This window comes from the organism of the source record quoted next, unplaced genomic scaffold, assembly GCF_019419815.1.
Source record: "Pyrus x bretschneideri cultivar Hongxiangsu unplaced genomic scaffold, Pyrus_bretschneideri_v1 Contig29, whole genome shotgun sequence".
NCBI classification, from domain to species: Eukaryota; Viridiplantae; Streptophyta; class Magnoliopsida; order Rosales; family Rosaceae; genus Pyrus; species Pyrus x bretschneideri.
The window spans coordinates 3076486-3148056 of record NW_025999601.1 but is presented as its reverse complement, the minus strand read 5'-3'; the positions used below and the strand labels follow the sequence as shown (position 1 = coordinate 3148056).

Genomic DNA, 71571 nt, shown 5'->3' with positions numbered 1-71571 from the left:
CCTTTAGCCCCGTTTCAACCCTTATGCTTCTATCTTGATCGTTATGTGTTCAATATGTGGAGTTTGGAATTGATATGAGCTTATGGAATCACTGGTTCTCATTCTAAGTAGTAGCATTCCATTCATGAGATCATATTCATGTCATTATCGTAAATCCAGAAAATGCTTTCTTTGTTATAACATATGTGAGATACTAGTCTTTCATGTTTACATCAATCTCTCACATATAACTAGTGTAGGGTGTGTAGTCAGAAAATCTATGTGAAAATAGAGTGCATTCTAGTAAGGAATTGAGGAAATTCTCTAAGGCATGTTACTACATTCGAAATGGTTTTAAATGCTTAAATGTGAACTAGTATGTGGTGACTATGATTAAGAATGTACTTAAGTGTAAAGATGGCTAAAATTTGTGGGAATAATGATTTTTAACTTGTCATGAGCATTGGAAATCCGTGAGACGATTGTTGGAAGGTGTAGGTTGTGTTTTGTTCGTTTTGTCTAGTTTCGTGTTCTTTTGTTGTTTTGTTTTGCTCGAGGACTAGCAAAAGATAAGTGTGGGGGTATTTGATAGGAGCATATTCATGCGACTTAAATGGCTTGTTCTCGTGCATTTACGTTGTGTTTCTTTAGTTATTTTAGTCCTTTAAGCTATTTTCGTGTGTTTGTAGGTCCAAAGGGCTAAAGGAGCAAAAAGATGCATTTTGGAGACTTTTGGAGCACTTTTGGGCTAAGGATGGATAGCTTATGCTTGGCGCCAAAGTGTTGGACGAAATTGAAGACCTAATTGAAGACCAAAGTGTTGGAACCTTGTTCCCTTTAGTTTTAGGACATTTAAACCTTTCCTTTATCCTTAGCCGTGCATAACATTCCAACATTCCACTCATTCATTTCAGCCACACTCCCACTTATCATCACCACATATCACTTATCACTTATCATTCACCACTTATCATATCATACACTCAATCACTTATCACACACCACATATCACTTATCACATATCATTCACCACTTATCATTCAACCAACTTTGCACATGCATTCATCAACATATCTAGCTGTCATTCACATGCATTTCATTCATCATTTCCACCCCCACATGTCCCTTTAATCATTCAAACATGCACCATTCAAACATACACCCAAACACCACCAGAAATCATCATTGCCGTGGGTACCTATCCCATTTCAGATTGCCATTCCACTTCATTGCACATGCATCTTCATAATTCAACACATGCATTCATTATTTATTTACTTTGCATCCTTTAATTTAATCACATGCACATTCAAACAAACACAATCATTTCAGCCAACACATGCACTTTAATCATCCACCACATATTCCCTTACACACTCCACCTAGCCGTGCACATTCATACACTTCCATTTTCCATATTTTCCCCCATCTTGGCAGATTTCACATGCACACACATGCAATCCCAACTTTCACATACATCTTGGCAGATTTCACATGCACACACTTGCATTTTCAGCACCAACAACACTCATTGCCATGCACATTCACTCACCATACCATTCCAGCATTAGCACATGCAACCTAGCTGTCATGTTCCCCCCATTTCACCTATAAATACTCATTCATTCACACTCATTCATACACAATTCATTTCACAACAGAAATTGGTCCCTTGGGGCCGTGCCCTTCACAAAGTCCATCCATTCCATTCAAACACTCATCCATTGCAGAAATGTAGACATCAAACCACCTTTATGCCGTGCCTTCCCCTACAAATCCAAACACCATCCTTCCATTTCCACCACTCCCCAAACCACTCACACCATCAAACTATCCCTAGACCTTGTGCTACAACGAAGAGGAAGAGAAGAGTGCCTAAACGTTCATACAATTCAAGTTTGAGTTGTTGGAATGTTTAGGTGTTTCTTTGATTTCAACGTTTAATTTCAATACTCTTTGTTTTGTACGAATGAGGAATGGAAGATAAGAGGGCCTAAACGTTCATACAATTCAAGTTTGAGTTGTTGGAATGTTTAGGTGTTTCTTTGATTCTCTTTGTTTTGTACCATGAGGAACTAAACCCCCCTTGGTTAGGGGGTGATTCGAATATATGTTTATGCTTGCATTTTGATTTGAATACTTCTAATTGCGTTTCATAAGTTGTGGATTCAATTCGTTTAACTGTTTGATTGATAACTTATTTATGTATGTTCATTGAGAGTGCACACTTAATTTTCATGCATGAATATGACGCTAGAATATAAGTGAGTTTCACCTAATCGTTATGAACTTATATTCACAAGTAGTGGAGGTTGCTTATAAACAATCGCGTTAAATGAATTCTTGGCATAAGTTTCATGCAATCCATAGTAACGAATGCCTCGTCAACACTTATAATTTTCCTAGAGCGTAATGATTCTTGCTTGTATCTCTTCTATGCATTCATGTTGAGGACTTGTGGGGAATTTTTTGAATTGTTGTATGCGCTAACCCATCCAATTCAATAACGTTAGGAAGATTTGAAGGTTAATTAGTGCATCACGGTTAACCCGGGGTGTTGAGTTTCATGGTTTATTGAAATGCAATTGGAAATCATTTTATTATGCAAGTATAACATGTATGGAGATGAACCCCTTAGCCATTCTATCATCCATTCATTCCATTCCATCAAATTCGTTTTACAATCTATTTCGTTTATTAACTTGTTTTGTTATTTCAATTTTCGTATAAATCTAAATCCCCCTTTACTTTAATGTCCAATTTAGTTAGAAATCAATTTAGTTTGTGCTTTTAAGTGTTTTGATTCATTTTATTTCCCAATTTCGTCCAAATTCACCAAAGTGCTCAAAACTGCCCAGAAAGTGATTTTAAGGCAGTTTTGAGTGTTTTGGGTGATGTTTGAGTCTTTTGGTTTGTTTTAATGTTTTAAGTGTTTAGTTTTACATTCTTTAAGTTAGTTTAGTGTTTTATATTGTGTTTTTACATTCTTGAGTCAAGTTATTACTTAATTTCGTCCAAATTTGTGTTTGTGCTCAAATCTGCCCAGAAAGTGGTTTTTAGGCAGATTTGAGTGTGTTTGTGTTGTTTTGAGTCTTTTGGTTTGTCTTAGTGTTTTAAAGTTTAGTTTTGCATTCTTTGAGTCTAGTATAGTGTTTCATATTGTTATTTTACGTTTTTGAGTCAAATCCAAGTGGTTAACAATCCCTCCTAATCCCCGGTCCAGAACGATCCCTACTTACATGTATACTACAATTTGATAAAAAGAGGGTTTAATTTGGGTGCGTATAAATCTCGCATCAGTGACCACTCTTATTTTTTTTAGATTTACTTGCAGAATAGACTCTGAGATTTATAATGACAACTTGTAGCCTGTTCTTGAAGGAAAAAAATTTGTTCTAGCTAAGAACATGTGAGAACATTTGAATACATAAGCAAACTATTAACACTTTAAAGTAGGCATACATTCAAAACAATTCTAAAACCCATGACTTTCAAAGCCTAGTGAATGGTGAACCAAAAGACTCTTTGACAAAATAAAGGGAAGAGAGAGTTTGAGTTTCATTACCCTTGAAGCTCATCCTTGTTTACACAAGGGATTCACCCAAGCGAAGGGCCTTCAAGTCACCTCCTTTACTCCTTGGATGGTTGCTTCTTTGTTTCTCCTTTTCTCCTTGAGGATTTGAGGAGAGGAACTCCAAGAACACCAAAAGTTTGGTGTCTCTAAGTCTCCACACAAAGGATGAGGTGTGAAGATGAAATGGATGACTTAGAGGAATGAAGATTGCTAGCTATTTTTCTCTAAGTGTGGCCGGCCTCTTTGGGAGACAAAGAGAGAAAGAGTTTTGCTCTTTTGCCTCAAAGAAAACCCTTAATGTGGTAAAGCTATAAAGTTCCTTTTATAGCACTTCACATTTGAGTGGCAAACTTGTAATTATGCCAAATTCACTACCACTCACCCTATGGCCGGCCATCCTTTAGTTATTGGGCTATTTGCCCATTTTGTTTTACTTGTCATACAACTTAAACATAATGGGCCTTGTATACCAAAACCCTTTTGGGCCCCGAGACCCGAAACTAACTTGAAAGGCCAATACGAACATTTCGTATAATTAATTAACTAATTAATTAATATTGAGCGTTCTCAATTAAACCATTTAATTGCTTATCCATCTCATTTATATTTCTTCACTTTCATCCTTACTCGATGTACGATCCATTAGGTTCCAAGTAATGAGGCAGTGGACGATTGTTATTCTTAATGATCGATTGTGAATTGAAACTACATTTCAATTCTCCCCTTGATGAAGATTATTGTTTGCTAATCTTCAGGGCTTCCACAAACCATTAGTGACACCTTGTCATGGCTACCCAAGCTAAGTAGAAGTGGTTGGAGAACCTATCCAGTTACAATTACAATGCAATATAGTCCTTCTCTAATATATTACTCTTAATCACATTGTTTGAGTGATAGTTTGTTTCATGTATATTATCCAATGTGATACTTCTATATATGATTTGGAACAAACTTCCTAAGTCAGATTCGTTCTTTGGCCAAAGACTCCTGAATCATATCTCAGAGTATTCTCCTTCCACCATGGAAGGTTAGAGATCCCTTATTGTGCATTCATATGCCTACATGACTAGATAGCTTGACCCCAACAATGTTGTGGACACTCTTGATGGAATGCGTTTGACATGATCAAAGATCAAGGACCTAACCATTAGACATCTATGATGCCTCAGGTCAAATGACTACTTTGCATATTGCAACTTATGAGTTCTTACATGACACGTATGTTCGAACTCTCTTTTGATCGTAGTTCAGTGTACTTGATTACCATTTTGAGCACCTATGTGTTTGTCTCAGTGTCCAACACTAAATGACTTGAGACTAGTCATACTCACGCTTGAGTTAACATAACAGATACTAACCTTAACGGATTGTCAATGCCCAATTGACAATCCTATGGCTAGGAATGTTTTAGGAATGAATATAAGAGAAAGGTCTCGTTAATCTAACTTACTTAGATCACTTCTCTCTTAGATTAAATACATTCCTAGGATTCCCTTATTACTTAAACACATAATATAATAAATAGTGATTAACAATAAGTTTTGCCCTTCATTAAACATATAATAATTTAACACTAAGTATTCCAAAAGTTATTGCATCAAATGAGTGGCTTTGTGGGCATACTTCCAACATCTTTTAATTGCAATATATATATATAGATCTTCTATTGTAACATCTGGTCCTACTTGTGTGACAGTTTACTCATCATTGATGGTTGCTTAAGAAGCTATGCATGCCGCTGGATGCCCTAGATTCTTGCTGACCTGTAATCCTTGTTATATTATGGTTGTCATGTCAAAATACCTGGGCAAATCGTGGAGGTGTTACAATGCTTCCATATCTGGGCAATAAGCTTTGCATAGTTGCAGACTTGCAGTAGATGGTCACCATGATGGATGTGGATGCAATGTCAATTTGGGCAATCATACTTCGCTCATTATAATATTAGTATGCCAGTCATTTAAAGCATGTTTGGGATTGCTTTCAGAAGGGCTCACGAATGAGCGTAGGGGATCCAACGATCACGAGTGACCCTTGTCCTCCACCTTTGACATGTTCACCACCCAACGTACCAATCCATTTGGGGTTCAACGTGACGCATAAACCCTTAAGGTCGGTTTTAGTGTTTAAAATCGAATTAGTATCTGTTTCTTTTTTACACTTGCAGCGAATCTAAATAATTGTTCATTCAGGTTTAATTAGACACCAGACAAACCCTAAGCATTCAACAAAATCCGCATGCATAAATTTTTCTTACACATCACCTAATCAGATTAATAACATACTTGAAGTATTCCTGTATTATTAATTGCTTCTTGACTTGGAGAGAGCTTCCTTGCGTCAGTCAATGTGTCATTTGGTAGAGAATTACATGAAGGCATGGCACATGACGCACGACATCAACTTATTAAACAAACTTTTGATATATATACGCATCACCACTTATTTATTTGTATTTTTTTACACTAAGGGAGAGGAATTTTGGACTAAGTTACATTATAAGCTTGCTATAATAATTTGGTATTAAATTCGTTATTCACGAAATTTGAACATAATCTGATCTTATAAGTGAAAAAGAATACTACTAGACCATAACATTAAGTAGCCATTTATTTCAAATTTCTTACTTGACGTTGTATAACTTGTTTGACACTTATTACCTTAACATCACCAATTCGTGTGATTCCTTCACTAGCATCTCAGTAGTGGTTTTCTCATTTTCTGCAATGTTTTCTCAAATTCGTATTAGTTGCTTTACATAATATATCTTTCATTGTTTCATGAAATTTTCTTTTGACGTAAAAGTAAGGGATTTTCTTCTCAATAGTGTATCTTAATGAATCATCACATGAAAGTAAGGGTGCAACTTACGTTGGATCAACTCGAATTCGTCCATGTCTAATTTGACTTCAAATCCAACTTGAAGGGTTAGAATGAAGTAAACACCTGCCCAACCTCAATCCGACTGAAACCTGATCATTTACTGGGTTGGATTGGGTTGATACTTTGCCCATCCATGTCAACTTAAATCCAACCCGATTTCTAGCCCAATTTCGCTCATGCATATGTGACCCATCCCACTTCATATTATATAAGCTAGGTACAAGTTTGGGAGGGTTATACTTGAAGTTTGTTGTTTAGTTTTCATTTCAACAACGAATAATAGTGTTGCTTTTACATTCTTTTGGTTGAAACCGTAGTATTGTCTTGTAATTTTATTTCAACTTCACATGGTTCAAACATTAAAATGTGTCTCCATGCTATTTGGTTTAACTTGTGTATGGATGATGGTGTGTAAAACTGAATTAAAGTACTTTTGAAGTTGTTTGGTTTAAAATTTAAAAAATCTTGTTAAATAATACCAAATCACATATTTAAGGGTTTTTTTTTTGCAAAGAATTTTACTTGCCTCTTAAAAGAACTGTATTTCAAGGCTCTCCTTGCAACTCGTCAGTGGAAGGGCTTTACCATCAACATGTGCCTTTGGAGGTTGAGGTTCCTACTAAGCATTTGAATCTCACGTCGGGGATTTCAAGCCTTATCTATGTATTTGAACCCAAAAATCTACGTGCTCCACCTCATCAATATGTGTTGTTGATAAGAGCATATTTATGCGACTTAGTTAGCTTGTTTTCTTGCATTTACATAGTTAGTTTCTATTTATTATAGTGATTTAAGCTATTTTCATGTGTTTGTAAGTTTAAATGGCAAAAGAGGCAAGAAAGTGTATTTTGAAGCAATTTAGAGCAGTTTTGGGCTTGGAATGGATTGCACATGCATGGAGTAAAGTGGATGGACGAATTTGAGGATCAAGAGAGGCTGGGAATGTGCTTAATATCTGGAGGAACAAATTTGGAAGCATTGAAGATAAGGAATTAGCTACAAAGAAGGAACATTATCCAAACAACCTTATCTTATCCAAACCTTATCCAATATTATCTTATCATATCCTATCCTAATCTTTTGCTACCTTAATTCCTGCTACAAGGGGGACATCCAAATGACATTAGAACGCCTAAATATCAGGTTTCTAGAAGCCTTATCCTTCTCCTACATTGGTGCCGCACCTAGCTCTTTCTAGAGGCCTAAATCTGTGCTGCATGGTTCCTTTAGTTTTTCTTCTAGAAGCCGTGTATCCCCTATCCCTATTCTTTTTGGTTTCTGATTCCTAGATGGCTTTTTCCTTGTGGATTTGGAGTGTTTAATTCTTCTCCAAAACAATGACTATATGTCGTGTGTTTAGCCTATAAATACTACATTTTGTCGCATAAATTAACTGCCACCCTTATCCATCCGTTCACTCATTCAAGCATTCATTCATTCAGCCATCTCACACGACAATTCACACCACATACACCTAATTCTTTCTAGTGCCGCAGCAAGGAAGGAATGAGGGAAGGACTTGTCCCGTGCAATCTACCATCCAAATGGAGTCGTGCTTGCCATTGGAGTGTGGAGCGTTTCTGGGTTATTTCTATCCTTATTTTTAGTTTGATGTTTATTTTAATTTGGTTTTGCAATTATGATGAACATGAGGAACTAATTTCTTTATAGTTAGACGTGAATTCGAAGCCATGATTATATGTTTGATATGAATTGATTACATCCAGTTATTGTTTATTGAGTATTGAATGTGATTTGCTTATCTGAGTTATCAAAACTTGTTTATGTATGTTGATTGAGGGTCGACACTTAATTTGCATGCATTAATTCGATGCTAGAGTATAAGGGAGTTTCACCTAGTGAATCCCCGGTCTAGAACAATCCCTACTTACATATATACTACAATTGTCAACATTAGGGTTTAATTTGTGTGTCAAGTTAATTTTCACATCAGTTGTTTATGTATTAAGCTTAAATGACTCTGCACATGACATAACATGTTGAGAATGAAAACTAAAAAGTGAAAACTTAAAACGAAATGTTTATAAAAAGGCCCATGAGTTTTCAAAATTTAGCTTTCATTTTCAGTTTTCAAAGTAGTTATGAAATGAGTTTTTAATTTTAAAAAAGCATAAAAATAAATGTAAAAATGAAAATCTAAACTAAAAATAAAATGGTTATCAAAAGGCACTTAAAAACTAAAAATTAAAAACTAAAAGTGAAATGGTTATTCAACGGAGAAGATTTCCGATTTTTCATTTTATTCGCTCTCTTCGATTTTGAAGAAGATTTGGTTCGAGTCTATGCTGCTTTTAAGCTCTCCTTACTTTCACAGCAAGAAGCCCATAGCAAGGAGGCATAGCTTTTGAAAAATAATGAATACGAAGAACTTGCCTCTAATTAAAAATGACTTTCACACTTCTTCATTTGTATACGAAGATGATTAGATTTCCAACTTTAATGTTACTAAAATATGTTTTTTAATTATATATGTATTGTTATATATTACTATGTATTTTTAATTTCCATATAAATTCATGGCGTATTATAACATTAAAAAATATATCCCTCCCCCCACTTAGATCGTGAACTTTAAACTCCTGTAAAATCTTTCACACAAAATTTCATTTGAATACACCGCCTTAATCTTTCCATTTAGTTTGAATCTAGCTAGATTTGACAACTCTGAATAGCCTTACCTATTATCTATGCTAGCTTAATGATCTATACAAACTATAAAGGCATTGCTTACATCAAGTTAATTGAGAAACCAATCAAACTTGGTAGCCAAAGTGAGAAGGAGCATAATTGTGACAGGCTTATCAATTGGACTAAAGTCTCAATATAGTCCAGACCTTGATGTTGATGAAAGCCTTTGGCAACAAGCCTAGCTTTGTACCTATCAATGGTACCATTAGGCTTTCGTTTGATTCTAAACACCTATTTTACACCAACTAGGTTTTGAGAATAATTGGTATGAACCAGAGACCAAGTTCTAGTTTGAATAAGAGCATTGAATTCTTCATGCATTGCTTGCCTCCAATGAGGGTATTTGGATGCTTGAAGGTAAGTGGATGGTGTATAATTTGGGGTTAAATCAGAAGAGAAAGGATGTTTGGTTGCTAGAAGAGTTTTTGGTTTTAAAATACCAAATTTTGATCTGGTTTGCATGGCATGAATGTTGAGAGGTACATTCTGCCAGTGTGAAGATCAAGATACTTATACCCTTTGTGATTCAAACTGTAACCCAAGAAAACACATTCCTTGCTTTTGGGATAAAGTTTTGAAGTTGTGTAAGGCTTCTACCAAGGGAAACATCTGCAGCCAAATATTTTCAGAGATGTACAGTCTGGAGATCTGTGAAATAGTAATTCCCAATGAGATGATTTTGTAATTTTGTAGCTGTTGGCATTCTATTAATTAGATAGATTATTGTGGCAAATGCTTCAACCCAATAGCATTTAGGAACCTTGGAGGCTGCTAGAAGAGTTCTAGCAGTTTTAACTAGATGTCTGTGCTTGTGCTCAACACAACCATTCTGCTCTGGTGTGTGAGGGCAACTTAACTAATGTGGAATACCATGCATTTGAAGAAAATTGATGAACTTGAGACTAAGGAATTCCCCACTAGAGTCAGATCACAGAGTGACAATTTTAGAACTGAGCAAATTTTCCACCAAAGCTTTAAAGTGCACAAATGTATCAAAGGCATCAAACTTGGATTTAAGAGGAAAGAACCAAGTATATTTTATGTAGTCATCAACAAAGATGATGTAATATCGATATATCCATTAACAGAAATGAGTGGTGCAGGACCCCATACATCAGTGTGCAGAAGCTCAAGAGGCTTCCTTGATGTACAAGAAATAGGAACAAAGACAACTTTGAACATTTTCCTAGAGCATAGCTAGAACACATAAATGCTAGATTATTTAGTATTTTGAATACAGGGTGGCCTAATCTAGAACACACAGATGCTAGAGCACAACTTTGAAACTGAAATACAGGACTTAGATGCTAGCTTATTTAGCTGCTAGCATCTGAGTGTTGCATGACTTAGATGCTAGCTTATTTAGTATTTTGAATGCAGGGTGGCCCAATCTTTGATGCTAAGTATTCTGTGAAGCTTTAGCATATGCTGCAAATGCATGTTGATTGCCAGTAACAAAAGATGCATGAAAAGGGTAGAATGCAGCTCTCACAGGACCTTTAAAGAGCGTTTTCTCCAAAGAAAGATCCTTCATAATGAAGTGAAAAGGATACAAATAAATAGAACACCAATTATCAAGTATGAATTGATTGGTAGAAATCAAATCTTGTTTAAGATGAGGAACATGCAAGACATTTTTTAGATCAAATCAATGAGAAATAGTACTATGTGTAGATGAACCAGAATTTAGTATAGGCAAACCTTTGCCATCATCGATATACACTTGCTCAGGTCTAGCGTATGCCTTAGGATTTTGCAAATTGGTGTAGGAGTTGGTCATATGAGAGCTAGCATCGGAATCAAGGAGCCAAGTAGGAGTAGTGGATACATTGTATGCAGTTTGAAGATTCTTGGTGCCAAAGTTGGGATTCATGCGCTGAGGACACTCAGGAGCTTCATGATCTATTTGACGGCCGATTTGGCAAGAGATCTTTCTAGTAGAGTTGTTAATTTGAGAACGGGAACCACGATTGTAGCAATGATTACCCTGATTGCCTCGATTAAACCTCTGATTACCCTAAAAACCTTGATAATTCCTCGAATTTCCACGATTGTTATAATTCATAAGATTAGAGAAATTACCATGATGCTGAGAACCATAGGAATTCGAGTTGGAGCCACTCTGAGTAAAGAATGCCTGAGAACCAAAATCACCAGTCGATGTTGGAAGAAGACCAGCAGAAGAATTGAAGGCTTGAATAGGTGATGACGATAAGGTTTTCTTGCGACCAGTCAACTGAAGCTCCTTGCTCAAAAGAAGTCTATGAAGTTCATCAATGGTGGTAGAACCAAGGCAAAATTGGATTGCATCAATGAAAGATTCATACTCAGAAGGCAAACCATGTAGAGTCATAGAAATTAACTTAGAATCTTCGATCAGAGCTCTGACATTTGCAAGAGCATCCACGATTTCTTCAATTTGTTAAAGATAGATCGCAGTCGTAGAATCACCCTTTGTGATGTTACGAAGACAAAAACGAAGCTTGTGAATGTGCGATTGCGATGCAACCACGAGTCGTGATTCCAATTTGGACCATAGCTCACGAGCCAAATTGACTCCAACAGTATATGGAATAAGAGCATTTGATGATGTATATTCTGATCATTCTCAAACCAAATAACATATTGAGGATTCAGAGTAAAGGTGCGATTACTAGACAAGTCAAGAAGAAACTTCAGCGGAGCAGTCACCGTGCCGTCAATGATTCCGATGAAATTGTACCGGCGAAGCATGAGAGCTAACAAAGCACTCCAGGTGAGATAGTTCGTTGTTGTGAGCTTAATAGGAACCATAGGTCCAATATTCTGGATTAAAATCGACTAGATTGCCTAGGATGCTAAAGAAATCAAACAATAATTCATCAGAGCGAAATGAATTGGGGAAGTAGATTCAGAGGAATAAGAACCATAATTCACCATGGTTGGATTTCTAGGTTTGAAGGTTCAAAGGAAAGAGGAGCGGGAAGGGAGAAGAGAGGATCGAAGGTCGTTGGACTTAGGTTAATGATACCATAATGAGAAAATTATTCTTTCACTTCATCATTAATAAGATTACACATGTGTTGTATATACATATTAGTGACTCAACTCACTTAAGCTAATAGCTAATTACATCTTTATCCAACTAATCATTAACTAATTACAAACTGTTATAACAACCTTATAACAAACTCAACTGTTTACACTTTTACCCTTATTAATGCAATGGTAAGAATCTTACCGTAAGATCGATTAGTCTTTCGATCCAATCTTAGTTAGGTAGAGAAGTCTCAACAAACATCGGTAAAACTTAATTAAAAGGAACGTGCAATTTTATTTATTCAGTAGGTATATACAATTAACCCTGCAAGCTAGCTAGGTTACTTATATATAGTGCGCTGTAATATCAAACACAAAATTAGAAATCACGACTGAAAACAACACAACAACATATTACGTATGTGTGCATGCTGCATGATAATGAAAATGTGAAACTTGAATGTAATTCACCAAACAATGTCATGATATGCATCATTAATCAACTAGTGGTTTGGTAATGGAATTGACGTCAAAGTAACTTACTCCAGTGTAAATTCCATCATAAAAGTCTTTGGAAACTTTGTCGTCGTTGACTTAAGTGTCGATCTGAGAGTACGAGAAAGGAACGCTGCAACTACCCTGCCTGGCTAGCAGGCTTACTTCCACCTTTTGGTTTGCCGGCACTTCAACCTGGACCTAATAGTTCACCATATCTTTTGTCATCATTGATTTTCCCCATTTGTAGGTGTCGTTAAACTCAGCCGAAACAGTGACCTCACCTTTTACTATGCCAGGAATCCCGATTTTCAACGTGGTCTGGACACCAACCGTCACCGAGATGTTATTCTCCCATGTGTTTGTCATGGTGAATGTGTGAGAAGCTGATGGTTATGGTGACCGAATGATCGGTTTCGTTCGTCGTTGTTTGGCTGACCGTGGTGAGTGGTTTCAGGCCATAGATCCTAGCATCGTTAAAGTGAAAATTGACAGAGATGAGCCTCTTCAGAACAGGTTCTTCAACCACCAAGTATGTTTCTTTGGTCAAGCTAGGGGTGCTGGCAGAGAAACAGTTGGTATACTCCACTCCAATGAAAGTCCTTTTGTGGGTGTGTAACTTACAAAATTTGTTATTGAACAAGGAGCAGAGAGAGGGTCTTGTTATCCATCTTAACTGGCGAAAACCTATAAAATTGGGGAATGTTGTCATAGTAAGGCTCAAAGAAAACAATTTTGAAGTCGAAGCCTGGAAGTGTAACGGGGAAAAATCATATCCGGAGGAAAAGTCCGCTGGATCTGTTCTGTATGCGAACTACGGTGCCATCAGCATTTTCTGGAATGACTTCCAGTGCCACCGTTTGATCTCCGATGTCGTTGCATGTGAACTGTGCTACTTCAACCGCTTTAGGATCTGGATAGAGGTATTTGCCAGTGCTTTGGCTTTTGAAGGCCACAAATCTGGGCAATATCGTCAAGGACTCCCATTTGGTGACTATGAAGACGTCCGCAGAGTTAGGGTCTTATTGCGTTGCACTTTTTGCCTTCATGCAGGTATCGTAGTCAGGTTCCTCGCTGAATAGCATTGCATAGGCTCCAAGTTGGACGTGGAGTAATGGGTGTTGGAAGATTCACACACTTAACCGATAACACTAGTCACATAAGAGAGAAAAGATCAACGCATGTTTACTTGAGGAAGACATCATTATTGGTTGCTTCAGAAAACTCTTCTACTCATTGAAAGCCTTTATGTTCTTATGGTGATAGAACCCTAATCTCAGAACGTAGACTGAGCAGGGAATTTCTGCGTTTATAGAGGCAAGGTAGCCAACTTCCATCTATCGTGGAAGTGTGGTTATTAACCCGTTGCCCCAAATCTCAATAGACATGGAGTGATGGAATATCAGTTGAACAAAGAAGTTATTTCCCCATATTTAGAATGTGTTTCCACAATAATAGGACATTAACTTTTCCACGTATTAAAACTCTTAAGAATTATATCATCAACACATAACCTCTCCTTTATCACAACTTGTTAAGTCCACGTAGGATTCTTACATTCTCCCACATGGACGCTAACTAGTTGTGGTTTTAAGGTTCTATGTCTAATATAAACTCAACCTTATGTGATCACGTTGAGTTTTGCGCAATTAATGTCGTATTCACATTTACCAGCAATCATTTGGGGATTGACTCTGAGATCATAGTCCTTAAACTCATGACGTATAATGCAAGTGTGTTAATCCATTTATACACATTTCTAATGACAATAAATAATTGGCATTTCTTCAGAACCACTGTCTTCAATCACTAGACTTTTCCAATTCAAGTTTCCTGCATGATAAACACTCGAATAACACATTCTTTGGAATGATGATTATGCATTTATCTGATGTTAATCATTCTTCAAAATGAAAACACATTATCAACCGTAAACTTGAAATGAACAAATGAAAAATAACTTGTATATGAAAGCCTTAATTACTCCTACACTTCTACAAATTCAAAGTTTTCGTGCAGCTCCATGTTTGCAACATGATCTTTAAACACCCCCACATCTAGTGGCTTTGTTAATGGGTCGGCTATCATCAACTTTGTGTCTACGTGCTCAACACAAATCTCTCCTTTCTTCACGTGGTCTTTCATTGATAGATACTTGACGTTCATTAAACGAATTGCTTCTAATTTCTTGTTGTTCTTCGAAAAGAACATAGCTGCTTTGTTGTCATAAAATATGTTTAATGGCCTCGAAATGGTGTCAACCAATGTCATGAATGTGATGAGATTTTTCAGCCACATCCCTTTCTTTGTGGCTTCAAACAAGGCTATGAATTCAGCCTCCATTGTCGAGGTTGCAAGTGCCTTTTGCTTAACACTTTTCCACGACATTGCAGCTCATGCAAGAAGAAATACATATCCATTCGTCGATTTTCTATCGTCAATGCAACCAGCAAAGTCAAAATCTGCATATCCCACAAGCTCTAAGTTTTGCACCCTTTTGTAAACCAGCATATACGATTTAGTCCTTTTGCAAATACCTTAATGCCTTTTTAGCAGCTACCCAATGTTGTTCTCCCGGATTCGATTGATATCTGCCTAAAACACTTATGGCATAAGGAAGATCAGGTCTTGTGCAAACTTGAGCATACATCAAGCTCCCAACTAAAGATGCATAGGCTTGGTCGTTATGCTTTGTTTTTCCAGTTCGTTTCTTGGACTTTGTGACTTGTTGAGCCTATCTCTTTTGCCCATTGGAACCTCACCACCTGAACAACTTTACATATTGAAACGTTGGAGCACCTTCTTAATATATGCCTTTTGTAAGAGTCCAAGCAACCATTTTGCCCTATCCCTGATTATTTCAATTCCCAAAACAATAGAGGCATTTCCCATGTCCTTCATTTCAAAATTCTTGGATAGTAGAGCCTTAGTTTCAACTAGCAAATTCAAATAGTTGCTAGCTAGTAGGATGTCATCCACATATAGAATCAAAAATAAGAATTTCAAGCCACATACCTTCAAGTATATACAGTCATCGATTTTGTTCTCGTTGAATCCGAGAGCTGTCACTTTTTCATCAAACTTTAAGAACCATTGCCTTGATGCCTGTTTAAGCCTATAGATTGATTTGTTCAATCTACAAACCATTCTTTCTTCTCCTTCTTTTATGAAACCAAGTGGTTGTTCCATGAAGAAAAGCCGTCTTTACATCCATTTGGTGAAGTTCGAGATTGTAGTGTGCAACCAATGCCAACATGATTCGAAGACCGTCTTTAGTTGACACTAGGGAAAAGGTTTCAGAGTAGTCAACCCCTTCCATTTGAGTGTAGCCCTTAGCCATAAGCTTGGCCTTGTACCTCTCGATTTTACTAGTTGAGTCTTTCTTGGTTTTAAAAATCCATTTGCACCCAATTGGTTTAACATTTTCCGGTGCTTGAACAACACTTCATACCTTATTTGCTTCCATGGACTTTATTTCATCTACCATTGCATCTTTCCACAATATTGCTTGCTCAGAGTTCATAGCTTGCTGAAAAATCATTGGTTCCTCTATTACTTCCTCAGCAACATCAAACTCTTGGAGATACACTAAATAATCATTAGGAATTGTAGATTTTTTGGTTCTTGGTGGCTGCAGTCTCCTCACTATAGTGGTGATTGGGTCAATTTGTTGGGTTGTATTCATTGATGATGAACCCACCACCATGCATGGCAGCCATAAAACCTTATTTAATGCCCTACCATTCATCGAGTTACGAGCCCACAATTTTGATCATGATCCTGAAATGATTGAGCCAAATGCAGATTTGCCTTCATTGTCAAGCAATCTATCATTTTCTTTCTTTGGCTGCACAATACCAGTTTCTTCAAACCATGATCCCTCGTTTTGATCAACAAGGTCTACTGCTTCTTCTCCATCTTCAATGAACTTGGCGCGTCCTACTTCAAAAATTCTATTCAATAGGTTTGGCGAATAGAATCTATACTGTTTGGATTTGTCAAGAAAACCCACAAAGTTACACGAGACTAATCTAGGATCCAACTTCTTCTCACTTGGATTGAACATCCTAGCCTTTACAGGACATCCTCATACATATAGATAATTAAGACTTGGCTCACGTCCCGTCCAAAGCTCATATGGAGTTTTAGTTACTGCCTTCGATGAAACTCTATTCAAAACATGGTTTGCCATTTTTAAAGCTTCACCCCATAGGAATTGTGGAAGGTTTGAGTGACTCATCATGCTCCTAACCATTTCCATAAGAATCTTATTTCTTCTTTCCGCCACACCATTTTGTTGTGGTGTACCAGGATTCATGTATTCCATTTTGTTCCAAAAATAACGCCAAGGGTCCCTTAGCCTGACCTGTTTCAGTATACCTACCATAATATTCTCCTCCTCTATCGGACCTTAACACTTTAATGGAGAAATCCAATTGATTCTCAACTTCAGTTTTAAAGATTTTAAAACAATTTAGAACAGAAGATTTTTCGGAGATTAAATAAAGATAAGTATACAGTGAAAAATCATCAATAAAGGTTACAAAATAAACATTACCACAAAGAGTCCTTATGGAAAAAGGTCCACAAGCATCCGAATGGATGATTTCCAAAGGTTTCAAACTCCTTGTCGAATTCTTCTTCCTTGTATTGGTTAATTTTCCCTTAAAACAATTGACACAATTGACTAGGTCATTGAAATCCAAGTTTGGTAAAATCCATTCTTTTATTAACCGTTCCATTCTTGCCCTAGAAATGTGACCTAGCTACAGTGCCAAAGCATGGAAGAATTCTCATTCAAAATCAATCTTTTAGTTGGCAATGTTGAAATCACATTTAGGCAATCCTTATCATTTGAAACTGAGCAAAACAAACAACATAAGTCATGCATTAAGAAACAAATTCCAAGTATTTCACTTGGATTATTTTTCATAAAAATCCTTATACTTTCAATGTCGCCACTATAAGCAAATCTGGATTTTACAAGTTGAGAAGCAGAAATTAAATTCCTTCTTAAAGAAGGTACATAGAGAACATCACTTAATTCTAAAATAAAACCACTTGAAAGCTTTAGCTTGAGGTTGCCTATTGCTTCCACTGCTACTTTATTTCCATTGCCAACATAAACTTGAAAATCTTCACTTCTTTTTGTTGTAGATCCTCTTGTGAACCCTTGCAATGAATTGGTGATATGAATCGAACAACTAGTGTCAAACCACCAAGAATTTGGAGGGACTTCAACAAGATTAGTTTCAAAACAAACAAAAATTTCAACAAAATTTGTACCTTTCTTATTTTTCCAAATCTTCCGTTTTTCACAATCCTTTTTCTTGTGCCCATACTTTTTGCAAAAATAGCACTTAACATTGTCAATGTAATCCATGTGTGTCATGGGGCCCCTAGAGGAGGATGCAATGGCAGAATTGAAACTAAGGTCTGGGTTAGGAACCTTACCATGATTATAAGCCATTCTCTTACCCTTGTCAACATGCACCATATTAACAGTGTGAAAGACTTCATCCCTTTTGATTCTTGCTTCTTCTTGTGCACAGATCGAGATCAAGTCATCTAATGCCCATGTCTCTTTTTGAGTATTATAGGAGATCTTCAGTTGGTTAAACTTTGGAGGCAACGAATTCAAGGCCATGTGGACTATGAATGCATCGTCAATGGGAACATCCAATTCTCTGAGTTTGGCAATAGTCTCAATAAGTTTAAAAATGTACTCTCACACTCTCATTCTCATCAAGTTTTAGGGTTGTCAGGGTTGTCATCATATCTCCCATCTCCGCCTTCTCTGACTCTTTGAACTTTGTTCCCACATCTTCCAAGAAATCTTTTGCTTTGTCACATGCTGCGAAGCTACCCTTCACTGTAACACTCATAGTCAACTTCATCACCATCAAAGCCATTTTATTAGCCTTCTCTCATTTATCAAATTTCATCCTCTAATCAGGAGTTGAATCATCAGTTAATGGTGCTAGTTCATCTTCTCTCAAGGCCAAATCAAGGTCCATTAGCCCTAGCACGATCTCAACATCTTCTCTCCACTTTTTGTAATTTCCTCCACTCAAGGGTTCAATGGAAGATAGGTTCAAAGCTGAGGAAGACATCAAAAGAAACAAATAAAATTATTCAAATGCATATTTATATCACGCCTTTAGGCTAGAGATATGAACTGCCATTATTTCCTTATTGTACAACCACCATTCACATGATCATTTATGCAATTTTTAATCGAGTCTTTGGACTAACACATAGATAGATCAATATGGCCCAGCACACTGATTAAAACTCTCGACAATTCATACATACTTCTCTTTAGAAAAGAATGTTGACACTTTATGAGTTTTGAATCACCATTCATTAATTCCAAATAAAAATGAAAAAATACGAAACTATGAACTAGGACCAGTTAAGCTTGCTCTGATACCAAATGTTGGAAGATTCACACACTTAACCGATAACACTAGTCACATAAGAGAGAAAAGATCAACTCATGTTCACCTAAGGAAGACATCATTAATGGTTGCTTCAGAAAACTCTTCTATTCACTGAAAGCCTTTATGTTCTTATGGTGATAGAACCCTAATCTCATAACGTGTCTTTGTGAGCAAGGAATTTTTGCGTTTATAGAGGCAAGGCAGCCAACTTCCATCTATCGTGGAAGTGTGGTTATTAACCCGTTGCCCCAAATCCCGGTAGACGTGGAGTGATAGAACATCAGTTGAATAAAGAAGTTATTTCCTAGTATTTAGAATGTGTTTCCACAATAATAGGACATTAACTTTTCCACATATTAAAACTCTTAAGAATTATATTATCAACACATAATCTCTTCTTTATCACGAATTGTTAAGTCCACATAGGATTCTTACAATGGGACGGCTACATTGTCATCATCAACATGTTTTACCTGTCAAGAAACCGTAAGTTAAGACAATATATATGACATACAATATTTGATTCCTTTTTTTTGTCACCAACTCACAACAACTCTTTCAAAAAGAACAAATTGTCACAAAAACAAAAGTTTAGAGCAAATTGTATCATGCTAGACCATGCCAATATATATATACACATAGATTTAAGCTTGCCGACACGAGAATAAAATATGAACTTAATTTAAAGACGAAAAAGAATACCAGGAGAGGCTTGAATAGTTTACACGAAGTTTCTTGTTTGTTTTCATTTTGTTTGTACCACATTTGACCAATCCCAAAACTACCAAGCACCGGTCAACATCATACATTCAAAGACCTACCAAGGGGACCATTCCCCTACAATTAATCTCTAATGTCATTATTGTACCTAAACTAGTCATTAGAACCCACTAATGATAATTATGCTTAAACTTATGTATTTATGTAAACCCTTCACTATTAATAATAACTCTTTTACTTCGTGGACATAGCCAGACTTAGGGTGAACTACGTACATCTTGTGTTTGCTTCCTATCACTATCTATTTACATATTATCCATACCAGGTAACCAGAGCAACTGAGTGAAGGTCACAAACTTGACATTTTACGTTGTTCCAAAGTCTCACTGATTTTATGTATCAACATTTGGCACCATATGTGGGAAACGACACTTATTCTTACTCTATCCAGCTTTGTCAATCTAGTTTCCATCATTAGTCCACTTTCTTTTGATCGGGCATCCCTCTCCAACATGGGGAGCGAATGAAGTCATATCACATAGAATGACACTCCCATTGTGCCTAGTGTAAGGCAGCGAAGGAAGGAACGAAAGAAGTTTGCTCTTCAAGCTAAAGTCGAAGAGCTGGAGGCTTAGAACAACAAGATAACAATAAAGAATGAGATCCTCCTCCAGGAACAGTATGAGAGCTCTTCGAAATGCTCCATGAGGCTAACAAAGCTTCAACACATAGGAGGCAACTACAAATGTAAAAAGCTTCACACACTCTTAATCAAGATAGTGTGAAGCAAAATCAATTTATGGTGCCCAACAAAGGCTTTAACACATAAGATGCAACTACAAAATGTAAAAGCTTCACACACTCTTGATCAAGATAGTGTGAATTAGAATCAATTTATGGTGCCCAACGATTAGCTTCAATCTAAAAGCTTCACCTACAAAGCTTCAACCAAAAAGCTTCACCTACAAAGCTTCAACCTAAAAGCTTCACATACAAAGCTTCAACCTTAAAGCTTCACTACAAAGCTTCAACCAAAAAGCTTCACCTACAAAGCTTCAACCAAAAAACTTCACCTACCAAAAAACTTCACCTACAAAGCTTCAACCAAAAAGCTTCACCTACAAAGCTTCAACCAAAAAACTTCACCTACAACACCTACAAAGCTTCAACTTAAAGGCTTAACCCACAAAGCTTCACCTATAAAGTTTTAACAAAAAAAGCTTCAACACTAAAACATGCAAAAGCTTCACACACTCTTGATCAAGATAGTGTGAAGCAAAGTCAATTTATAGTGTCCTAAGAATAGCTTCAACCATCCAAGCTATGCGTCCAAACAAAAACCTACAATCAATAAATCAACACCCATTAAACCACAACCAAAAACCTTTACTTATTAAATTATTTTTCAAACATAGACCCTTGCTAAAAATATTAAAATAAAATAAAATAAACTAAAAAAAAAAATCACAAAAACCAAGATTTTTCGTTTTTCAATATGTGCAACAGCAAACATAAACATTTTTCTCCATTCACAAGGTCCCTATTATATATCATATACAATTTCAAGTATATGTCAAACAAAAGCCTATTTAGCCAATTAAATTCCACATAATTTAATGGTTGAAGTACCAGAAACATCCACAACAATGGTGAAAATCGCGCAACTTGTCCTCCTTCCTGATGAAACCCCAAAAAAATCCAAACCACTATAGCCAGAAAATCTCTCCATTAAAATCCCAAATCCAAGAACTGAAACGATATTCGAAGAAATTCTTGAACCTACTGCAAATCACAGCAAGCTTTGAACTTGCTACAACCTTCAACCTTCAACCCCAGCTTCCCCACTTTTTTTACAGAAATCTTACCCACCCCTCTCCTTCGAATCTCAACAACCGTGACCTTCCACACCCCTCTCCTTCGTAGAACGACCCACTACGATAAGGCTAGAGGGCTTGGGCTGCAGTCAATGCCCATGAGCTGCGCGATTTGGAAGTCACGACTGCACGTTGTAGCCTGGGTTTGAGTAGCTGCAGGTTGTTCTGCAGGTCTAAAGTTGTTGCATGTGAAGGTGGATTAAGTTTTTAAAGCTTTAAAATTTAGGGGTGGATTTGCTGAAACCTTTCATGAGTTTAGAAGGGAAAATCGCGTTTAAGGGTAAGCTGCACAAAGCTGTGAGCAGAAATGGGAAGAAGATAATGGGGGATGGACGACAGGGAAGAAAGATAAGGCTTAGGTTTCGAATAGGATGTTAACTTACTGGGGATAAGGGCACATCAAAGCCTAAGTCTAAACCTTAGGGTTCGAATTTCAAACCAAGAAAAAAATAATAATAAAAATCAAAAGTGGGGCTAGCTAGGGCACAGTAAAATCTAGTTTTGGACTAGTCTTGGGCTCCACGAAAGGGGCGGGCCTCAAAATCTGGGAGAAATTTTGAGCTGGTCTTACACTGGGCCTCGGGCCGATTTCAACAAAGGATGGGCCTATTTTTCCTTAAGACTAGGTACTAATTAGAAACAGAGATAATAAAGAAAAAAGGCACTAGGCCTCCCCCTTTCTTGGGCTTGCAAAACAAATGAGCAGTTTTGGGCTGCACAAAAATTTTGGGCCTTTGTGAAGCTCAAACTAGTTTGAAGTATTTTTAAGATAAGGCATACATAAAGGTGTGTGATATAAAAACAAGGTGTCACTATTTTGATGAATTGGCAACAAGTAAGGCACCTCATTCGGTAATTCTCTTCGACCGGAGACTTGGGGGACTCTCACTACATACTACTACACTTCGGTACTCAGAAGTTTCATGATTGCTCAGTGATTTCAATTTTTCAAGTCCCCAACCGAGAAGCTTTCCTCACTCAGGAACTTAGGGGAGCACTGTTTGTACCATACTTGACCAATCTCGAAACTATCAAGCATTGGTCAACTTCATACCTTCAAGGACCCACTGAGGGGTTCATGTTGAGGCACTCCTACCAAAGCACAAAAGTTTCCCTCAAACCAGGAGGCCAATCACAGCACGACACATGTCAACATCAAAATAAAGTTCATAGAGTCCCACATTCTCCTACAATTAATCTCTAATGTCATTATTGTACTTAAACTAGTCATTAGAACTCATTAATGATAATTATGCTTAAACTTATGTATATGTGTAAACCCTTCACTATTAATGAGAACTCCTTTACTCCGTGAACGTAGCCAAACTTAGGGTGAACCACGTACATCTTGTGTTTGCTTCCCTATCTTTATCTATTTACATATTATCCACAGCAGGTGACCGGAGCAATCGAGTGAAGGTCACAAACTTGACATTTTACGTTGTTCCAAAGTCTCACTGATTTTGTGCATCAACAGAATTTTTACCACCTGCAAAAGTTGGGATAAAAACACTTGTAAGAGTACAAGGTAGTTGTAGTAATAATGCTCATGCAAGGTCGTTCTTCACATGAATTATTTAAAATAATTCATGTAAAAATCAAATCTTAATTAATTATTTAAAATAAAATTTAGAAAAAGTTGATTTTGTGATTTAAAATAACAAAAATGAATTTAATAAAAAATAATGTAAAATCCTCAACAATAGGAAAGTAATTTAAAACAAAACAGTTTTGAAAATCTATCTAAATGACACTAAGGTTCCGCCATCACCTTAACAATTTTACGTAGTTTTACCAATTACTTATGAATTACACATGCAACTTAGAAGGTTAGGTTTTCGTAATGCATATTCTACTTGTGACATTTTAGATAAAATTTATATCAAACATGCAATCCGCTTGTGGTATTCAGATCAAATGTAAACATGCATGACTCATTACGTTTTGTGAAAGCCTTTTGAAAAATCATGCAACCCTTAAGACGTGGCATTCGTCCTAACAAAAAGGAGATTAGTTACGCATATTTATAATCAAAAAGCAAAATATTATTGAAACTATGTATAGTAAACACCTCATAAAAATAAAGTTTAAGTCAAAAGCTATCTAAGCCAAGTTCTCCATAGTAGTACGTAGAGAACTCTAATGCACGATACACTATATTTAAAGTGCTATATTAATTATCCTACCTAAATAAGGTTTTCCAATAAATCTGGAAATCTAAGTAAAATAATAAATAAAAGGTTTCCTATTTAAAATCAAATTCAAACTGTAGAGAGAATCAAATTTTTGACCAACCAAATCAACTCCGATTTGGTCCCAAAGGGCTATTTTTTTTTAAGTTTAACACATCCCCAACAAATCCATAGAAGGAACCTTCCTCAAAATATGTCATCTTGACCTTCAAAATACGCAAAACGTCCATATACGTCAATTTGAGAAAGCTGCGAGCTTTCTTTTCTTTGTCACAGTCAAACGGCTTGGAATTAAATCTTGGAATTTGATCCAATCATCTTAAAAGACTCACAAATCCACTCCAATTGGAATTACTAAAAAATTCCTTCGTTTGATCACTTTTTACTCAAAGTAGATTCGCATGTTCTATATTAAAAATATAAATCAAAGTATCAAAATTCTCACAAAATAACCAATAAACTAATACTAAGACTATGGTAAAAATATAGAACAATATTTACTCATCATTGTCTTATCACAATCTTGATTCCTATGATTCTATCCCTAGCTCTCTTAACATCTACAACATCTTTTGTGAGAGTCTTATCCATGATGATGTCATCACCGTTTCTCAATATGCTTGTGCCCGAATACCAAAGCTTAAAACCTGAGCTTTCGAGATCATTTGCCTTAAGACTAACTCACTTAATTTCCTGGAAGCACATAATGTTTATCCTTCTCCTCACCATAACTTCATTACTTCCATAGATTTTCCCGTTAAGGTTCCTATATTCCACGTTCCTAAACGCATTGTACTCTCTAGAACCGTACCCTCATGTCCTAGTTTCTTTGACCTCACCCGTCTAGTAAGGTCAAAATACTTCTTTTGTGTGTCTTGGGTAAAGTTGATGTCAATAGATGTTTCCAAACAACTTTGAGTGGAGTCATTCAAATGAAGTTTCTACAGCATTCTTGCTCGTTTAACGTTGCATCCTGGCACCAATAAAGATATAGTGACACTTGCTCACTTATCAATGTGCCCAAGCCACTCAATGCATCACTTCCGGGTGACAATTTAGTTTTAGCCCAATTTTTTTTAGGATTCATTATCATAGGGATTCAACATGAAAATAAAGTGTCTATTGTCGACTACATAACGCCTTCCCCCTCTTCTTTTATCTAAGCTTGGGAACGACAGCATAAGATAAACTCATAGGGTTGTTTGATAAATTAATAACCTCGGTTGAATAATAAAAACATCTAGCCTGAACATGAGTAATAAAATAATAACCTTGGTTAAATAATTAAATCATCTGGTCCCAACTTGAGCATGTGTAATAAAATAATAAAATCGCTAAATGAAAAAGACTTATCTTCTAGTCCTTAAATTATCTTAGAGGTTTGAAGTCATATATCTATTTGTTGTTTATATAAGACACACGTATTCATGTTAAAAACAATAATAATAGTAATAAATGAACAAAAGTGTTGCAGTCTTAATTTAGTTAGGAATGTAATTGTGTAAATCATTTTGGGATTCTATAGTATCTTTTAAATAGTCCTAATTGAAATATATTACTTGAAAAGTAAGGATTCTCTCTTCCTTACTATTGTAAATAAATGCATAATAGGGATGAGATAACACACCTTAGAATTCACCAATTCTTTATTCTATTCTTCTCTCTCCTGTCGCAACACCCTTTCTTTTTTCCGTCTGTAATTTTTTAGTTAAATAGGCCTATGACAAAATGAATTTTTTTTAATTAATAAATATTTTTTATCAATAAATTAATAAATTACTCTTTTATTAATATAATATCTGTCTAAAATAGTCACTTAGTATTACAGTCGAGTAGTATTCCTCTTCACTTGTAAGTGATAGTTCTTAAGTTCGATTACCACCAAAGACGAATTTGAACCTCATTATTACTAATCCATTATGAGTTTATGCACTCTCCTCCTCTTAGTGTAAGTAATATCGTCTGTTAAAAAAAAATATATATATATATATGTCACATCTCGGTCCAGGTCCCCACCACATCCTAGGCTGACTCCACCATAGCACAATATTGTCCGTTTTGGGCCCTGACCACGCCCTCACGATTTTGTTTCTAGGAACTAACACGAGAACTTTCCAATGGGTCACCTATCATGGGATTGCTCTCACATGAACTCACTTAACTTCGGAGTTTCGATGGAACCTGAAACTAGTGAGCTCCCAAAAGGCCTCCTGCTAGGTAGAGATGGAAATATACATGTAAGATTTACAGGATCCACATCCCTGGAAACAAAACCGTGAGGGCATGGTTAAGGCCCAAAGCGGACAATATCATACTATGGTGGAGTCGAGTCCGGAATGTAGTAGGGATCCGAGCCGTGATGCGACAAAAAAAAATCTCTCTCAATTAATTATCTTTCTTAGTCTCAAAACTATTTATTTATAGAAATTTTAGTGTATCTTTCTAAAGCACTGACTGTGAGATGACACTTTCTCTAATATACAACAAAATTGCCCAATTGAATAAGGAGGCCCCATTGAATAAGAAACGTTGTAAGATTATTATATTTTTTTAATACAAGCAATACTTTACATTAAATATGAGAGCAACAGTATAAATTTCAAATGCAATGAGTTAAAAAGAATATCGTCGTAAACCAGCAATCTATCACTTGCAATAAGCACTAGATTCGAGCAAATTATTGTGTGATTTTGTTGTGCATGGTATAAAAATTCTTGACGGGACAGCCTAGGCACTGCCGTGAGAAACGACTTTACTACTTGATACGCAACGCAAATACTCTCCAGTCCAATCCAATCCAATCCATCCAATCAGTCCATCTCCAGTCCAGTCTCCACCACCCTAACATGCAAAACACTGGGACAGTTTGCTGGAGGACCGACTCACGCAACAGTCACTTTTATTATAAATCGGCTTTTAGTCAAACTAATTTTTTAAACTGGCATAATTCTTAATTTTGATTTATAAGATCTGAAACTAATAGAAGTAATTCCTGTCTATCATCACTTATTTTGGTTTTTTTAAAAAAAAAATTTGTTAAATAAGGATCAAAACAACAAAATACCTTCAATTTAATAAACAATAGGCAAAATAATTAGACAAAAATTGATGGTATTTATTTTATTTTATTCTTATTTAGTGGAAATTTTTCACGAAAAGATTAAAATGATTAATGGTAAACAAACTCAAGATCACTTCTATCGATTTTAAATCTTAAAAACCAAAATAAGAGTCAAGATCACTTCTATCGATTTTGACTCAAGATCACTTCTATCAATATATTATATTTTCGTTATAAGATATTAATTATATTTTTTTGGGGTTGAAAATTCATAATATTAGAAGATTTTAATTGATTTTTAATATTTTTAGAAAATATAAAATAAGCATTCAAAAAATAAATACATATAATTAGGTAATTAGACTCACTCTTAAAAATCATCCATATTTTTGAACCTGGATCTAAAAACCCCTTTTACCAATATGTGTTGATATTAGGAACTAATATGTCAATATAACATGTGATACGATGTTTATATTCGCATAGAGAATTCGGAGAGCCTCGAATGTGACCAGATTTAGTACTTTTCTTTTACAGCCCATACCACATTTCCTGGAAAGCTACTTTGTCCCAAAAGAAGAGATCTAGTTTGTCAACAAGGGGAAAGGCAAGTTGCTACCACCAAACCCCAAAGTCGCTTTTGAGCTTTCGAAGGACATTTTTTATTTGAGAAATGAGAGTCAAAAGTACCTTTTGCCCAAGAGTCAACCACTTTACGACAAGACACAAGGAATCCAATGAGATGTTGAACTCAATTAGTATAGTAAACCTGTCTTCACACAAGTACAGTAAATTCGTTTCATGTAAGTTGCGTTCTTAATGCAATACATTGCTCAAGTTAAATGACTGAATTTGAATGTTTAGATGAAACAATCATGTCTGATAGGTTGAATCAACTCAGGCCCCGCAGAGTGTGCGATACATTGATGCATTGTAGATTTCGCCAAAATGAGTGGTGCCCATCTACACACATTTTTCTCCACTTGTTAATTCATATCATTTGATCTTCTTTAATTCTAATAGTCGAAAATTAAGAGGGGTATATGAGAAATAAAAATGGTTGTGTAGATTAGCATCATCCACGGGTGTAATTTCCCAAATAGAGAGAGAGATTGAAACACATCTTTGGTAATAGCAGGCAGGCAGCACCTAAACCATGCTGCTGCTAGAGGAACTGTTCTAAAATTAAAGCATTGCAGTAAAAAGGAAGATTTTGAAACCCTAGTTACATAAAAAGAGGAAAAGAAAACCCATTTGAACAACCCCACCCAAAAATCCAACTCCATATCTCAGGAAACGGAGTAGGTCCACCAACCAGGACCATCCCCTTTGCAAATAAGTGATTTGCTCCTTTCTTTTTACTTTTCAGATATATAAAAAATTACTTTTTGCCTTACCCGCCAATAAGTTTACATCATTTGAACTTCAAACCACCTGAAAAATTACCCCTTGCTTTTATCTTCAGCGCTGGTGTCTACGAACTGCCAACCACAGTGGTATCGAAAGGTGCTCTGGATTGGATTATAACCCGAGCTCCTGAAGCAAGCCTGTTTTGGAGGAAAACAAACAAAATGTCAACCAACATTGACAAGAACAAAACTGGATTACAGTAATAAATTTGAAAAAGGTGAAAATGGGGGAGGACTCGGCACTCAACTTTCTTCGATTTTGATCACCTTCTCCTTCTCCTTCTCTTCTCTAAACGAATCTAACCTTTTCGATTGCTTTTTAAGAGATGAAGGGTCTGTGATTCTTTTGCTACATCCATTGGATACGCTATGGGTATTGATATGTGCACCACCAACTACATCTGAGGAGTTCCTTGGCTTATCGGAAATGGGGAATCTCATAGATTCACTTCGTGGATGCTTGTTCAGCGAAGCTTTGATTGATCTTGGAATGCATTTCGAACGTCCTGATGTAGACTGCTCTTTGTCCTCTACTGAATCCAGCTTCTTACAACTCCTGCAAGTTGATAAGTTTAGCATTTGAACCATAAAATAGTTACAACTGCACGTACGATGCTATCGGAAATATGGACAGTTGCCATTTAACCAATGACCACCCTTCCAAACAGATACAAATAATTCTCAATCAACAAATTCCAAAGAGGCTAATCCTTTCTTATTACCCACACAACTTTTATAACAAAAACTCCAGAATACTCGGACAAACTTATCCCCAAATAAGAGGAACTCCGAAAGATGGCAACTAGGTGGACCTGGGACATGTAGCCCCTTGAATTTGTTTCAGCCAGCATCAGAAATGAATTGGATCATTTTATCAAAAGAAAGAAGTGAATCTGCTTCATTACTTGTTCAGATCAAAGAAAAACTCATGATTTGACATAATTTTTTATTTTAGCATCAAACTGTGATGCTAACATCTGATCTAACAGGTTTAGGTTTTATGATTAATTAAAATTTCAGTAGAAGCACATTCATCATAAAGAAGAGAAACCAAAATATATCACAATAGCAAGAGAGCACAAATTCAATGTGATTAACCTACATCCAGAGACAAGGGGAAAATTATTTAAAACATAGAGGATTACAAAAGTCATAAAACTACACATTTATAAAGTTACCACAGCTAAACTCTTCACTTGACAAAAAACAAAGATTTCCTGTCTACCCTAATAAACCGAAGCCAACTTAAACTTGTTACTTCAAGGTGTCCCGTTGCTTGAACAGGCCTAACTTAGAAGTTCAGAAGTGAGAAGCAACCAATCATAACTTTTGATAAAGCACTTGCATCAAATTTGTGCTCTCCTGTTTGTGTGATATACCAAACCTTTGAGTTAAAAATTCACTTGCATAGACAAGAATGAAGCGGCATCCAAGGGACCCAAGCTCAAGTAGATCAACTTAGAACACAATTTGGCAGGTTTGACGGCCCTAGATTTGTGGATCTTCATACGTACGGTCCCATCTTAAAGCATTCAAATTCTATAATTGAATCATCAGATTTAAGAATTGACATTCTGGTAGGTAGTAAGAAACTTCCTAACTCTGGTTGAATCCCTGGCTTTCACCATCAAAGTAAACTGTATAAGTTCCCTAATAAACAGCCCTGCACCTCAATTTTTACCATCCTGAGTATGATTTTGACTAAATTTACTTCAATCTTACTACTACATGCTAGGAGATAACCCTAAAATACTCATGGTTTAAAACAAAAGGTGTGTAAACTTCTAAAAGAAATGAAAGATAATTTTATGACTAGGCTAACCTGTCAGCATTGTATGAGGACGATCGTTTTAAAGCTGTACATCCATCTTCCTCCTTGAGCATTTTAGTCTCAATCAAGCTCCCACTAAAATATTCTTTATCTTCCAATCTCAAACCCATTAGCCTTGGATTCTCTGAGAGGCAGTCCAGCTCTCCCAGCATTACTTTAGTGGAGAATAATGGGGAGCGAAAATTGGAATGGGAAAACTGGGCCTTGTAGGTTGGAATAAGACCAAAACTGTGATCCTTCACTGATATTGAACCACACGAGATGAGTTGCATAAGTACATTAGTAGCCTTAACCCTTGGATTGTTTTGCATCCGTACGTCTTCCCCTTCAACTATTCTAAAAGTATTGAGTTTACTAACATCAGCCCTAATAAGGGATTCCAAAGTTTCGGTCTTCCCACCTGATGAAGATGGGCTGGGGGAAAACCGAGGAGGGGAAACTGAATCACTGCAAATCTCAGAGTTCTCTTTCACACACAGCACTCGATTATGATAATAACTGCAATCCGGTTCCAACGACCCATCATCTGTGGAAACACCCCTTGTACATGTTTCTGATGCTTTAGGTTTGTTCCCATTTTCTTCAGTCTGCGTAGAAGCATCAGCCAAACCATCACTCTTGTAAACCTTGTACTCTGTCAAGCTCAGTGAACCGCCCCACGAAGAATTCTTTCCAACCGTAGACTCTGGAGATGCACTGGAAGAGCGTTCGAGACGTTGAACCGGAGGAGAGAGCTCATCTTCTTGAGAATGCTTTGTTTCCTTCCCATTCAAACTTGACGACGAAGAAGAATCATCTTGGCTTCTAGAAGATGCAGGTTCCGGTAATTGTTTCAAGCTCTGGATTTTTATTTCTGCCAACGGGCTAAACCGACCTGGACAGAAACAACAGATGAATAAACAAATTATCCACATTTAGGATCTTAAATTTCTTATCCATGGAATCGAAAATTATGGTGAATACTGAATAAGCAGTTATATTTTCTGAGTGCAATTAAATGACAAGTTTGAAATCATTCACTACAATTCCTAGTAACCAAACAATGAGAAATTGAATCACGTACCGCATTTACCTGAATTCGATTCTTCAAAAAGCTCAGAACCTTTGAGTACGTACTCATTTCCATGGGCGGGAGGAATCAGATCATCTTCAGAGAGATCATGCCAAACATATCCACCCTTATAGCTTCTGCACTCATTCAACCAAACCAAAGTAATTACAAAACTGCCTTAAAAGATACCATTTTCAAAAACTTGGGATTAAAAAAAAAAAAAGACTAGAAATTCACCTCTTAGAAGACCATGAATACATGGAAGCCATGCCTCTGCCCCTCAGAGCATTAAGCCTATTAATCACATCTGCAACCAAACAAAATTAAAATTCACAAATAAGTCTCAGCAAATTCAGAAAATCAAAATACCCCACCAAGAAAAACCCCAGAAATTCATTTTTTACAATTTGAACTTTGAATACCTCTGAGGTAGAGCCCTTGAGGAGATGTTACAGGAACCTCCATGAAATGGGGGTGTTCAAGCTGCCGATTTCGAGAGAGATAGTAAACCACAGGAACTTTGCGGTTCTGGTGGTACTTGGGCGACTTCTCAGTCCACACTTTCGCCCTTTCCGGACTCACTTGGCTGTACTTCTTCATCCTACCCTCCATTACTTCCTTCGTTTTCTGAAAAAATTTAAATCTTAAACCCAGTTCCCCGAGCTTCAATGGCGGATTTGCTGCTCAGATCAGTGAGAAAACCGCAGAAAAAAAAAAAATTGTGGGTTTTTGAATGGTAGAGTAAATCGGATCGAAGAGGTAGTGTAAGAGAGTTGGAACCTTTGAAACCAATCAGGAATCTGAATTTGGTATATAAGAATGGGGAGAGACAACGAGACAAGAAAACAGAGACAGAAAGAAACATAGAGAAGAAGCTGATCAAAAATGGAGGAAGTGGAAAAGGACGCCCGCATTTAATGCATTTGCAGAGAGTTTGGCTACACACACTGCGTGCAAGCATACATGCGTCTGTATATATGTTGTATTTACGACTGCGTGTAAAGTGTTTGACAAAATGCTTCAAAGAGAAGAGGAAAAAAAAGCCACAATTTATTACCGGAGAAAAAAGAACAGTGGCTGCTTCGGCTTCAACGGGACGAGTCTATCTCTCTGCTTTTCCATCGGTTTGGTTGGCTGTTGCCATGTTTGTATTATTTTATGCTAGCAAGGAACACATACTTTGTGTGTGAACAATTTTTAATAAGTACATTTTTTTTAATATTACATAATTATTGTTTTGTTTTTTTTATGTAAATATTATGTGTTAAAAATGAGGGTAAAATTAAAAAAATATGATTGTCATTATTTCAAAAAAACAAAAAAAAGTAAAATAGAAAAAATAAGGATATGATTATTATTTTGTTAAAAGATACAAAATTACTATTTTACACTCCTTTTGTAAATGGTGTGTATAAAAAATAAGAGTAAAATAAATAAATAAAAGAAAAAAAAGTTGACAAGGATTTTCTTAATAATAGTGTGTGTGTGTGTGTGTGTGTGTATTTCTGTACAGTTTTAACTTTTACCCTATTGTCATGTGATAGCCAGGGATGATTAAAATTCTTTCTGATGACAGTGAATGGTCTTTATATATACAGATATACAGATGAAGTAAAAAATCCTTGTAAAAAATCAAGTCAAAGTTTCACCTTGGTTCTTTTTAACTACAACTTGGAGGGTGAATTATTCAATCTTGTCGTGTTGTCAATATAAAACACGAGAAATTTTCTAATATGCTGGGAATACGATTGGGTACACCAAGTATTATAATATAATTGGTTGGAATTTTTTTTCTTTTCAAGTTTTCAATAAATTGTATTATGAAAATTAGTGTGTCGGATCGTGTGTTTGACACGAAATCAAATAGAATTTTTTCAGTATGCTAGAAACACAATCCGGTACATCAAATATTATAATATAATTAGTTGGGATTTATTTTTTTCCTTCAAATTTTCAATCAATTGTACTATGAAACTTAGTGTGTTGGACCGTGTGTTTGACACGAAATCCAATTGTTTAAGATAATTTGTCAACTTGGTTGGAGGGTTTCCGTTATCATTTGTTTCCATGTGTGTGTTAGGTGTTGGAATAAAAGTAGTGATTTTCGTACTTTCAATTCAGTTTTTGGCACTTTTACTGTGAGTCTGTGAGTGTGGATAAATTAGGAAGAGAATTGTTATTAACAGTTTAAAAATCACATTCTATACTCCTATTAGGAAAAAAAATACACTTATGAAGAATGTAGAATGAGATTTTTAGAGTATCAGTAACACTTCTCATTAGGAAGTAATTCACTGAGAGTTGTTACAAGTTAAAATGGGATTGCCAAAATTGTTACTCTATAATAACTTCATGAGCTTAGATGTCAGTCGAATGATGATAGCACCTGCTTTAAAGATGAGACATTAACATTAGGGTAATTGACGAATTGTTGGAATAATACTTTAATAGAAGAAATTATTTTCGCACATCCATTTTCTCATTCTCCACATATCTATTTATTTTTGTCTCTTGATTATCTTTTAGATTAAGGAAAATTAATAAAAAAAATAGTTTGAAAACTTTGAGTTTTAACGATAAGGACAAAATAAAGGGTAAAGTAAATAGTACCAAGTTTGACTTTTTAGTGTAAAAATATGGTTTTTCGTTAAAGTGAACAGTACCGTAGACTTTTCGTTAAAACTTCCTTTAGATTATTCAATTCAAGTAGATGATGTTTTACCTCAGTGCCGAAAAATAATCATATTTGTGCACCCTCATACAAGTTTGATCCTCACTGATTTCTCCCTCTACCCTTAACAATTAAATATCTAACTCACTAGCACTATCGTTTCATTAAGAAAAAATTGTATTCAATTCAAATGTCATAATTATAATCGTGTGTAAGAGGAAATCACTTCCCTATTCCCCCTTTTAAAAAAAAAAAAAAATAGGTCTATTATATGTGGTAGGAAGTTTGTAGAGACTTAGTCTCACAAATCTTGCATAACTTTTGGTGGATATCTTTTTTTTGTTTGTTCTATAAACGACATAATACAATATTATTGCTCCCTTATTTCAGTCGTTCTTTATCATTTTTGAATTAATCTTTTTGGCCAAATAATGTTTATAATGTTTTTTTTTTCAACAAACGAATGAGCTAGGTCTCACAACGAGTTAGTAATAATGTGGTTTAAATTCGTCTTTAACATGACTCGAATCTAAACCACCACTCTTACAAATGAAAAAGAATACAATTAGATCAAAGTACTAAATGACAATAATATTTGTAATGTTCTTCAACTTTCTAAATTAATTGATGATCATCGCCATATGGTCCAAAATATTAGAAAATTCAAAATCCCACAAAACATGGCACCGAGTAGCTTGTTAACGAGGGCATTGCTGTATTATCAATGTCATTTATCATGTGTTATAGATTGGGGCCTTCAAACATTTTATTCAATTCAGGCCTCATGTTGTATCTAGAAATTTTACTAACCATAAATTGATTTTATTGATAATCAAATATGGATAGAAACATTAACATTAGCAGAAAAAATATTAAATAAGGTTACAGGTTCAAAGTTATCCTATTGAAGGACACATGCTGCCTTGTTACAAGTTCGAGGTGAATAAGATAATTTCATTTTTTTTTTTTTTTTTTTTGTGAACAAACGAAACGATATAATCTACACTAAAAGTGAGGGGGTGATCACTTAGTATTACGATCTGGTGATATTTATTTTCATTTGGAAGTGAGAGATCTTATATTTGAATATTGTGGATGGTGAATTCGATACCAAATTAGGTTGCCGATTGTGTGACATAACCAAATTTCCCCCTTCCCTTAGTGTAAAAAGTGTAAAAAAAGTGAGGGGGTTGGACTTAGTTTCACAATGTGATTCAAATTTGCCTTTGGCAAGAATTGAACCTAAAACCTCTCACTTACGAGTGAAGAGGAATATCACTAAACCGCAGTACTAGATGACAAAATAATTTTTTAATTTAAAATAGATTAAGGATAAAGAAAATAACTTTTCATGTTAAGAAACTTAGACATGAAAGAAAGTTCTCCTAAACTAGTAAGTAATTCATCTTCTATTTTTTCTTTTCTTTTCACAAAAAAGCCAATGTTATTGCATCAGCCACTAAAATATTAAAGAGTCAAATGGGTTCAAATTGATCCTACCTAAAAACACTGTGTTCTCTAAACACAAAGGCAACCACTTCATGAGTTGCTTTACTACACATCGAGTAGAGAATTTAAACACAACATACCCTAGATGGGAAGCCAGAACACAAATGTTACGGATGATTCCCTTTGTACATGGTGTGTGATGTATATTGGGAGTAAGGTAGTTCCAGAACCACTCGGAGTATTGAAAATATACAAGTGAACATTACAAAAAAAAATGGGCATTGTGCACAAAAGTTGATTGTGCCCTTTTGTGACATCCCACATCGCCCAAGGTAGTGATCCTTAAATGTATATTCCCATCCTTACCTAGCACGAGGCCTTTTGGGAGCTCACTGGCTTCGAGTTCCGTAGGAACTTCGAAGTTAAGCGAGAAGGGGGCTAGAGCAATCTCATGATGGGTAACCCACTGGGAAGTTGCTCGTGAGTTCCTAAAAACAAAACCGTGAGGGAATGGTAAGCCCAAAGCGGACAATATTGTGCTACGGTGGTGGAGCGGGCCCGGGAAGTGATCCGCCCCGGGCTGGGATGTGACAATTTGGTATCAGAGCCTAACCCTGGTTGCGTATGTGCCGACGAGGACGTCGGGCCCCTAAGGGGGGTGGATTGTGACATCCCACATTGCCGAGGGGAGTGATCCTTAAATGTATATTCCAATCCCTACCTAGCACGAGGCCTTTTGGGAGCTCACTGGCTTCGGATTTCGTAGGAACTCTGAAGTTAAGCGAGAAGGAGGCTAGAGCAATCCCATGATGGGTGACCCACTGGGAAGTTGCTCGTGAATTCCCAAAAAGGCCTCGTGCTAGGTAGGGATTGGAATATACATTTAAGGATCACTCCCCTCGGCGATGTGGGATGTCACAATCCACCCCCCTTAGGGGCCCGACGTCCTCGTCGGCACATACGCAACTAAGGTTAGGCTCTGATACCAATTGTCACATTCCGCCCCGGGCGGGGATGTGACAATTTGGTATCAGAGCCTAACCCTGGTCGTGATGTGCTGACGAGGACGTCGGGCCCCTAAGGGGGGTGGATTGTGACATCCCACATCGCCCAGGGGAGTGATCCTTAAATGTATATTCCCATCCCTACCTAGCACGAGGCCTTTTGGGAGCTCACTGGCTTCGGGTTCCGTAGGAACTCCGAAGTTAAGCGAGAAGGGGGCTAGAGCAATCCCATGATGGGTGACCCACTAGGAAGTTGCTCGTGAGTTCCCAAAAACAAAACCGTGAGGGAATGGTAAGCCCAAAGCGGACAATATCGTGCTACGGTGGTGGAGTCAGGCCAGGGAAGTGATCCGTCCCGGGCCGGGATGTGACAAATTGGTATCAGAGCCTAACCCTGGTTGCGTATGTGCCGACAAGGACGTCGGGCCCCTAAGGGGGGTGGATTGTGACATCCCACATCGCCAAGGGGAGTGATCCTTAAATGTATATTCCAATCCCTACCTAGCACGAGGCCTTTTGGGAGCTCACTGGCTTCGGGTTCCGTAGGAACTCTGAAGTTAAGCGAGAAGGAGGCTAGAGCAATCCCATGATGGGTGACCCACTGGGAAGTTGCTCGTGAGTTCCCAAAAACAAAACCGTGAGGGAATGGTAAGCCCAAAGCGGACAATATCGTGCTATGGTGGTGGAGCGGACCCGGGAAGTAATCCGCCCCGGGCCGGGATGTGACACCTTTGATGCTTAATTAAGGATACATATACATGTGTCTTATAACAATAGCAACAGTGCATCGACTAATATTTTATATGTGCCCATCAAATGTTTAATGTAATGTTCGTTAGGCATTATCTCGATAAGTTTTGTCAACACTAGATGAATTATCTCGATATCATTCATCAGATTGTTTAAGCATATGTCGATATTTATTGAAATGTGTGCAACATGATTTGACTGAGGACAACAAGCACACTAAGTGAACTACTTTTTTGCATGCTTGGGACTTTGTCAAATGAACTTCTTTTTCCCCTTAATCTCTAGTGACGGAAGTTTTCCGGTTAGAAAGATAGAAGGTTAATGAAATTTAGAATTCCTATGTTTTTTAGTTGTCAAAACAATGCAATTAAGGATAGTTACATAGGTAGGCTTGTACTTCTGCTTCTAAGCCCAAGTTTAGTACTGAGATGATTCTGGCTATAAAAAAAAGCTGGGAGCTTTTTTATATTTGGTAAACATTCAACTTCAGCTTTTTTTCACAGTTTTGGATGAAAACAAGCCTAAAACACAAAGCTGCAAAACCCAGTTTTGAAAAACCAGCTTTTTTTCACATCTGTTTTACATAAACGTTTATCAAACACTATAATACTACTCTTTTTTTTTTTCAAAAGCACTTTTACAAAAAAGTTTACCAAACACTCTACACTCTGCTACTTTATTTCACAACTGCTTATTCTTACAGCACAGCAGAATCAGTTTTTTTTCAAAGCACAACAAAACCAAACTAGCCCTAAGTGCTAGACTTGCTGGACTACAACTTCTTCTCATAATGCCCTTGATATCATTTTGTCCTAGAATGACTGAAGACACATTTTGCATGAATGTTGTTAGGTTCTAAAAACACTTAAAAGTATTTTTTTGGGATTCTCTTGCACTTTTACTAAGGAATAGTTCCATAAGCATTTTCACTAGAAACACTTTTAGTCATTTTAAAAATACTTCCAAACGAACACTAAATCTTTGGAGCAAGCCACATCATTGAAGTAGGTGAAGAAAGTTAATTTGAAATACAAGATTGTATTCTATGGATATTTTTTCTCACACTTCTGTGAAGTTCAGATTGCCAACATGTACAAAGATGGCACCAAAGATGACAGCGAAGATGATTAGGGAACAGAGTGCTCATATTCTACTCATTTCTAGAGATGGCTTCTGTGTAAAGAGATCTACATACATGTTGATATAGCATGTGTAAGTATCTCAATGTGAACTTTTAAAACGATAAAAGGTGCAACATATCTCAAATTCAAATTCAACGAAATAATTGTCTCTAATTCAAATTCAGGAATGCTTAGGATCAGTGGCGGATCCAGAATTTCAAGCTCGGGGGGTCCGAACATAAAAGCTCAAAAAAAGAAAAAAAAATATTAGACTAATTTTGTTCCATATCACTATTTTCTACTGAATTTGGTTCATTGAATAAATCAAGATTAATCTCAAAGGTAATAAAACCAGCAAATTCTTCTCAATAACATAACGCAATGAGTGACTCTACAAAGATAAAATTTGTTAATGTAACATATATATATATATATATATTATTAATTAGGAGTTACAACTAGAGTCTAGGATTAAAAAACGTATATGAATTTGGAAGAAATAAAATTAGGCAGCTAAAGGCGGTGGAAGGGCAAATGGTGGTGGGGAATAGGGTAACTTGGATTTAAAGTTGGAAGGTCGCGACGATTGGTGCTGGGAGTTCTTAAATATAATTTGGAGATACTAGAAAAGACCGGGGTTCTCAGGCTCTATAGAGAAAACAAAGATATTTTAGTTTTTAAATTTTTTATAATGACCTGGCTCAAAAACGCTGTCGATTTGGCTAGGTCTTTTAAAACAAAAGCTAAAAACCTATTCTTCTTCTTTGTTATAAGCAATGCTGCCTGCACATCCATGGAGGCAACAAGCCTCTCCACTACACCTGCCCAAATTGTTGGAAGGTACTGAAGGTCGATCACAAGTGTTTTTTGGGCTTCCGAAGGATCCCGGGTCCCCCCGGGTCCCTATATGGATCCGTCAGTGCTTCGGATAGTGGCCCATGTGTGCAAACATGGTTCACTCCGGCCATTGATGTGGTTGTCTCGACACTTACATCAATGACTAGGAATCATCCACGATATCACCTTATGATCTTCCGTTTCTCTGCAAGTTCCTCAATTTCTGTTTGAGTTTATGGTCATTCATTCTATAAATATGGATGTTTAATTTGTGAATAAACACCGAATTATTACGAATTACACTAAGTTGTTCCGCTGTTACTTTGGTATTAACAATCTTGAGATTTGTCAAGAATTGTTACAAAAATTGTAGATCGTGTTCTTAGGTGCAAATGTTGAAATTTGAATTCTTTTCAGTGAAAACCTTGTATCCATGTAGGGTTGTAGTGACTAGAAGATAATGAGGATGCACTGCTTCTTGCTTTTGAGGCAAATTGGAAAGATTGTCTGGAAACGCTACGTGCTATTTGAACCCTATCATGCTTAAAAGATCTCTTTCTTGGCGGCTAAGACAACTTGGAGCAAAATTCAATCCAATTTCCTAACTGAAGCATTTATGATTCTCTAAATTATAGGGCATGGCACAAGACCAGAACGAAAGCGAAACCCGCAATTGTAGCAAATTCATCACACTTTATCTTACTAAATTCAACATAACTCTTTTGAATTACAAGACTAGTCTTATATTTAGTGTGAAAACTAGAGGTCGGCAAAATCAAAAATCCCAAAAAGAAAAACAACCAAACTTATGAGATTGTCGATTTTTCGTGGTTTGACAATTTGATGATCTTTCTTTTTCTTTTTCTTTTTTTAATAAATTGAGGGTAACACATTGATTTAATATTTATTTCACCATATTTCATTTGAATCTTGATTGACAAGATCAATCATTTTCTTTATAATTTTCAACTTAAAAACAGTTAAACTCCAAATACATCAATATTTTTAGGACTAGTATTATTTTCCAAATTATCGATTATGATGTTTGGACTGCCAATAATAATTACAAGAATAAACAAATGGAAGTGTTATTGGCACTCCAAAAATCTCACTCTACACTGCTTTGTTCATAAGTGTATTTTTCTTTCCTATAGAAAGTTTGAACTGGAGAAAGAGATTTTTTAAGTTTTAATTCTTGATAGTTAGTTAGAACGCTGAACGACATTTCCCGCCATTTCTCTCTTGAGTCTCACACCCTCACTCTCCCAAATGCTCTCCATTTGATGCTCTCACGATCTCTCTGTTCATGTCATTGTCTTCGTCTCCGCTCTCGCCGCCGTCTACACAACCCCATCTCCCTCTTCTGCCCTAAACGATATTCTCTTCCTCTCATTTCCCTCTCCCCCCAAAGCCCTAATATTCGCGCCATGTCCTCCCGCCCCTCCGCCTTCGACGTACTCATGTCCGGCGCCCCGCCGCCAAGAAAAAGCTCCAGCCTTCTTCATCCAAGAAGCGAAAAACCCTAGACCCCACTAATCCTATCGAAAACCCCCAATTGCTATCTACGCTCGAAAGTGCCGTACAACCCAGGACCCAGAATCCGTGGAACTTAAAGCTCCGGAATCCAAGGAAATCAAAGAAGCTCAAGAAAATTCGAGCTGTGGCGGCAACGAGGTAGTTCCAGCAGGGAAGAAAGTGTGTGTGGCGGCGGGTGCTGAGGAGCGGACTGAGGAATTGAAGAGCCGAATGCCGCTATTGAAGAAGAAAGCCAGGGAATTTGACCCGAAATTGGTGGCGAATTGGGGCCAGGGCGAGAGGATTCCTTTTGTGTTTGTTTGTTTGGTTTTCGATTTGCTTGACAAAGAGACAGGTCGGATTGTGATCACGGATATTGTTTGTAACATGTTGAGGACTGTAATGTACACCACGCCTGAGGATTTGGTTCCTATGATCTATCTTGCGGCCAATAGGATTGCACCCGCAATAGAAGCAATAGAAGGTATTACCAATGTGGGTTTTGTGTATCCTTCTCCGTTGTATACCGCCGCAAACGTTTTGCAAAACCATGGAATCGAGGGTTTCCAATCGGGAAGCCAAGTCCGACGAGTTCAAGAAGTCTCAAGAAGAATTCAGGATTTCTCAGGCCAAATTTCGGACCGATTTCAAGACTACCACTGATTTAATTCTTCTTCAATTGAAGTTGCTTGCGGAAAAACTTGGTGTGGAATCTTCTGCAGCTACACCGACGCATCAGCCGTTCATCAAATCGACATCTCCTCTCTCTCTTGAGAAGTCTAATCAAATTGTTCTCAAGCTTCAATCCTTCCACAAGGAAAAGGTTCGTGCCCGAGAGAAGGTGGATGAATTCTTGTCTCAGTACCGTCCAAAATACAAGCCCAAAAGTCCTCCTTGTCTGCAACCCATATTGAAGAGATTCAAGAAGGTTCCCCGACTACGGCAAACACCACGACGATGATTCTGCGACATTTCGTTCCAACCCCAGATTTCAAGTAAGTTTTGGGTTTTCTTTGAAAGTTCTGGCTGGGGAGAACGAGAAGGTTTTCGATTTGTTTGACAGGGAAGCTAAAGATTCTGTGCAAAGTCCTCCATTTCTTGATTTTGATTACAAAACAGGTGCCACAAACGATTTGGTTTCTGGGTTCCCTGTTTCTGATTGTGACTTTATAGGAACGGAGAAAAAAAATTATGCTTCGAAATTGTTGGCCAAGAAAGGTGAAGACTCCTTGCTCTGTGATGTGGGTCTTTGTTCTTTTCCTGAAGTGGGTTCTTTCCCTGAAGTGGTTTTAATTTCGGTTGCGAAATCTGGTGAAAATGATGCCCACCATGTGTTTGTTGGACTGCAGCAAACGGTCGACATTGCTTCTTTGAAGCTTGGCTTCCATGAATTCACTCGTGACAAAGGCAGAACAAATATTCAAAGATTCTTCATTCGAAATCAGCGACTGTTCTTGAATCTGATTGTAAGAATGGCAAATCCAAAGTTTTCATTTTGGAAATTCATGTTTCTAATGTTGAGTTCAAGAAAGCTAAATTGCCTGGTTCGCGTGCACTCTACCTGCTCGACAAAATGTCGAACTAAGGTTACATTCTTGATATTAAACTTGGCTACCATACAAGCATTTGTGATAAAGGAGGTACCAAGTTTCTCTCCAGTTTTGAGTCAATGGATTTATTGGCAAGCTGTGAGGACTCAAGTTTCTGTGTTATCAATCGTTCCATGGGCTACTACTGCAAGGGAATTCGGGACAAGGGTGGAACAATTAGTCAGAGGCTTTTCAATTCGAAGTCCCAGAATAAAGATTGTGTTGCTGATTGTTCCAAGGTGGTCAAATGTGAGGTGAGTTTTGATTCTTCCATGATCATTCATAGGGAGTATGCTGGTAATTTAGAAGCTTTTATGGACAAGAACAGAAAAAATGAAAGAAAGTTCCCTCTCTCCATATTTGAAACTGCTTGCTGTGTTGTTTGCTATGTTGTTCTCGATCGTGACTACTGCAAGGGCATTCAGGATAAGGGTGGTGGCAAATTAGACTACGGGTTGCAGTTGTTTGAAAAAATGAGGATACAAGATGTCTTTTCATGGACTTCAATCATTACAACTTATGTTTGGACAGGTCAAGAGGACCGTGCAATCAAAGCCTTTATAAGAGTGCAGGAAGCCGGTGTCAGTCCTAACGAATACACTTTTGCAGGTGTCATATCTAGAGTTGCCAATCTTGCTAGAGTTGAATGGGGTGAACAATTGCATGCCCACGTTTTACAAAGGGGTCTTATCTCTTTGTTGTTGGTGGGAAATTCCATTGTAACCATGTATGCGAAATGTGGGTGTTTGGCTTCAGGTTCTAAGGTGTTTCATGAGATGAGCAGGAGAGATATTGTTTCATGGAGCACTTTAATTGCCGGGTATTCTCAAGGAGGTTACGGGGAAGAAGCTTTTCAGTTTTTGTCGTGGATGAGAAAGGACGGACCACAACCAAATGAGTTTGCTCTTGCTAGTGTATTGAGTGTTTGTGGAAGCATGGCAATGCTTGAACAAGGGAAACAACTGCACGCTCATGTTCTGTTTGTCGGTTTAGAGTTTACATCTATGGTACAAAGTGCTCTTGTGAATATGCATTCGAAATGTGGAAGTATAAAAGAAGCTGCAAAGATCTTTGATGTGACAGAACTTAGTGATATTATTTCATGGACGGCGATGATTAATGGATATGCTGAACATGGGTTCTACCGAGAACCCATTGTTCTGTTTAAGAAGATTCCTAGGGTTGGTCTGAAACTAGACTTGGTGACCTTCATCGGTGTTCTTGTTGCTTGTTGCCATGCTGGAATGGTTGATCTTGGTTTCCACTACAATTCAATGAGCAATGACTTTGGGATTAATCCTACAAAAGAACACTATGGCTGCTCGTTGATCTCCTCTATCAAGCTGGACGGTTAGGTGAGGCAGAGGATATGATCAAAAGTATGCCATTTCAACAGGATACTGTTGTTTGGTCTACTCTCCTTAGAGCTTTTAGGCTCCATGGTGACACCGACTGTGGAAGACGTGCTGTAGATGAGATCCTTAAATTGGATCCGAGTTGTACAGCGACTCACATAACCCTGGCCAACATGTATGCTGCTAAAGGAAAATGGAGGGAAGCGGTAGAAGTAAGGAAAATGATGAGATCCAAGGGGGTAATTAAGGAGCTGGGATGGTCCTGGATAAAGGTCAAGGATCAACTTTCTGCATTTGTCGCTGATTTGTCAGAAAATTGGTTCTTCACTAATTGACGTTGAAGGAGTGATTTGAAGCTCCAGTTTTCAGAAATTGTTGATCCTTTGATACATTCTTGTGATTTTGTTGTTCCCGGTTTTATTGCTGGTTTTCAATTGTACTTAGTTCAAATTGTAAATCTTACTTTGTAAGATTGGTTTTAAGGGAGGGGTATTGTTAGGATACTGCCAGATGGCATACTAGGATGATGACATCTGTACAAGGTTGTTAGTAGTTAGTTACTTGTTAATGGATAAATAGGAGATTGTAAAGATGGAAAGGCAGTTAATGAAATTGTATTGTTTGTATTGTTCTTCTGTTACTCTCTCTTTGTGCAATTGTGGAAGATGTAGAGCAAGTTATAACAGATATAATGCAGGGAGGTTAATGAACCGAAAAGTCATAAATCCTTGCCCGACATAGTTGATTTGTGTCATTACATCATGGCGAGTTGTGTGGGATTTTTTAAATCTTCTACTATCTGAGTTACCTGTCACGTTACATGCTTTTTGTGTTTTAAATCTTCTAGGAACTTCACTCTCATTATGCAGTTCATTTTTCTTTCCTTTACTGATAAATGAGGTTCAAATTTATAGGAAAAGGGAGATCTGGGTCGTGTTGCAAACGGAGACCATTCTTCGCAAGCCTGACGCATTAACAGTCACCAAGGTTTTCAGTACATTTCGTCGACTTGCCATGAGCTGCTTTATGTAGGGGCCTGGACTTGATAAGTACAATTTTTTTTCTCAATTGATTTTTTTTTTTTTTTTCGCCTTTTCGAGTACTATAACTTTATATGGATTCTGTTAATAAGTTATCACATTTTCAAAACAATGTGTGAGTGTAAATTTGGTGGTGATCAAAGTCCACTGCCCTTGACACTGCCTTTATGTTTCTTCTCAAAAGAACATTTTGTTTGGAAATTTTCATTTTAGCTAGAACTAGAAACAAAAGGACGATTATTGTATTTACGAATTATGAAAGCTAAAAGGGGTTAAATTATGTTCCTTCATGTTGTTTATCAAGGAGAATTTCCCTTTTACTTTTGATGTACCAAATTATTGTAAATATTTAGGGAAAATAACTATTGTGGAGATGGTTAGATTTTACCAAATGTAGTTGACCAAAATAATATTATACTGTACGGGATGCAGTTAGCTCAGCTGGTGAACTTTTTTCTCTTTGGTAATTTTACCATTACTGGTGGATAAGATATGAAGCTTCTGCGGAGGGGTTAAATTTTAAATTATAGGACATTTTTCTTGTAATTAACTTACCCTCGCTTTTGAAATTTAACAGGAATCTGGGAAGGATAGTCAGGAGAAGAAAAAAAATACCATATCAAGGCACTTCTTGTTGCTGCTACTGACTGTGAAGATACTGAGTATATTATATGCTACTGAATTGGCAATATGATAAGTGTTTAGATCCTTTTGTGTCTTGTAGGGTTATTTAGTAGATAACAAGAATTTTGGCTGTTATACAAATATGCTTGATTTTATGAAAATATAAGTATTTCCAATCAGCTACGGTAAAATCGTCCCTGCCCTTTTAAGTGGCAGCGTGTGGAATCTTCCAGAGATATGCAACTTTACTTTGGGTGTCCCAGTTGGACCTATGCTAGCAAAACCAACTAAAGGGGTATCTGAGATTGTACAGAAGTTTCAGGATACAGAATACATAAGTGAATACAAGTATGATGGAGAACGTGCCCAGGTGATACCATCTTGTTAATTCCAGCATGTAATCTTGTTTGCTTTGTGATATGTTGTATACGATCGTGTTGAGATATACAGTCGAAATGCTGAAAGAAACACTGGAAAGTACCCTGATGTTGTTGTTGCAGTGTCGAGGTACGCTTCTATCTTGGTTGTATGATATTGCATATTGAACTTAGGTGTGAGAATACGTGGGGAGTTTGTTACTCTGGAATAAAATCCAAAAGTTTGAGTTCTCTGGTAATATAAACTGAATCAATCGGAAGTGCATTTAACCGTGAGCGATGGGTAAATAGTTTGTTGGTTATTTATTTATCATGAAAGAGCTCTATGGTGGCAACTTCATGTTATCCAACCTCATTTTATCCAGAATGTTAATTGTGCTCCTGAATTTTTATCTACTAATATTTTCTGTCAGCTTGCAGGTTAAAGAAGTCATATGTAACATCATTTGTTTTGGATTGCGAAATCGTTGCTTACGACTGTGAAAAACAGAAAATTCTGCCGTTCCAGGTAAATTATTTCCGCACTGCAGTCCAGATTTTATTCTTGGTGCTCTTCATGATGGTTTCCTACCCACCTATAGGAGTTGGGCTGACTCCATATTTGTTTTCGTCCCAGAAATCTTCTCAAATGTAAGTCAAAACATTTTGAGTAAAGCACTTACGGAAGAGCAGCAGTTACCCTCTAATTTTGATTATTGTTGAGTTAGGATATAAAAGACTTCATGAGATATTATCGTTTCAGGTACTCAGCACTAGACCTCGTAAAAATGTGAGCGTGAGTGATATCAAGGTTGAAGTCTGCATATTTTCTTTTGATATGTTGTATATTAATGGCCGACCACTTATTCAGGAACAACTGAAAGTTCGTAGAGAGGTATAGCTTTTTTCTTTCTTCTCAATTCAGTTTACAATTTACTGTTATTTCTCTTTTGGATGGGAGCAATTGGGCTTCTCTGGAAATTAATAACCAATATCCAAGTCCTGCATATCGTATGACCAGCATGTCTGATTGATTATTTAGTAGAGTAAAACGAATTGACTTCGAAATTTACTATTTCTTTTTCTTGATGTTGTTAGGATGTAAGGAGGTCATTGTTTTTCATTGAGTCTCTATCTTTGTCGTTCCTATTCATGAGTTGAATTTATATTTATGTCCGCAGTGGAAAACAAAATGCTGATAGCTTCCCTTAGTTTTTGAAGCAGGTAAATGTTTGGATTGGTATATAACCAGTTTGATTAAGCAGCTTTCAGTGGCATCTCTAATTTCCTTTAGGAACAAAAACTGCCAAAAGGTTTATAAATGAAGCAGCGGCTAGCACACTAAGACCACTTGGAGAACACAAAGCCTTTTTTTTTTTTCTCGGTCATTAGGTCCATATCTGGTGTGGGCGTTAGAGCATTGCAATGACCTTTCCCCAGTATGAGAGGACCGGGAAGGATGCACCTCTGGTGTAATAGAAGTTAATTATTAATGGGAAAAGGTTATATTCTACATACATGTAACAAAGTAATGGGCAGTAGTATCATTCAAGATTTCACCTATTGAAACTTTACATCTTGCCATTCGATCTCTATGTATTAGTTTCATGTGTCTAGAATGGGGAGTGCGTGAAGTTTAAAGTGCCAACTGTCCTTTTCTAGTGGTTTTTTCTTGGTTGAGGATGCCTTAGGGCATCAATAGTATTACTTCATAGGAAAATTTTAACTTTAATGAAACTGAAAAATAAAGCGCAAGAAGAGATGGAACAAGGTGTTATCATCTACACTAGGGTTGCAATTTACATCTATTAGTTTTATCTTCAGTGTAGCAGTGATGCAATATTCTTCTTCTTTAAACTGTCATCGTCTTATTCTTACATTGAAAGACAAGGTGGAGCTGACATCATGATCTTGGTCTTCCTTAGGTGTCTATGGTGCATTCTCCTCGCTTGTTATGATAGCAATAATGAAGAGTTTCAAAGCATTTGTAAAGTAGGTCAGTGCAATTTATTTATGTACGTGTTTGCAACTTTTTCAGTGATTTCCAAATCTGTTGTACCTATTACTGATCGGTCTGCTGTATATCTTGATGCTATACAGGCACTGGACTCACTGAAGCAATGCTTGAAGAACGTTCTGCCAGTCTCCTTACTAAAGTGATACCCAAACCTAAGGTCTATGATTCCTTCTTTCGGTCTGATTTTTACGTATTTGGTTCTTCGGATTCTCTTGCTAATTTTGCGTTCTTGTCAATTCCAGTCATATTATAGGTATTCTGATTCATTGAATCCAGATGTATGGTTTGATCCCTCAGAGGTAGTAACCATTGCCTTTTTGTTCTGTGCATATACCTCTTTAATAGAACTCCCTCAGCACTTCGATTGTGTTGCCGAGTTCATTTTGCACATTCAGGGCATGTTTGATATACAGGATTTGCCTGGCTTGGACTACTTACAGGAATTAGCGTAGATTTACTTGGCGTGAATTTATTTTTGTCCCATGTTTGGCGTGTTTTCACTAGAAGGCAAGATAGTGCCCACAGAGCTGTAAAAAAACATGTAATAGTATTTATAAAAGACTTCCCAGACCTGACACCAGTCCCAGTTATCACTTAATGCTACACCTGTACACCTGTACACCTCCATCAGCTATAAGAAGTAGGAGAAACCAGTAGGGCTCTCGTCGTTAGAGTTGACAAAGTGAGAAGTAGGGCTTCTTTGGCCCCCGTTTTCAACTTGGCCAGAACAGTGAGACCTAAGGATGCATGAGTCACCCCCAGTCTGGTTCCAAAATAAGGCCATGTTTGATAGAATCAGGATAAAACTAGCCCTATCCGGGATGCTAGTCCCGAGGAACAAACGTATCCAAAGAGTTAGAATTGTTGGCCCTGATTACCTTTTCGTTGAAGCACATCCTGGACAGTATTTGATCCGTCCAGTAGTTTGGATTCTGAAGCTGTACGGATAGATCTTTGAGAAAATCCATATAAAAGACTAGATTGATCCTGTTTTTGATACAAGTAAAAGTTACCATCAAAATTCATGGAATGGTGTTCTTTTTGAATTATTTCTCGCATGTGTATTAGTTTGTAAAATTGTTCCATGGGTTGAGCTACTATAAGTCTCAACTTGTTTGCAGAATATAAAGAAATTATCAAAGTGGTAAACTACAAATTTGTGAAATGTGAATTATCAAAGTGTTCACTGGATTATGTTTTATTTTACTTGTCAATATTTGCTATTACTTTGTGAAATGTGAATTAGATGATGTGTTTTCTTCATCTAATTCTATGTGCACGTGAGATCAGGGTATCTCTCTCCGCTTTCCATGTCTAATTCGTGTTCGGGGAGATAAACCTCCAGAGCAAGCCAGATCGTCTGAACAGGTGAAGAAAGTTAATTTGAAACGCAAAATTGTACAATATTGATATGTATCTGCTCTCACACACTTGTTCTAAGTTCAGGTAGCGGAGTTGTATAATGCTCAAGCCATCAACCATTCAAACAATCAAATTGACAACGGAGCCGATGTCTTCTGAGTAAAGAAAGCAGCAGTCATGTGAGTATCTCAATGTGAATTTTTAAAGTTTAGGCCGATAGAGTTTAAGCGTTACATGATGGATTGCCGTTCTTGGGTGCTTTCACCCATAGTCTGGTGCCAGAGGCTACATATAGAGGAGTCAAAACATTGAGAATTTTATATTGGGCTGCTCATCATTTAGGATTTAATTGTTTGTTACGAAACTCTCGAGTTCATATTGTGTGCAAACATTGTTAACTCCGCCCAATGATGCGGTTGGGCCCACACTTACATCAACGACCAGGAGTCATTCTTGCACGCCTTGGCGACTGTCCCTAGCATATTTCTTTCATAATAGCATAGGCACAGCTGTGTTGTGTGCTTGTCTACATCCATTTCAACACATTGCGCCTAAAAATACGATTCCGCCATGTTACTTGAGTACATGGCTGCATCAAATCTTCAAACCCCCAAAAGAAGGGTAATGTAATGTATAGAATGGTCTAGAAGTCCTAGTTCTAAGATGTAATGATAACAAAGGAGAAGAAGGGGATGTGACAGAGATGCTTCCAGTTTGAAGGGATGGGATTAGGATTAAGATTAGGGAGGTCTTGTCTTAATCCTTTGAACCATGAGCTGTTGGTCAAGAGGGTCATTCTCAAACCAGTGAATCTTCGATTCCTTTAGCCTCTGCCGTGTTGAACAAGCAATGATTTTAGTCAGCCACCGCTTCAGGATTTGGATTGTTTTTCCTTTTGGTCCAAATATTCTAACTAGTTATGGGTTTTTCACATTTGCCTCCAGAAACTTTAACGTATTTTGAGTTATTAGTAGGGTTGGGCACGGTTCGGGCTGGCCGGTGAAAGTTTCAAGTCCCTTCAACTTCAGTACCAATCTCCGGTGAAGATTTCAAGTGCATTATCGATGTGGAATTGTTTGGTCCTTAAGTCTTCTCTGTTACTCAAAATGTTAGCTTTTTCAACTTTTGTTATAAGTGTGGTTGATTGTCGACTGTTGATACACGTTGTTAGTTTTTATTTGTTAAATGTGTACAATCAAAAGAAAATTTGAAACAGTCGCATAATTATTGTTATGTATGTATTATTATTGGTGGATTTGAAAAGCCCATGGAGTTACGTTTTCAATTTGGAGGATGACTCGAACGATGGGCAATAAAATTGCAATCACTCTGGCTTCCAAGGAACTTTCCTCTTGTAGTTGTAAACCACTACTACATTACTATATAATTTAATCCCATGTTTCATATAGGTTTAAACTGTATAATAACAAAAGTATAATGTGTAAGTTTGAACTTACAAGCACTTAATTTACGTGTTATAAGCTGAAACACAAGTTATATGAAGTATTATTCTAAAAGTAGACGATATAGTTGATATGTCTAACTTTTAAGGTATATTAATAAAAAAACAAATCCACAAGCTATATTTTGAGTAGAATAGTAACGCCACATGATTGTCTTCTAAGTACACTTAAAATAATACTTATGCACTTGATCTAGTTAAGTTTGCTAGATCAATATGCTCTCCTTCTATTCTAAAGTTCGCAAATCTCATTCTCGTAGTTTGGGTTGAATTAAAATTTCTCTGGAATATTTACATCAGGACTAAGTTTTTAAAGTATTGAGAATGTGCTCCATGAGCATTACAAAAGATATGTGAGTAATTTGTCAATTCCTACTAAAAAAAAGCCAGCTGCAAATCCCTCTCGCATGCCCTTGTAATGCTCATAGACAATATTCATAACCTCCTCAGCCTAACATTTTGTAATCCATTCAATTATAACCGGACCTAAGAAGTGAAAATCTCTCGCCAAAACACGAACTAATTGAAATGTAATTATTTTAACAACAAACCATACTTTACAAGAGAATAGTATGGGCCGGGGAATTGCTATATTAGAGAGCTTTGGTTTGGAACGTCACATGTGACGTGTCTCCATGTGCAAGTCGAGTTGTTTTCTTGTTGAAAACCTAACGTCTTGTCACTTGGCTCACTTGTGGCCTAAGTCCCATACATACAAGGATTGCAACTATTTGAGCTGTGCATACAACCAAAATTGCTCCATGACTTCTTCTATCTACCAAAACTTACTAATATTTACCTAATAGCATTTGATGGTGCCACAACTGATGGAATATATTGTACTCGGCTCTCAATTTTCACTTGGAATAGTAAACTGGGCTTCTACCTTCATTTTCTAAACGACTTTAGCTGCAACAAGATGTATTATCAATATACATATGCTTCTTTCTCTCTGTCTCTCTCTTTACAAGTCGCGACACGTAAGAAGAGAGAAGAAAAAGAACTGTATACACCTCGTTGCAACTGAGTTTCTCTCGTAAGTTTTGGGAGTACCTAACGTGTGCCCGCATTGCTCATTGCCAATGAATTAGCAACTGCAAAGTCAACTGAGTATGTTTTAGTAATGAAATGCTATTGGCAAGTAGGATTAACCTGCAATAATTTGCTCCACTTTTGAGAGATAAAGGCTCAAGCTAAATAAGTATAAACAAGTAAGTGGGTGCAGCTTAGAAAAAAAAAAATGCTTTAGTTAATTTAGAATTAAAAATTAAACTAGAAAGGAGGGAGAACAAATATTGATGTTGAGAGAATTCAACATGGGGATTGGACTTGAACAATCATGCTTCCCCCCAAATATATATTTATATATATATATATATATATATATGTATATATATAATCATACATCACACCAGTAGCAGATCCTGATTCTGATTTTTGGGTTCCACTCAAACCGACAAGCAGGGCTCTTAACCTTTCTGGTTGTTGGCCACACCACCCATCTTCTCCAAAACTTCAACAACTCCACACCTACAATCTTAGTGTTTGATTTGCTCCGTCTCAATCTAGAGAAATCCCGGGGCAGAGCTTCCGAACCGCGTTACCCGTCCGACCAAGACAAACAAAATGAACATAACTTACTGAACTAGAATCCAGAGTTACATTTTCCATCCCACAACAATTTGGATAAAATTCCAAGTCCCCTTTCACATTATGGACCAAAATAGAATGTGAAGGGCCATAAAGAAAATAGGCAAAACTAAACCCCCAATAAACAAACAAAGCTCTCTGAATTTTTTACTGCCTTCTTCTCTCGCTGAGTTAACCTGGAAACAAACCTCTCTCTCTCTCTCTCTCTCTCTCTCTCTCTCTCTCTCTCTCTCTGTACAAATGCTAGATGGATAAGTCACAAAAACCCAATTGAAATTTTGGAAATTCATGGTTTTGTTTTCATCCTCACTAACCTTTTAGTTGTATTAATTTTTAAAAATAGCGAACCGTAAAAATAAGGGGTAGATTAATACTAATAATCTGAAGCAGCAGCTGCAGAGTCAGCGGAGGGCAACCCTTTGGAACTTGGTCTCTGGAGGAGAGGCAGAGCCCTCACAGAGGACTCTCTTTCTGTTGACTATGCCGCAGCTAACGTTGGCCAAGGAGGAGTCTTGGTGCTGGAGCTGGGTGTGCAATGGTGGTTGAGGTGGTGGTGAAGGAATGGTCACAGGGGGGATCTCAAACGACTCCAGCGGTGGCGGCGGGTGTCTCCACTGCGGCAGAGGGCCTGCCAGAAGTAGGGTTTGAAGCAACGGACCGGCTTTCATCACAGCCTGCAAAAGCTTTCCCTTTTCAGGCAGCGGCTTCTCAGGCAGCAGCTCCACTGATGGGTGTGGCAATGATGGTCCTGGTGGCAGCTGCTGGGTTTGCTGAATTGGGTCAATAACTGGGGAAGAAACAATGCTTTCTTCACAATCTGAGGAGGAGAAGCCATTGTTGGAGTCGATTCCTCTTCTGGGTTCGTCTTCAATGCTTGAAATTCCAGAGAGAGGAGCTGTTTGCTGATTCTGCTGGGTTTGCTGGTGTTGCTGCTGCTGGGTTTGTTGGAGGAGGAGTTTTTCAAGGAGGAGTCTGTGGCATTTGCCTTGGGCTTCATCTCTTTCTCTGATGGCTTTTTGGAGCAGATCTTTGAGATGGGATATCTGATCATCTCTTTTTCTTAGCTCCTCTTGAACTGTTGCTCTTGTTTGCTCAAGCTCCACGGTTGTGTACAAAAGGGACTGCCTCAACTCTTCCATGCTCTGTGTGATCATAAAAGTTTGTAAATTTTTAGCAAAAAATTCAGAAAAGTAATAAAATTTGAGGTTTTGGGTCTCAAATTGTTAGAAATAGAAACCCCATTATGCAAATTTAAGCACGCCATCAGCCCTCGGGTTAGCAGGACACTCCGCCCGAGGGCTCGGGAGGTGCTTGAATTTGCATGATGAGAAGCTCACCAAAACCCAAGTAAAGTTGTAAAATTGAAAGTCGGGAATGAAATTGTGGAGAAGAGAAACCCCATTGTGCAAATTCAAGGAGCAAATTAGACTATAAGTTCAGAAAGCTCCAAAGAAGCTGAAAATTTACAAAAATTGTGTTTGTTTTTGGTTGCTTTGGTACCTTTCCTTGGCAGTAGTAAGCCCAGCTGCTAAGAAGAGGGCTGCTGCTGTGGTGGTTGTTCATGCTGGTGTGAAGAAATGGAACCAAAAGTGAAGTGTGCGAGAGAGGGAGAGGGAGAGAGAGAGAGAGAGAGGTGGGGGTTTTGAGTGGTGGTTCTAGGTCTTATAACAAGGAGCTCAAGTCACTGTTTTCTTCTGTTGTTTGTTCCTTTTCTTCCTCACTGGAGGAGGTTGGACAAAAGGCAAAAGGCCAAAAAAGCCACCCAACCCAAAGGCCAATTCCTCTCTCTCTCTCTCTCTCTCTCTCTCTGTGACAGTCACTAGTCAGTCCTAATGCCTAATATGGCTATGTGGATGGGCGCGTGGAGAGGGTCACTGTTGAGCAAACCAGCGCGGGGAATCGTATATCAGCGGTAAAAGTGAGTCACAAAACCAGTCTTGCCATGTTTTTACTTTTTCCACCAACTTATACAAAATGGGAAAGAAATTCTGCAGAAAATGTGTCATCCAAATTTCTGAAAAAGCCTTTACTATCTTAAAGGTAATTATAATTGAAAAAATGCAGAACACTTGATAAGACACTAAAAATTTATAAATTATGGGTATGCTTTTCCATTATATTTGGTAAATGGCTTTTGTTTGACAAGTGAATAGTGTTTAAACGCCAGAATTTGAAGCAAACAGTGACCATATATTCGTTTGGTTTTTTTGTTTTTATATTTTTATTCACTTTCACATATTAGCAAACTTTTCAAAATCGAACCGAATCTGTACTAAAAAAAGGGAATTGGTTTGTCCTTGGAATTGTGACAATGTAACCCAGGACAAGAAATTACACAGAAAAAAGTAGTTGACACTATGACGTCACTAATAACTAATATAATGTTATGAGTAAACTCTCTTAACATGGTTTTGTATGAGTAGCCCGAGGTACAATGGTGATTGTAAATCAATTTTATGGAAGTTTCTCTCACAAGGCAACAATGCATCCAGGTTTCAGTTTGGTTTAACTCCCCCAAAGGATTAGTCAAATGCCTAGACAACTTCATTTTACTGCTCCATGTAAGTGGTGGATTGCCTGGTGGTTAGGGCATTTCTCTTCAATCAACTGAGTCCGGATTCAAACCTTCGAGTGACTATTTTTTTATGAGACAAATATAATTGTCACATATGCCATCAAGACAAATTGATCACATATCCATTGGAGTGACAAGTTTTAAGTATACCATGAACACGTGTCATGTGATGTACAATCATATGTGTTATAACATAGGTGGATGAGAGTATATTAATAAAAAGATTATGGTTCATCGAACCTCAGGTGGCAGGGTTCTGCTCTTAGTGCCCCTGTTGCGTTCAGGGATGGAGAGTCTTGTGGGGCTCAAAGCCTGCTTCTAGAAGCAATGTTGGTGATTTGGCCATCACACAAAGGACCTATGTTTGGATCAATGATGTATGATTTTCTTGCGGGTTGTTACTTGCTCCAGGAGTGGCAGAGGTGTCAAGCAGTGGGCTACCCGTCATTGGGATAGCGGATGCATAAAAAAGTGGATTGTTTTCCGGTACAAGGTTAACATTGGTGTTAAAAAAGCTTTCTTCAGCAGTCATGTTTGCTGTAGAGTGATCTGGTTAAGAGATATATGAGTTCACTTTAAATGAAAGCACCAATTGTTGGAACCAAACTTGCACATCGCCGCGGATGGTGGTGGCACAAATTCGAGTAACTTGCAAAACAAAGAATAACTGTGAGCAAGCCTAAGACGCGAGATGGGTGTGCTGGCCAAAGGCTCTCCGATGATCAGTTAGTAAGCAAGTTTAAAACTCAAGTAATAGGCAAGAGAATTAGAACACAAAGATTGTATTACCGAAGATGAACCCTAGATAGGTGTATTTATATGTTGCATTAGAAGTTGTGATTACTTGCGGTGCACACCAATTTCTAGTTGTAGGAACTCCAAGACATATGAATGATCTAATTGATTCCATATCCGGATCAAATCTCACATTTTGCGGAACAAGCGTGGTCATACTAGCAGAATTGCTTGGACTTCGCTTATTGCCCCAAAACAAGGTGATGGTGGCACCGCTACTTCATCAGATCTAGCTCTGCTCAGAGCTATTGAGTCTATGATCGGACTTATGAGGTAAATGTATTTCAATCAACCTTACTTCTGCCTTGGAAAATCAAGGCACCACACTTCCCTTCTAGATATTGATATAAGTCACCAATTAACTTTTAGCCTAATATTTATCTCTCCTTAAAGAGGTTACAAGCTCAACTTACATAAATGATAAGACGACATAATTGTTTGATGAGTTCCATACTTAGTTGTGACTAGTATTGTTGTGATTGCGCTAAGCTCAAAAGAAACTGAATGAAACAAGTCTTTGTAGTCCCAAACTTTTTAGTAGTGAACTTTCTTGTGACATAATAGGTGAATTGTAAATAGCCACTAGTTTGTCAAAAAGAAATATTGGGATAACTATATCTTATACCAACTCCCAAACGTTCCTTAAACCTTTTGTAATGGTACGAGAACTCCTTATTCTTTAAAACCATGTCCCCTATTATGCACTATAGATCATTTAGCTTGTATGACAAATATGTAGCAAACGATGACAAAGACAAAGTAATATTCTCGTTATAATTCGATATGTATTAATTTACGTCGAATTATATTTATTTGAACCATTTTAGTTGACAGTCTCATAACATCATATATTGAGACTCTTATTTTAAAATGGAAACATTTAATTTGGTTAAAACTTTCTTCTTCTTTTTTGCACGAGGACTGTCTAAACTGTACTTTCAATTTTTTCCTCTTCTTCAATCAATTACATTTGATTATGGCTTCCATCGAAATTTCCTTTTGCTATGAGTATTCGACAAATTAAGGTATGACTATGGGCAAAAGTAGGGGTGGATAGAACTTGGTTCGGTCCGATTTACCTCTCAAACCAGAACTGGAATAGAGAAAAGCTACAGTTCGGTCCGATTCAGTTCTTATCAATATTATTTACAAAAACCAAATCGAATTTGATCAGAACAGTTCAGATGTTCGGTTCACAACCGGTTCTAGGCCTTAGCTCATTTCATTTATTTTTTTGTTGGTCTTTTGGGTTTTATGAAAGGGTAATGCTAGGAAACCAAATTTATAGATAAAAATATATAAATTAAATGACAAGTAAGTTGATAATTGGATTCCTATTTAAACGTTGATAAACGTGTTCATTCTTATTGGTGACACATAATTTAGATTACAAATTTTGTCTATAATTTTAGTCTTCCAAAAGCCAAAACATAGTCAAAACAGAAGCGGCATATCAAAGGAGGGAAGTGCAACAATCTAACAAGGATGAGGAGGGAAGCGGATGCACTGCTTCATCTTCTTTTCTTGTCATCGCCTTTTTGGTGCCCAAATCGCAGTGGGAGAGGAAGAAGCAGAAAATGGAGAGACCGTGAAGATCGATAAGGTGGAAATTTTGGTCGCAAGGGAGGAGATTTTGAGATATCGATGACGAATGAGGGAGCAAAGGCCATGAAGATCGAGAGAGAGAGAGAGAGAGAGAGGACTTAGGATTTCAAATTTTGACTAAATTTTCTGCATGGTTGGCAATGTTAAGTTATTTGGGCTTAAGTTTGAGAGCTTTGGTATGAACTTTTATATTTAGGTTGAACAGACAGATAAAAACAAAGGCCTAATGGATTATATTTAAAATAAAAAAGTTAATTAATAATACAATTTAATTCGATCCAAACCGGTTATGTAGAGATAAAAATCAAAAATTGAAATTGATATGACCGGTTGGTTCAGTTCCAAACCGAGCTGAACCAGTTCTACGATTTCACGTTTATTATGCCCGCCGTAGGTACAAGCACTAAGAAATTTATTTTTTATGCCCGCCGTAGGTACAAGCACCAAGAAAATTATTTTTTATGCCCGCCGTAGGTACAAGCACCAAGAAAATTATGGTTTCAATTGCGATGCTCCAAATGCTTACCACGTGGAAGCATTTGATTTGGCATGAGGCCACAAAGTCTTCCTTTTATTATGATTAGGGTAAATATTGCAAGGACCGACTTCTCCGCCCTCTCATTTTCCATTCACTTCTATCTCTTTCTATTTTATGCGATTATAGTTAAATTACGTTAATATTTTATATTATTTTTTTATAAAGATAATAAAATAAAAAAATGATATTAATATAAAATGTTGACGTGACTTAACCGTCATCACATAAATAAGACAAGATAGAAGTGCATAGAAAGTGGGAGGGCATAGAAGCCAGGTCCATATTGCAAACCATATATATATATATATATATATATATATATGTATATATATATATGTAGGTTTTTCTGAACGGTATAATTAAGCATAAGAATCTAGAAACTGACTAGTCTTCATTAAAAATTTGGTTATGTTAATTGGTATTTTAATAAGAAGTCGCATTAAAGTAAATTTTAAAGCTAATATTAGGTAGGATTCTTTAACTTCTACTTGGAAATTCGAGAGAATTCTTGATTTCATGGTTTAAACAATTTACTTGCGGTCGTCTCATGCGACATATGTTTTCTTCTGTCCTTGGAATGCTGTCGAATTCTTTTCTTTTGGAGAATAATGTTGTTGCTCTCCAACTTTATAGCTTGCATACTTTGTCAATGTAGAATGAGTTTATCTTTAGAAGCTGTTGTTGATATTTTGAAAAGTTTTCATATGCTTCATTGTATCTACTATTTGTATTTTATATATTCAGCATGTTATGTATATATTGTCAAACTGTATTGTTCTAAAGAAAATCATGGATTGGAAGATGCCCTTTATCACATTAGTGAAAAACAATCATGCATATGTATCATGTGCGGTTCGATCTTTTCATCAATCTCTCCCTCCTTAACAAATAACAATTTAATCTATTAAAGCAATCGTTTGTCAAAAAAAAAATCCGGATCCTCTTTGTGAGGATCTCGAAAATCCGTAAATTGTGTCTGTTCATCGTACATCGTGCGGTTAGAAATCATTTTAAATATTTTTATTTAAAATTAAACACAAAACGTACCTGACAAAAACTGATCGTACAATGTTACGATGAACGGACATGATTCACGGATCCTCACCAAAAGGATCCGAAGAGGATCTTGTTGAAAGAAAAAAAACTATGAATTTGACACATCCTGACCTGAATTGTCCATTAGGACTCCGAATTGAGATATGTTGGCCGACACCCGAAAGGTGACGAAGCCATAAAGTGTGGTGAATGGGTCATTTCCTTTTATCGTATGTATATCATTGATATTCCACAGCCCGGACCGAGATGTGACAGAATTGACATTATATATTTAGTTATGTTTGAACTGTCTTGTTTTAACTTTGGCCTTTCTTCTTATTTTTGAAAATTCCAAGGGGTAAAATAATCACATTAGTTAACAATTGTTCAAAGGAAGTTTGGCTAGTGTTGCACCGTAGCTAGCCGTATCTAGGTGGAGAAGAATTGAAGCAGCATACATGACTAATAAATAAAATTAAAAAAAAAAAAAAAAAGGAAAGAAGAAGAAGTAGCATGTCTTATTTGACAAAACCTTATGTGATGTCCAGGAATCCAGCATGTGATATATATAAACATCTTGTGGCTCTCGTGTTTGACTTCGAAGGTTTTCCAAGCAACCAAAGCATGTGCATTTCTTCTAAGCATAGTGAACCCTAAAGCCTAAACATACATATATGCTTGGATATTTTTTTTTTCTCAAATATGCTCCTAACTTATGACACTGTCTCTTATTGGTATACACATAGAGATATATAGTCAAGTGAGCCGCTTTCATTCGTTGGTCAGAAAAAAAAAAGAGATGGTAACCAAACTTTCCCACCAATATTTTGGCATTTGTCCAAAGAAAGGTAACGGACCCCCTCTGTGCAGGATTATAAAGTCCTCCTTGGAAGAAAGGCGAGGGCCTTCCATTTGACTAATTCTAGACTTATTTGCTTGAAACTATTATTTTATGCAATATTTCAACCTTCTCACAATATTATGTGTATCAAAAACATTATCATGTAATATTATTATTTCACGTATCATAATATAAATTTGTCAAACTTATAAGTTAATAAAACATATGTACAATTCAAGTGTGATTAACATAATGTCACGACAATCTTGATATACCAAAAAAATTAGTGATCTAACTATACTGTCTCTTTTTGCATACGTACCCTGTTCAGTATGGGATACGTGTACGGCCTGAAGGTCTGAAGTCACTGTCATCGATTATAATATGTTAATTGTGTTTTGTGGGTCATTAGATTCGATTAGTTCATATAAGTTGGTTGGGGAAATATTAGTTTTAAAATTTCGATAAAGAGGAGGGAAAAACATCCATGGTAATAACCCGAAATTTCAAAAAAGAATATAAGATGGGGCGCCGAACCTTTATGTCACATCTGTGGTGCGATTATCCTTGGCATTATGTTTCAGCTGCATATATATGTACGATGCCCTAGGAAGCTGCAAACTTAAGCATCAGGCCAACTAAATGAAAAGACCACGGACACCTCCAACTTTTCCACTCTGTTGCAGTTCGAAGAAAGAGAAGGGCAGTAGGGTTGAAAGATTTACATATATATATATATATATATATATATGGATGGAATCAAGAGACAAATATTTTGATAAATATTTTTACCCTTTTTATAAATTTTTAGATTACAAAACATTCAAAGATCTATATTAATTTATTAAATGACATGGATATTTAAGTGGATTTTAACTAATAATAAACATAAAATTAAAATTAAAAAAGTATAAAATATGGAACGTAATTAAAAATAAATTAAAAAGGAAGGGACCCTAATTTTAAGCATGCAAACAAGACAGGAGGTAGAACTTCCATTGATTCGAAGTACTATAACCTTCATGTCCTTCTTTTCCGATGAGGTCTGCAATTTTCATAGGATTGATATGAAATTTTAATGCTTTCTACAACAAATCAAGCTATTAGTCTCTTGAATCTTCATTATGTAAGCAAAACGTACAAAACCCTAAACCGTATATTACTGTTCATATGTGTAGGGTGATTAAATTTGGTTTTGCAAAATCTTTTTAGTTTTGTCGATTTAGGTCATTGATGATTTTTCTACTTTTTTGGTTTTTCGAAGCAAACAAACAACTTGATTTCATTTGTCTACGCTTCCATTTTTTTTTATTTTTTATGGTAGCAGTTTCGTTTCCGTTAAGTATTAATCTTATCCCTAGTATCACCTTTTTTTAAAATCGTTAATTTTTTGTTATTTATTAGGGTTCATTTTTTATAAAATGAAAGAGGAGATTTCATCCAAAGCATTGCAAGGAGGGAGATGGAGGTTACAGTATTTTCATGTTTTTGTTTCTCTTTCTTTTTTTTTTTCTTTTTTTTTTCTTTTTTTTTATAACACTATGTTTGAAGTTTGATCGTTGATTTTTTCAATTATATCCTATTAGATATTAATTTTTAGGCCTAATTTTTATTTAGATTAGTGTTTTCTTTATTAGTTATAATCCACGTCTTCATCCAACTCATTTAATGTTTAAAACTCTCCACATCACTCTTAATCTAGATTGTTGAATGTTATAAAATCTAAAGGCTACAAGAAAGTGTAAAAATGTTTGTCAAAATCTTTATAAAATCTAGACCGTTGAATGTTATAGGAAATATTTAAGGGAAGAGATTCTTATTTTATTTATTTTTAATAAAAATGAAGATTAATTGTAGAGTCCACATCACATCAAACTTTAACAATCCGAACCGAGTATTTTTAAGTTGCACCTTATAGATCATCCTTGCAAAGTATTAGCCAAAATGGAAATGTTTAAGACATCTAATTGAATTCAAAGAAATAAACGAATACTTTGTTATAAGAAACAATGAAATTTTATTTTGATAATTAAATAGGCAAATGGTTTCGAATTAAATCGAATTTTTGTAAGGATGATTTATGAAACGAGACTTACAAAATAAACTGTTCGAATCGTTGAAATTCGATGTGGAGTGGGCCCCACAACTAATCCCTTTTTTTTAAAAAAAAATAGAGATTCATTTGCATAAATGGTGTGTGTGTGTATAGTCTAATATTTTATATTATGTCGTGAGATTATAAGCTATCATATATGAATATATGATACTAAATAAGAATATAATCAAGGGGCAAGTATTTTTACGTTATTTTTTTAACCATTAGATTTTATAACATTTAATGGTATTGACTCAGAGTAATGTTTAACATTTTAAACTTCAAAATGACATGGATTTGCCATTTAATATTATGAACTAATAGTATTCATCTTCATTTGTAATAGATTTTAGGTTTGATTCTCACAGAAAGAGAATTTGAACCACATTATTGTTAACTCATTGTGAGGCTTAATCCATTTTCCCACATCATATAAGAATCAACTAATAGAATAAAACTCAAAAGAAAAAAAATAAAATCAAAACAACGATGAAATCCAGGAAATAGAGACTGGCCACGAACACGAGAAGACAGAGAAAAATCTATCGTCTTCACTACATGTTGATTTGATTCGATTGATACAAACTTACAATGCACACAAAACATATCAAGTGATCGCTCAATCTTTTAAATCATTTTGTTTGGTTAATAAAACTAAACCCCAAACTCTCATTCTTCATTCCTGATATTTTTGAGTGATAAATTAGGCCGTGGAAAACGATGTTTTCCCTCATTGGCCAAAAGGCAAGATCAATGTGAAAATGATCTGAACTAGATGGAAAAAAATATCTCTCTAATAACACACGGGTTTCTAGAATAAAGAGATCAGGAAGGTGTTTTAACCAAAGATGAGAAAAAAAAGCCGCGGATAAGATGGCAAAGCAATGGAGGTCTCTTACGTCTTACCCACCCTCTCACTTTGAAGTTCGAACGCTTACAGTTCTTTCTTCTTTTTTCTTCAAGATTTTATTATTTATAATATTAAATATAAATCCGCGTCAGTCAAGGTCACATCACTCTTAATCGAGAAATGTCATAAAATTTAATGGCCAAAAAGAAATGTTAAGTTATTTGTCAAAATATTTGTCATTTGATTCCATTCCTATTAAATATTCACATTTTAGCAAAGTACAACCCGTCAAGTGTCGAGCAAAAAAATTGTTCCTCTGTGTGATCTTAACAATTATTTTGCAATTTCTTTATGAGTTTTAAGTATCCAAAGCATAAAAGTTTAATTTTTAGTTTTTTTCCTTTTGTTTTTATTCTAAACCGTATATGACTATGGACATGCAGCTTAACTTGGCATATTAAAATGGCTTTTTAGTAAAAGTGATATTTGAGATTTATATAACACATAATTTTGATCATTAAGATTTAAAATTAATAAAAGTAGTCTATGAGATTGTCTATCATCCGTTATTTTAGTCATTCCGTTAAAAAACTCTGTTAAGTTGAGGGTATAACACATAACTTTGGTCTCTGAGATTTGCATAACACATCATTTTGGTCTAGGAGATTTGTATAACACATAATTTTGGTTCCTGAGATTGTCCACCATCCATCATTTTGGTCTTTCCATTAAAATGCTCAAGGATCACTTAACAGAGTTTTTTTAATGGAATGACCAAAATAATGGATGGTGGACAATCTCAGGGATCGCTTCTATTGATTTTAAATCTTAGGAACCAAAATTATGTGTTATGAAAATCTCAGGAACCATTTTGGTTAAAAAAACTTATTAAAAATCACATAAAAGATAACTAAAGAGGATTTGGATCCTCTCCGGATCCCCTCTCCGGAGATCCCGGGGATCAAGGAACAATGACCGTTCATCAAAGATCGTGTGGTTAGAATTAAATGTTTTTTATATTTTTAAAAGTAAAGCAATCTCGTTTTACGTAAAAAGTATTTAATTATGGTCGCACGATCTTTGATGAACGGTCCTTGTGTCTTGATCTCCAGGATCTCCAAGGAGGGGATCCGGAGAGGATCCAAATCCAACTAAAGAAAGGGTTTCAAAGTCACAAACTTGAGTGTTGTTTTTTTGTCTGTCTCTCACGCAGGCATGATATGAAATCGTAATAACAATGATCAAGATGCCATAATACTAATAATTAAATTAATTACTCCAATTAGAGAATATAGTATCAGTAAATTATATATATATTCCGAATTTCCAAGTAGCTTGAGAACTTAGACCAAGCTCTGGTAGTTGCTCTCTCTACAGAAAGTAGAATTCTTTAAGAAAAGTCTTTCTCACATACAAAAGAGGAGACAGGAAATATCATTTCAATATTACTTTTACCAACACAAACACGCATTATACTATAATCCATCAATGTATTACTATACATATATATTTATATATTACACTACAGTATGAGCACCAGCACCAAAAAAAAGTTTGGTAGGAAAGAGATTATCTCTGGATTACTTCCACCTAATCTACCTGACCGGGTGATCCAGACTGTTGAAATTTGATCCAACAGTTAAAATTATTATAATTTTTAATAAACCTCCTTATTTATTGCCGTTAGATTAAATTTCAACGGTCCGGATCACCCGTTCAATTGAATTAGTTGGAAGGGAGGACCCCTTTCCATTTTGGTAGGACCCAACTTCCAGATTTTACACTTGGACCCCACATTATCTTACTTGTAATGCCTTGTAAATCAAACGAGCATTTGGAGCCAAAGACCATGATCTGGTTGGCAACATGGACAGCACAATTCTAGTGTTATAGATAGCGGCTGCTAATGAGTTTGAAACCCTAACAAGCCTACAAGGCTCGCAGTATGCTTGCAATTTCCAAACAACAAAAGACATGTACTCGAGATTCCCACTCTGGTTAGAAACTTAAGCTACCATTTATCAATATTCAACCCAAAAACTTGAATATGTTCAGTCATATTTAGAATACGAATATGATTGTTCAAATCCTAGTGTATCTAGGGATATATTGGAATAGTCTTCTTAGTAGAAATTATCCTGTTAGAGTTGTAATCCTATTAGGGTAAAGATTTAGCCTATCCTACTACTATAAATAAAGGCACAATGAGATGATACAACACACACCTCACAATTAAATCTCTCTCTTCTTTCTCTTGCCGCTGGTGTCTCTCCCTCTCTAGTCCTAAATACAATTCAATCAAATAGGCATACAACACGTTATCTACACACTATTGCTAGAAGCTAAGGAACTGAAGGATCGTAAGAGACTTCCTTCTACAAAATTCAAAGGCTTTTATTTGTTTTCTGCCAATCATGTATGCTTAAAATAAAGTAAGATATTTGAAACGTCCACGAAGCATGAAAACATTCCCCATGATGCATGAACCCCCTATATTTATATTTTCCTTTTGATAGATATATTGTATATGATTCATATATTTGTCAATATATATATATATGTTTCATGCATTACGCAATTATTTTGCTATGTGGAATTTGTGAGTCAAAGCATATAAATAAATTATAAGCAATTTAGGGTTCTTAAAGCCCTAGAAAAGTCGAAAAAAAAAAAAAAACTGAGACTTATACAGTATGGCTACGGCTCACCACCGTGCCGCAGTAGGCATCACCACCATGCCGCCGTAGGCATCACCGCCGATCACCGCAGCTAGCATGCAACATAGTTGCGTGGAGCACGAGAACACCGTCGTTGTGACATCTGGACTATGGTACCAGCCATTTGGGCTTTACTGCGCCTACACGGACACCAGGCTTCAGCCTGGTAAGGGTTACCATGGGTCTGCAACCCCTCCAAGCCCACAACCAGCAACTTTTGAGTTGCTGGGTTTTGTCCTAAGTCCCTGGCCCAAACCTGCAGCAAGCCCGTATTGCTTGCTAGGCTTTATCCGTGTCTTGGTCCACTTGTCCGTAGCTTATGTTGCTGGGCTTGACCTGCCTCGACCTAAAAACCTGAAACCCAACCTCGGCTGGGCTTCCCCGCACCAACCTGCAAGCTAGCATTGGGCTAGGTTTGCTCCCCGTGGTCGGTTTTAGGCCCAAACCACCACCAGCACTTGCTGGGCTTACCCAGATCACACGACCCATCACTTGGTTTATCACCAACTGAAGCTAATATGACCCGTCTGTCATTATTTTCCTTCCACAATCGACCCCATTTGGTCTCGATCTATTGAAATAATTAAAAGTAACCTGCAATTCATTAATTTGATAGTTAATCCAAAATTATTGACCTGAAAATCACTTCTGGACATTGACAATTGAATAATTATTTTTCTACTTTGAACTGTTGACATCCTTTTGTAGTCCCCAAGCTCTTACACTTGAGTTCTCGAAGCAACTCAAATCAACTACACTTAAATCAACATATTACATTCTGTGTTATTGTATCTCCTTTATGAACTAATCGTTCATAAAACTAAATTAAACATGTAGCTTTCATGTTTAAATTAAACCAATACATGTCTATAGAACCCCGAATGTTCTACGATGTATGTCTATGGATTGCCATATGACTAACCACGTTTAACGTACCCTCCGTTTTAGGGATATGTCGAACTTGAACAAGCTCGATTTCACTGCTTTGGAAGTATCTGGAAGAAACTACCTGAAGTAGGTTCAAGACGTGAAGCTCCATCTTACTGCAAAGGGTATTAGAGCCACCATCAAGGAATTTATCGATGCCAAACCTGTCGATGAAGCTTAGAAAGCTACTACAATGATCTTTATTCGAAGACACATCTATGATGCACTACAGACTGAGTACCCCGCTGAGGAAGACCTACACACCCTCTGGCTTGCTCTGGCTGATCGTTTCGATCACCAAAAATGCATTTACTTGCCTGAAGCAAAATACGACTGGCAGCATCTACGCTTCCAAGACTTTAAGTCTGTGAATGAATACAACTCTGAAGTTTGTAGAATTCGATCACTGCTTAAGTAATGTAAAGTGGACTTAACAGATGCAGATCTCCTGGAGAAGACCTATCCGACCTTCCATGCCACCAATATTGTCTTGTAACAACAATATAAGGCACAAAAGTTCATCAAATTTTCAGATTTGATCTCTGTTTTACTTTTCACTGAAAAGCAGAACCAGCTTTTGATGAACAATCATCAAGCTCGTCCCACTAGCTCGAATGCTGTGGCTGAAGTGCATGCAACCAATTCTAACAACCATAAACACGAAAACATTGTTGTGACCGTGGTAATGGGCGGCAAACCCACCCACGGGCCCAAAGTTAATAAAACCAAGGCCCACCTGAGGGAGGAAATTTGACCTAGAAACGCCAACCCTTTGCACCTAAAGGCCCCAAACTTCAAGAACAAGGGAAAATATACCGTTTAATTGGTTTCCACTAAAATGGACATGTGTTACTGTTGTGGATCAAAGGATTATTGGTCACGCATATGCGAAGCTACCCCCGAGGCTATTGCCAACTATCATTCCTGTCATGAGTCTAACTTTGCCAATGTGGAACATTCTGAAGATGCTACTACATCAATGGAGATATCAGATTTTCACAGAGACTCACCATGTGGCTAGCCTTGAGCCCGGGTTCTAGAGCACTTTTCTACTTTGGCATGATCATATGGGATATCCTGGACATGACATGATGCGCCATATCCTCAAATCATCACATGGGCATCATTTACCTCTCTATGTTGGATTCCCGTCATGCAAAACTTGTTTTTTGGGGAAGTTGAATCCTCAACCTTTAATTACAAAGATTATTCACAACCCTCCTAAATTTCTTCAAAGGATTCAAGGGGATATTTGTGGACCTATCCAACCAACATGCGGATCATTTAGATACTTTATGGTGTTGGTTGATGCATCGACACGTTGGTCACATGTGAAATCCCGTTCCTGGATTTCACTATTTAAAATTATGTATCTCATATGTAGTATTCATATTTGTAGTTTCGATGCGTTTATATTTACGGTGTATATAATTTTTATTCGATAAGTAAAAGGATGAAATTGCCCTATTGTGTTAAACGAGATTCTTTGTGGACGTACTTGATATTTTCATTTTTTGTTTTATTCAGATTTCTTTGCATATCTGGATATTACGTGTCGATACGAGCGCGTGGGTGCAAACGGAATGTAAATTTGAGTTATAACGAATGAGTTATTAACGAACAAAGTCAAAGGCAAAATGGCCATATAATTATTAAATTTGGAAGGCTCCAGATTTGTTGGAGAATGAACGGCTAAGATGAAGCCACATGTGTGGCGATGGAAAGATGAAAAGAGAAATGAGGGGTGAATCTACCCAATTAGAGAAGGAGAAAATGAAGGAAATGAGGAAAAAGAATGAGGGAACCGGACCCATCCCTTGACCCGTGACCCGACTCGATTTCTGGATGAATTTCCGATGAGAAATCGTCGATTTTTCTGGTGAATAGACCGTTGCCACTACCTGTACTCGACTCCACAAACCTCCCTCTACCTACCCCACTCAAAAATCGAAGACATTTAGCCTAATCCATGACGATCAAAGTCGACGGCTTCGAGGGCACCCACAGCGATGATCTTCCATTTTTGAAGCCGCCACTGTCGATTAACACCATCATTCAAACCTTCTTGAGACCAGGAACAAAGCCTAATCAAGTTTGGTGGCGTCGGAGTGTCAATGGAGTCAAATCGACAACCACCCAAATCGAGGGTTTCCGACGATTCGAAGGATTTTCCGGCCACTTCCCAGCTGAACTAGGCTTCAACCCAGGTATGAAAAATGTTCCTCTCCTTGAGTTGTACATTTCTGCAAAATTTGGTCAATTTTAGTGTTAGTCGAAATTTGGGGTTTCCGTTAGCCGGAAACCACCACCTGCGGTGGCGTGTGGCCAGTGGGTTAATGCCGCCTTTTTAAGTTAAATTCGATGTTTTGATTTGAAATTTGATAACCGTTTTATATAGTTCAATAGTTTGAACCTAGTATGGAATACTACGCCACTTAACCATTTTATAATTCGACGATCAAACCGTTAGATCGTCACCTAACCTTAATATGTTATAGTACATAATATTTGAGGATCATAGGAACTGACGGATTGGGAATCTGACATACGGGTCTTCCCAAATTGAATTTCTAAGTTTGTAAAACCAAACGTTGATAGCAACATAATTCTAGCAATTGGCGGAGATCTGACCGTTGGATCGTTTCCAAATTTTAGAATATTGTTCTAGAAGATAAATGAGACCTTTGAGAAGTTATAGATCGGAAATCCATGGGCGGATGTTCCAGATCAACTTGTACAGGGTTTTGGACCCCACCATCGATAGAAACTTGATTTTTGGTCAATATGTTACGAATTGATCTTAAATATTAAAATCAGTATTACTAGAGATTGTGTAGGGCTTAGTGGGCCTATATTGATTAGTGAGTTATCCCATATAATATATACATCGGTTTACGTGTATGGGATGTCATATTGTGATATATATATATATATATATATATATATATATGTTTATTTATCTTCTTAATAATGTGATTGATAAGGATGATAAAAGTTATGACAATGTGATCCTAGAATCCTATTAGAAGTATTCTGTAGAACTTATATGCTTGTGTGACATATTAGTTGGTGGCCATAAGAAGTTGATGGTGTAGGTGACTACGTTGTAACTCATAGGGGTTAAGGTATGGGTAGGTTGTGTGTTGATTTACCGAACCATGTAGCAGTGGTAAATGGATGGTCCTGCTTGGTATATCCGCGATGAGTAATCATCAACTTCATGATTAGACTATGCTTATGGTTCTGCTTGGTATATCCACGATGGGGGACCATATGCATTCTAGGAATGATCATGCTTCGCATATCCGCGATGGGTGAACACTACCTTAAGCTATAGGATACAATCTTGCTTGGTATATCCGTGATGGGGGATTGTTATGGGTGATCATGCTTGGTATATCCGCGATGAGTGATCACTGCCTACGTTATTAGACTATGTATATGGTTTTGCTTGGTATATCTGCGATAGGGAACCATATGCATTCTAGGAGTGATTATGCTTGGTATATCCGCAATGAGTGATCACTACATAGAGTTAGGATATGCCCTACTTGGTATATCTGCGATGGGGGACCATACGTATTCAAGGGTGATCATGCTTGGTATATCCACGATGGGTGATCACTGCTTGCACGATGAGATTATGCCTATGGTTCTGCTTGGTGTATCAGCGATGAGGGACCATACGCATTCTAGGGGTGATGAAGATTAGTTATACTTGGTACATATTTGGTAGGCAATCATATTTTGGTTGGATTTCATTGAGTGGTTTGGAATCCCTACTCTTGCTCATTTCCATAAAGTTAGTCCGACCCTATATTCGAGTGAGTCGGAATTGCTCACAGTAGACGTTATGTTTATAAATTAGAATTATTAACTTGGAATCCAAGTAGGGAATTATGTAGAATTTCTCTATTATATTTCGTGTAGCAAAATGCGATCTTACTGATTGATTAATGTAGTTAAATGTTAATACAATGCATCTTTGATTCTTAGGACTGATTAATTGAAGTGATTGTGGAATGATGTTGGATATGATTGTTATTATTATAATTAGACTCATTGACCAATGTGGCTAGAGAATAACATTATGCTTCGTTGACTGTTCTTTGAGATGTTGCATACTATGAATTGCGGTATTATGTAAAACATAGTGATTTATATGACGGATGAATTGGAAATCTTGATTGTCATGTGGGTTTGTTATGTAGCCTTAAGTCTAGTAATTTCATGCTTGTCAAGTTCTAATGACTGATTGAGGAATGTTATGCCTTTCGACTTGAACAGACTGTGATATATGTCGAATTGTAGTGAATGGTGAACTACGAATGGCTTGATCCTTTTTTAAGGTACGTAGGCAGTCTAACGAGGAGGTTAGATGCAGCCATAAAGTATACGAAAATTTCTACGCAATTCATACCTTGAATTATGTTTTGAACGTATCTTAGAGGCGGGGTCTGTTGGATATACAGATGCTTGGTGACGTTATGTGTTGATCCTAGACGTATGTCTGGATCGTGGTGTGACATCATATGTCCATTTATTGTCCACATGCAAGCTGCATTTCCGAAACTCCTAGCACAAACTATTAAGCTTAGGGCTCACCACCCTAATTCCGATCAAGTCAATTCGATTGGATAATGCTGGAGAGTTTACGTCACAGACTTTTGACAACTATTTCATTTAATTGGGATTGAAGTTGAACATCCTGCACCCCATGTTCGCACCCAAAACGGCATGGCAAAAGCTTTCATAAAGCACCTTCAATTGATAGCTCAAACTTTGGTTATGAGAACCAAATTACCGGTATCTGCCTGGGGCTATGCAATATTGCACGCAGTTATGTTGGTCTGCTTGAGGCCCATCGTGACCCAACCTTATTTATCGTTATAGTTGGTTACTGGATACGAGTCTGATGTCTCGCATTTACGTGTGTTTGGGTGTGCAGTCTATGTGACAATAACGCTGCCACTACATACCGAAATGGGTCCTTAGAGAAGAATAGGAATCTATGTCGGTTATGATTCGCCATCAATTATTCGCTATTTAGAGCCCTTGACAGAAGAATTTTTTAGCACACATTTTATGGATTGTCACTTTGATGAGACAGTCTTCCCATAGTTAGGGGGAGATAAAAACTCTAACATTCCTGTAGAACGCCGCAAATTGTTGTGGTATGCTCCCACTATGTCTTATTTAGATCCCCGCACTGCCCAGTCTGAAACTAAAGTGTGATGTATTCTAGATCTTCAGAGCGTCGCTCAAAGTATGTCAAATGCTTTTACTGATCTAGCAAATGTGACGAGATCACAAATACCCACTGCAAACGCACCTGCAATGATCAACATACCTAGAGTACACCGTAATACCATCTGGGAAGGCCGAACCATCCCTGAAGGTGCGGCAACCAAACCATCCCTGAAGGTGCGGCAACCGAACCATCCCCAAAGATGCGACAGCCGCACCTTCCACGCGACCTGGTACATTGGCAGCTAGCCAATCATTTGCTTTTACCCTGAAGCGTGGCGGACCCTCTAGTTCAAAGAATTCAC

At 36.9% G+C, this 71571-nt stretch overlaps 5 protein-coding genes and 1 pseudogene across 12 annotated transcripts; 4 read left to right on the top strand and 2 right to left on the bottom strand.

The window, feature by feature from the left end:
• Positions 1 to 28058: 28058 nt before the first annotated feature.
• On the bottom strand, positions 28059 to 32380 carry LOC103947718 (protein SOSEKI 3). 3 transcript variants are annotated; one of them, XM_048588947.1, is made up of 7 exons: positions 32297 to 32380; positions 31662 to 31866; positions 31477 to 31546; positions 31252 to 31376; positions 30180 to 31062; positions 28605 to 28913; positions 28059 to 28495 (listed from the first exon to the last, which is right to left on the bottom strand). In XM_048588947.1, exons 2-7 carry the CDS (start codon positions 31849 to 31851, stop codon positions 28423 to 28425), a joined length of 1650 nt encoding a protein of 549 aa, XP_048444904.1. In that variant the 5' UTR covers positions 31852 to 31866; positions 32297 to 32380; the 3' UTR covers positions 28059 to 28422. The 3 variants fall into 3 exon arrangements, with proteins under 3 accessions (XP_048444904.1, XP_009356937.2, XP_009356938.2); XM_009358662.3 differs by lacking the exon at positions 32297 to 32380 and having other exon boundaries at positions 31662 to 32221; XM_009358663.3 differs by lacking the exon at positions 32297 to 32380 and having other exon boundaries at positions 31261 to 31376; positions 31662 to 32218.
• Positions 32381 to 40613: 8233 nt separating this feature from the next.
• Positions 40614 to 41249, top strand: LOC125479462 (DNA ligase 1-like). Its single transcript, XM_048588754.1, has one exon. It carries the CDS (start codon positions 40818 to 40820, stop codon positions 41247 to 41249), a length of 432 nt encoding a protein of 143 aa, XP_048444711.1. The 5' UTR covers positions 40614 to 40817.
• A 901-nt stretch (positions 41250 to 42150) lies between these two features.
• LOC125479459 lies at positions 42151 to 44158 on the top strand (annotated as a pseudogene).
• Positions 44159 to 45258: 1100 nt separating this feature from the next.
• Positions 45259 to 46484, top strand: LOC125479461 (DNA ligase 1-like). 5 transcript variants are annotated; one of them, XR_007260019.1, is made up of 5 exons: positions 45259 to 45564; positions 45645 to 45701; positions 45992 to 46079; positions 46153 to 46201; positions 46314 to 46484. XR_007260019.1 is itself a non-coding variant. In XM_048588752.1 (4 exons), exons 1-4 carry the CDS (start codon positions 45545 to 45547, stop codon positions 46449 to 46451), a joined length of 303 nt encoding a protein of 100 aa, XP_048444709.1. In that variant the 5' UTR covers positions 45259 to 45544; the 3' UTR covers positions 46452 to 46484. The 5 variants fall into 5 exon arrangements, 3 of the variants coding, with proteins under 3 accessions (XP_048444709.1, XP_048444708.1, XP_048444710.1); XR_007260020.1 differs by having other exon boundaries at positions 45985 to 46079; XM_048588752.1 differs by lacking the exon at positions 46153 to 46201.
• Positions 46485 to 47337: 853 nt separating this feature from the next.
• Positions 47338 to 50267, top strand: LOC125479460 (DNA ligase 1-like). 2 transcript variants are annotated; one of them, XM_048588750.1, is made up of 6 exons: positions 47338 to 47546; positions 47651 to 47724; positions 47810 to 47866; positions 48858 to 48935; positions 49014 to 49108; positions 49904 to 50267. In XM_048588750.1, exons 1-5 carry the CDS (start codon positions 47456 to 47458, stop codon positions 49086 to 49088), a joined length of 375 nt encoding a protein of 124 aa, XP_048444707.1. In that variant the 5' UTR covers positions 47338 to 47455; the 3' UTR covers positions 49089 to 49108; positions 49904 to 50267. The 2 variants fall into 2 exon arrangements, with proteins under 2 accessions (XP_048444707.1, XP_048444706.1); XM_048588749.1 differs by having other exon boundaries at positions 49014 to 50262.
• A 1738-nt stretch (positions 50268 to 52005) lies between these two features.
• LOC103947717 lies at positions 52006 to 53698 on the bottom strand. Its single transcript, XM_009358661.3, has 2 exons — positions 53542 to 53698; positions 52006 to 53183 (listed from the first exon to the last, which is right to left on the bottom strand). Exons 1-2 carry the CDS (start codon positions 53602 to 53604, stop codon positions 52443 to 52445), a joined length of 804 nt encoding a protein of 267 aa, XP_009356936.2. The 5' UTR covers positions 53605 to 53698; the 3' UTR covers positions 52006 to 52442.
• Between the last annotated feature and the right edge of the window lie 17873 nt (positions 53699 to 71571).

Excerpts from the sequence above, each read along its gene's own strand:
- LOC125479462 (XM_048588754.1), top strand. The coding sequence starts at position 40,818 with ATGCCGCTATTGAAGAAGAAAGCCAGGGAATTTGACCCGAAATTGGTG.
- LOC125479461 (XM_048588751.1), top strand. The coding sequence starts at position 45,545 with ATGATGGAGAACGTGCCCAG. Across the intron at positions 45,565-45,644 it reads ATGATGGAGAACGTGCCCAG|TCGAAATGCTGAAAGAAACA; the intron begins GTGATACCATCT and ends TGAGATATACAG. Across the intron at positions 45,702-45,991 it reads GTTGTTGTTGCAGTGTCGAG|GTTAAAGAAGTCATATGTAA; the intron begins GTACGCTTCTAT and ends GTCAGCTTGCAG.
- LOC103947718 (XM_048588947.1), bottom strand. The coding sequence starts at position 31,851 with ATGGAGGGTAGGATGAAGAAGTACAGCCAAGTGAGTCCGGAAAGGGCG. Across the intron at positions 31,547-31,661 it reads TCAAGGGCTCTACCTCAGAG|ATGTGATTAATAGGCTTAAT; the intron begins GTATTCAAAGTT and ends GTTTGGTTGCAG. Across the intron at positions 31,063-31,251 it reads ATCGAATTCAGGTAAATGCG|GTCGGTTTAGCCCGTTGGCA; the intron begins GTACGTGATTCA and ends GTTTCTGTCCAG.
- LOC125479460 (XM_048588750.1), top strand. The coding sequence starts at position 47,456 with ATGATCTTGGTCTTCCTTAGGTGTCTATGGTGCATTCTCCTCGCTTGT. Across the intron at positions 47,725-47,809 it reads AAGTGATACCCAAACCTAAG|TCATATTATAGGTATTCTGA; the intron begins GTCTATGATTCC and ends TGTCAATTCCAG. Across the intron at positions 48,936-49,013 it reads AAGCCAGATCGTCTGAACAG|GTAGCGGAGTTGTATAATGC; the intron begins GTGAAGAAAGTT and ends TTCTAAGTTCAG.
- LOC103947717 (XM_009358661.3), bottom strand. The coding sequence starts at position 53,604 with ATGAACAACCACCACAGCAGCAGCCCTCTTCTTAGCAGCTGGGCTTAC. Across the intron at positions 53,184-53,541 it reads CTTACTACTGCCAAGGAAAG|AGCATGGAAGAGTTGAGGCA; the intron begins GTACCAAAGCAA and ends ATGATCACACAG.